The following is a 72,089-nucleotide window of genomic DNA, read 5'->3' on the forward strand; positions in this document are numbered from 1 at the left end:
CAGACTGCGTTTTCCTTCTTCGTTGGGCACGCTTTCGTGTCGTGCCCGGTCTCAGCACAGTGACCGCAGGTGTCGTGCTTCTGTCAACAGTGCTTGGCTACATGCCCGAAGCCTTGCCATTTGTAGCAGCGGGACACTGCTACGTAGTCGCGCACTTTACAGGCGTTCCATGAAATGAAGATCTTCCCCGCAAGCATCTTTTTCCTTATCTCAGGGCTCACGTCGACGACCCAATTCGTTTCTTCGCTGTCTTTCCTGCCCGTCCTGTAGCAGAATTTGATGTCATCTGTCTCTGCCTCCGTAAGCTTTTCCTTATTCTGCTTCTTCAAGCAGGTTCTTATCTCCTTCTCAGACAGCTCCCGCGGGATGTCATAGACGATCATCTTGGGTATCCTTTGTGCGGGCGTTCTTGCTTTCAGTCCCATGTTCTTGAGTTTGGCACTTTCTGTGAAAGCCCTGAGTCCTTCAGCAGTAGTTGTTTCGACCACGATGCCGTTTCCCTGTACGCGGCGAACCGACTTCAGCTGAAAGGGTGAACACTGCCTCCCAAACATCCTCACTGGTCCTAATTTCAGTCTCTTTTTTGTCCAGCGTGATTATTACCACGTTCCGTGGTAACTTCACCGCCGTCTCGGGGACTACCCTGCTGGTAATTTTCACCTTGTCGACGAATGTTACTGGTCCGTTCAATGCGGCCTCTTTAGCGGCAGATTCTAGGCGCTTTGTCGCCACCAATGTCTTATTGACGGCGCCGGTTAGCGCCGTCTTCGCGGCATCTGCTGATGCAAGCCGTTCTTCCAGCTTGCCGCAAAGGAAGCTGTTCTTTAATGTGGGAGACTCAACGAGCTTACGCATTTCAACGAAGCTGTCCATTATCGTTGCGGCGTTCTCCTTCCCAAACTTCTTTGCCGGGTCGAGGCAGAAGGCTAGCACCTTCTTCTCGATTACACCTGCGCGTCTCACCATCTCCGAATCGGTGCGCGTTGACTGAGTTGCCGATGTTTCCTTGGCTTCCACCTTCTTCTTTTTCTGCTCCTCAGGGTTCGGCTTTTCCGGGGTAGCACTCGCCCTGCGCTTGCCCATCGTCTTTTCCTCCGTAGTGCTACCTGCCTTACGGCCGGCAGGGGTGGCCAGGACCTTTGCACGCGTCAACATGACCGAGGGTTTTTCCAGGTTCCTACATGGGCCCGGAGTTATAGGTAATCCTTGTCTACTCTCCTTCTTTAATTATTATAATTATTTTAATCTTAGTTTTTACTTGTCCTTAATTTTGATTTAGTTTTAATTTTAATTTTTAATTTTGATTTTAATTTCTTTTAATTTTTAATACTTAATATTTTTAATATTTGACATTCGCTATAAATTTTAATTTTAATTTTAATTTTAATTTTAATTTTAATTCCGATTCCGGCCTTTATTTAATATTGTTTTAATTTTAATTTTAATGTTAATATTGTCAGTGTTGATATTAATGATTTAAAATTTATTAAATTTATTACATTTACTATAGCCCGCGCGATCGTCCGTGACCAGTCCGCTGCATGTAACGGGATACCCTTAGATACCGTTAGACCGCTCTGCGGCGAGCGTGGAGAACGTTCGACCGACGCTACGGCGGCGTGCTACGTGGCGTCCAAGAAGGCCGCCTACCAATATTATTTTCTTAAAATTCTTATAAATCCACTTATAGTTCGCGGATCACGGAGATATATAGCTCAAAATGAGCGCACTGCAAATCTTCACAGGCGCAAATAGAGGGAAGTCCTTCTGCTTCTTTTTTCTCGAGAATTCCCAGATCGAAATTTCCGGGCGTGTCACCGGCCAGCGGCGGAGACGCCAAAATACTTATCTTCTATTTTCTCTCTTGAAAATCTCTCCAGCGACTCGGGACTCCGACCACTGATTGATTTTCACTTCGCAATCATACTGATATCACTTCCCAAGCGAAATCCTCAGATTTAACCACCGAAACTCGACTCAGAACGCGGAGCAACGTGGATTCGACCGCACTACTCAAAGCCAAGATAGCGACTCCACTCTCTCTCTTAGGCAAGAAGCTTAGGCAAGATGCTTAGATGAGACTCCTCCGTCTTCTGAAGCAAGAGTTTCAAGCCTTGTCAAAAGACGAGCGCTTCCGCCATTAGCAATTGGTCGAACCAAGGGTGTGCCATTGGTCCGCGAATTGGTTACCTCCAAAGGGTAAAAAAACTTCCTCTGTTACGGACTCAATCCGTTTACTCGTAGATCGACTTCGACTCGGTGATCCAATGATTGATTTACAATCCTTGGGATGATTGTGTCCGGTTTGATTATATAGCAGATTAACCATTCGACGTTGAATGATTGTTCGCAAAGGCATGTTGAGTCGCTCAGAATGACTTGTTGCGTTGTATTTGGATATTGACCAACGACTTGTATAATGACTTATTGAGAGTGATGTGTTTACTCTTGACTCTCATAAACAACTGATTCCGCGATCTCCGCGATCTTTCGAAGCCAAACAGTGAACAAGAACCGTCAAAGGAAAAACGTTTTCCTGATTGGCAGATATTCGGACCGAGGGTGGACCCTCGTTCCACGAATCGGTTGCCTCCAAAGAAGGGAGGAACGTCCTCCACGACGAGGTCGCTGGTGGAGGAAATCCTTCCTTCAGAATGGGGTTGTTGGAGGGCCACCCGCACATTAGTGACCCTTCTGGAGAGGATACCGTGAAGTTATGGCTTCGAAAGACGTGGCTATCGCACATGGCCTGGTCCTTTCTTTTACAGACCCATTGTCAGCCAAATCCTAAGTGCCGTTGCCTGGTTTCTAAAATTAAACGCTAAAGAATATCTCGTATCCGGTGATCCATGGAAATAAAGAACAGTTTGCAAAAGTGTACTGTAAACAGATAAAATGAAAAATACCGAACATGAAATAAGTTAACACTTAGAGTCTGGCTGCTAGAAGACCGTAACGGGTCTTCTACGTCTGGGATTTGTTTCACGATGGGACAGCGTGGAATATAAAAATCCTGAACACTCTTCATCATCAGTTTTATGTGAAGTAAATCCCTTCTTCAGGGTGAGCGCCTTGGAGTTTCATCTGCATGCGGGTGACCGCGCTGTGGAGGTAACCACGCTTGTCACCCTTGGTTTATGACTCCGAAAACCGGAATCACACTAAGCCATTGCCAACCAAATCCTAAGTGCTGCAGAACTCGTGTCCGGTTACCTGAAGTAATATAGATCTCTGACAAATACATACAATTGAATAGACATGGAAATTCCCGAACGATAAACTATATAGCACTTAGAACCTGCCTGTTAGGAATTCCCTAAATGTGGCACTGCGACAACTTAAATACTAAACCTTATGTAATAAATAACTACACTCTAAATACGACATGTTCACCATTCCTACATATATGCCTGTAAAACTCTTTAGTAATACACAGTGTATCTATAATAAATTTAATATTAATTAAATTATATACTTATATTTATAATTTTCCCCGTTTCAGTAAAAAATATTTCAATGAAAGTTTATTTTAATATTTTTTATAAACCCTAAATCGCCTTACTTTTTTCAGGTTTCTCTATAGATCTATATATTGCTGTATTGTAGTGTCATTAAAAAAGAAAAAATGGCTGAAGAACATAAAAATATAATGTGCTTCCGTTATCTTTTTGCAAAAGGCAAGATTTGAAGGAAAAAAAAAAATTGAAACTGCATGGACCGATTTTAAATTATGTTATAACGGACGAAATTCTGAACTTTTATTTCAACAATAAATATTGCTCAACCTTCATTTTCAAGATATGTGCAAACATTGTTGGAACTATTACATAGAACTTCGTTTAATTTTGTCTAGTGTTCCTATACACATGCCGGTGATCGCATATAACGAGTAACTGAGAAACAAAATCACTGTAGAACATGTGAACTTGAATCGGGCTTATGTTATTGATCGGCGGCCGGAATAACAATATGAGTTAATCTAAATTAATATCACTTAATTAGCTTAGATTAAGTTAAATTACTATTCCAACCACAGTAATCCTGTAAAGCTAAAAGGAGATTTTTCGAATAATTTTCGAGCATTTGAAAATCACATCTTTTAATTACCAAGTTTCTCACAATTTTACATACCTTAAAAATTAAAAAGTTAGGGAAACTCCAACATTCATCGTGGATTGATTCCTTGCCAAAAGGTATAGTCTAGACTTTGAAAAAAATCCTTCCAATGGATTAATTAGTTTTTGAGCTATTCGTCCCAGCAGTTCGAAAAATTACATTTGAGAAAAAATGTATTTGTAATTTTATCCACAAAGTTAAACTCGTGCAATAGCTACCACAAGAAACTACACATTTTTTAGATAATAAAAAATTAAAAAATGTAAAAAAGGTGATTTTAGAATTTCTAAACGAAAGCAGCCTACGAAGTACTGAAATGGTGCCTAACTTTGGAAAAATAGTGACCGATATTCTGAAAATGTGTCAGATACCCAAGTAACCGCATAATCGAAATTATCAACATTTCCCCCTTAATATTTTTATAGTCGTTATATTAACAGAGTCTGAGCGCCGAAAAAACTAATATATAAAAATATATAATCTTAATTATAAATTTAATTAGCAATTGTATTAAAAGTTGTAGATGGCAAGTACTATGCGTGGCTGAAAAGAAGTCATCTCCTTCGGTTACGGGGCAAGAAGGTTATTCCACTTGTTCCGCCTACACTCTTGATAATAATACCCTCTCTTCTATGACACTCCCTCCAAGTTATATCCATTATAGCCATAGGCGTAAGATATCCGTGAAAGAAATGTTGTTAACTTACAATAAATTTGAAACACTATCATGCCAGGCAATAAACGAAACGACATTAAATGATTGGAAAGAATTTTGTAAACACTGGAACACGAATATTGGACGAAAGATGGAATAATAAAAGACGCAATTGAAGACCTAGAATTGGAAATACAAGACTGTGAGTCGCATAAGGAATCAGATGACAATAGATCAAAAGATTTATAAGGTAAGGGAGTACAAAAGTAATAATAATTAACATCATTTATGAAAATTGATTTAAAATTTAAGATGTACTTTCTATGATAAATTAATTATGTAATTGCATCATAGTAGATAATCGTTTAAAAAAATCATACGATACAACATAAATATAAGAAATATGCGTATAGTACATCACGTTTGCTGCATAATGCAATAAAAAGTTAATCAAGATGCTAATTAGTAATTAGTACTTGCAAATAATCACGTGTTCATCAGAAGAATCCGAAGTTAATATGCTTTTGGGATGAGTCTACGCTCTTTCATCTATTTGTTGCGTCTGTCTCACTTTGTCTCGTTGCTTCGTTCGCTTTCTTTGCCACGTGGTGTTCTGTGACCGGGTTAATAGGAGAGGATCAGTTCCACCAATAAGGGAAGCGCTTTACTTTACTTTTGTCATGATATTAAAATGGTTGGACTGGTGGGGATTCGGTCCTACAAGTTTCTCAGATGACTTCTTTTCAGCCACGTATAGTACATACTGCATTAAAAAAAAAACTATCAACTTATTTATATTAAAAATTCAATATAATCTTGAAATAAATAAAAACATATATACCCCATCTACCTTCTCCTCCCTCATTCCCCTCTTTTATTTATTTATTTATTTGCTTGTTTGTTATTTATTTATTTATTTGTTATTTACTTATTTCATTAATTTCAATTTTATCTTTAAATTTATTGTTGTTACAAAATAAGGCTAAAATTAAAGTAACTCCCAAACTAATGTTCTTTAATATATATAGGTTATTACTTTTTTCTAAAGAATGTCAAAATTCATCGACTGGTGCAATAAAATATATATGATTCCATTTTAAAAAACATCAATGACCGTCATATGTCTTCTACATGACTACTTACAAGAAAACTATTACCATCAAAATGTTCTCCCATGAAACCATTCAAATCCATTTTAAACATTTTTCGCTGAACTAAAATAATAAAGACGTAAATCTAAAGGGCAGACTGTGGTGACCCACTCTGTATATTATACAGGATTCATAGATGTGATAACTAGAATCTGTAATTTTAAATCTAGGGTTGGTTATATATTTCTATTATACTTTATTCCTAATTTCACATTATCGTTCTTTTTATTATTTTATTTCGTGCTATTTTATTAATTTTTATTTTTGGTGATAAAATTTGAAATAAAATCTTATACTATATTAATGTATATAATCGTTATTAATTAATATAATCGTAAAAGATGTTTTTTGTGTTATTTTAAAAATATATATTTTTATATGTTTATATTTTTGTATTTAAAAATATATTTTTATACATTTTTATTTTATGTCTTTAACGTTTGACTCTTATATTTCCTCACTTATATTTAAATATTAGTACTTAATCGTGAATAATTTTTAAAACAATTATCATCTTTTCGTTACTTTCTTTTCCTTATTTTACATTTTGTTTCGTATTTCTCTTATGAATATATTCCAACGATATAACCTAATATTCATAATCAGTATGGACCTTTGTTTTAAATTTCTGACCACTACTTTTTTTATTCTGCGTGTACGAATATGTATAATAGATTAATTAATTATATAATTAGGTCTTCTGAAGCTTTGCTTATTGATCAAAAATTTGAGAGAGCAAAATATCGCAATTGAAATGACATTTTTTTTTTTATTTTTTCACATTAAACTTTATTTTCTTAACTGATGAACGTTTTGTGCAAATGTTTAGCTTTTAAGTTGGTGTGAATGACAGGTGTTGCGTGGTGATGTGTGAATGTGGATGGATGGCAAAACTGAAAAACAAAAGAAACACGAGTAGGCGAGTATGTCCGACCGAGCTGTGGGTGAACGACCTATTCCGTGTGACAATGTGTAATAAATAATAATCCGATGATGTAGTGGGAATCTTTGTTAAAACTAATATTATTAATAAATAGTTTAATAAGTAACAACGTCGGATATTCATTATCTACCACACGTTTATTAAGAAATTAGGTCTTCTGAAGCTTTGCATACTGATCCAATACTTGAGAAAGGAAAGTATCGCAATTGAAATAACATTTTTTTTTTTTTTTTATTTCTTCGCATTAAATGTCATTTTCTTAACTAATTAACGTTTGAATATTGAAGTGATATTTCATATCTTGTAAAAAATTATATTTTATTTTCAATTCATAGATTTCATATTTTTAATACATTCTGAATTAATATTAAAACCGAATTGTATCCGTAAAACCGATACTTTGAAACCAAAATTTAACATCAGTTATGTATTTTGAAATGTTTCATTTTTTTTTGTTTGTTTTTTTGCCACATTTACATGGTATATGGAAAATACATTGCTATTTTCGAAAAGTGCATAATAACTAAATGTTATCAGATCGAATTTAAGAACTATTTTCTTTCCTTTTTTTTTATGTACCTCAGTTATTTCCATAAACTACACGACAATTTTATTTCTTACTATCTGTTCATATTTCCCGCCTTAAGTCTAACACGCGTTTTAATACACTTTTGCATATATTTCATACATATATACTTAACTTCTTATATTTCCTTTACTTTATTTATTTTCCATTGTTTTCCATTGATTTCTATTGTTTATTATAATTTCTAGTTCACTTTAATTATTATTAGATATATTTTTGAACCTGTCTTTTCATTTAAAAAGAATAATATTATTAATAAAAGAATTAGTTACAGAAATGTAATGTTCTCCTGAATATAACACATAATTAAAATATATAACATATATAACATATATTTTAATTATAATATATAACATATAATTAAAATATAATTAAAACATATTAAAATTTTTTGAAATTTATAATTAAAGTACATTAAAATGTATTACTAGTAAAAATTTATATATTATCGCATAAATGCCTTATCTATTGTATATGTCAGTATACATTATCTGCTAGATTGGTACACATTTTAAGCACCAATCAGTGATAAAGAAGTTTCATAAGAAGGTTGTATAAATGTCAAGTTCTTATATAATTGTTTCACATAGTGTCCAGCATTGAAGAGTGGAAAAAAGATTAAACATTTTTACACATTGCTTTTTGTACAGAGTAAGTTGTATCTTATTTTTATCTGGCAGGGAAGCCATTGTCTTTATAAAATATCAAATTCTATAAAATCACTTATTATATTTATATGATTTATATATATTATATCCATTCACATATTTATACTATGCCAATAACTATAAAAGTAGTATATGTCAAATATTTTTTAAAGATGTTTAGAGTTATCGTTGCTTGGATATATTACATTATGGAACAAAATATTTCAGAAATTACTTGCTCATCTAGAGCAGCGAAATATCTTTATACTTTTCATTTATTAATAATTCAATTTTTTGACAAGAGATCTAAAATATGAGATTTGGCAGCATTATGTAAAGTTATTTTACAGAATATTTTGTACAGAATATTCTTTAAAAAAAATAATGTCTATTGTGCTCGTTATAACAGATAGATTTTTTCTTAATATCTTTTACTTTCCTTGATGCTAAATTTTTTAGTAAACATGAAGTTGAAGAATATAGTCTCTTCCTATCTTTTATTCTATGACAAATAAATTTTGCTAACAACATTATGTTATAACGTTTGTAACAATTTTTAAGTACATATACGCATAAATACAGTCATATGATATACATAAGATCATTTATTAAAGAAGTTATTAGGTCTTGTTTTAAAATGACTATTACTGTTAAATGTTTCGGGTATGTTTTGTAAACGTTAAGCAATTTTCTGTGGTCATTTCATATTATAATTTTGTCTCTAACATGCTACTTATTAACATCAATGTTATTAAAATTGACAAAATTTAAGATATGTAAGAATCATTTTTGAATCAAATAAGAATGCAAAATATTCTATTGAAATTTTTAGCATATTTTATTAGCGCATTATAATTTTTTAAATATTTCTTCATTTAGGTAAGATTTTTTTCATGTAAATCATGCTCTTTCTATACATTTTTATCAATAAATATTAATAGTTAATTAACAAACTTATTCATTGCTACATATTTGTCTATTTATTAAAGTTTTTCATCTGGAATATAGTATATTATGGTGTAATGTCTTTCAAATATGGTAAAATTTAAATATGACATTTTATCGCCTTAATTTTAATTTCTGGAATGATTTAGAGTTGCTTTGTCTTATTATTAGATTTTACTGATAAGAGGATTCTCCTTTGTTATCAGTACTAAAACTTTTACCTATTATTTATTATACAATATTGCATTAGTTTTTCCTACACACCATTACTTTAATCTACAATTAGATATATTTCGTAGATAGTGGTTGAGTCTCATCATTTCCATTTCTTTATTGTCTTTATATATCTGTGTCTTTTTTGTATTTTACAGGTCTGACTTCTTTATAGAAGAGATATTTTTATAATGTGTGTTCTATTGTTTTTGGTTCATTTGTTGCATTTTTTATATTAATACACACATATTTTGTGGTTATAATCTGATAAAGACAAATGTTAACTTTTTTTATATTCAACTCATAGTAATAATTTTTCGTTCTACACTTATTCTGTGTAACAGAAGGACTTGAAATACTAAGTAGGTAATATATAGTGTGAAGTATATTCAGTTGAAAGTACTTATTTAATTTTATTCGCAAAAATATAACTGAAAATTGCAAATATGAATGCAGTGAATTTGTAATCCGCTGAAGAAGATTTAAAGCAATTTCTTTTTTCAAGTATAAAGAAAAATGTAATTAATATTTATTTCTAAAATAATTTTTTCAATTTTATGATATAAATATTTTGTCATTTGTATTTATAATGAAAATTTTGCATTTTATACCAATCTTTCGAATTAAGAATGTAATGAACAATTGTTAATAATGTATGTACATTAGCATGCATATGAATATTGAGCCTACTTGTTGTCAAGGAAATATCAAAGGAAATTATTTGTTGGTTTATTTTATCATGATGTATAAAAATATGTTTTAATGGTCATATTTTTATGAGATTTCCAGTTCAGGAAGGTTTTTCAGATTGACCAATTTATTTTTAATATTATAACTAGTGGTTGATATGAACCATTGTTACGAAATATTAAAAATTGAAGAAAAAATATTGTCAGACAAAATCAAATAGTATTGAATTATAGTATGACTTTTGACAAGTCAAAACTAGTTGTAACTGTTTGTCTGTTGTCTGTTGTCTGCTATAACTTTTAACTAGTTACTTCTACAATTATTTTAATGCTACTATTTAAAACTAGTTTGTACTGGACAAAGCATTACAATCATTGCAAAAAGTATTACCCATTGAAGTAACATCTTTGTAAAAGGAAGAGAAACATTTAAAATTTTAAATTGCATGAGATTATACCATATCGTAGCAAGTAGAATATTGAAAATTTGTTTTTCAGTGTTTGTAGAATATGGTTATTACTGGTTCTTTTTTGAGTTAAAAGTACACAGTTGCCTAAGAATGGATTTTAATGGTAATAATATTCCATTAATATTACCTTAGATGTGTCAGAAACATTAATAACCAAATGATTTTTAAGCAATACTTGCATAGATTGATAGCATTTAGTTAATTGCAGAATTAATTAATCAACACTAGTACTAACCAGGGACTTCAGTTAAAACTAGTAGTAGTAATAGTATTTATTTACAGATTCATAGAGATGTAGGTTTCCAGATTTACAACAATTCTTAGCTTAGACATTGTACATTTGTCGGTTAACATAATTAATATAATTAAGATTAAAATTAAAATTAAAATTAAAATTAGAATTAGAATTAATTAAAATATTTGGCATAGTATCTTTAGTTTACAGATTCAACTTAGTGCTGCTTTCTACATCGACTATCCTCATTTCGTTGTTTAAGTTTATTGTTGCTTCTACTGATTTCGCATGTTTCTTTTACAATTTTACTTCTTAACAGATTATTAACTTTCCAGTTTAACCTAACCCTCATCTAACTATGTAACCCATTTCTTTAGATCATTTAACAGTCTTTTTCTCATTTCCTCACATTCCCGGATATGCAACAACGAATCATGTCCTTTACGCAATTTACATTTTCTCTTCACCTTCTTTCTCCTTATCACATTCCCTGCATTCCCACATCTTAACCTCACCCATTACTCCTCATCATTACCTTTGATTTCTTTTATACTCCAGTAATCTTGCATATCTATTTCTTTCTTTCTATCCTTGTAGCTGTTGCAATAAGTAGACCTATCCTGCTTCAATATTCCTGTATCGTTTACTTTAATTTTATATGCACTATTTCCTTTAGTTTCTCCTTTATTATGTTAATTTCTATTCTGTTCCAAACTATGTTCCTAACTTAATTTCCTCTTTCTTTCCCCCTCCCCCACCCCTCATACTCCCCAATGCTTTCTAGATCCTGCCCATGCGGGGTATAGAGTTCTCATTTATTCACCCTCTGAGGTCTCGCCTCAAGAAAATGTGGGGCCATCTATGCTCTAGGTTTTTTTCGTATCTTCATTGTTTTTCGGAGGGGATTCTTTACATTTTTCTGGATATATTTGGGGACAGACAAATCAAGCAGCATACTTGATAACCTGTTTTAAGGAAGTGCTTTTATTGGCCGGATACATTGGTGGGGGCACTACTCACAGACACACTTCATCACTCGACAATGAGTGCAAATGACAGTGCCTATGTTGCATACACTGACAAAATATCCTTTCCTATTTTAATGACCTTCAACAAGTATTTACCATCCTTTATTAACACTGCAAGCTGTACACTATCTTTTCCTTCTTCCATCAGCCAAATGTAGGTTCGAGTATCCTTGTCCAGAGCCATATTCATTTTTCCATATCTATTATGGGCTTTTTCGGCCTTTTCATATTTGCTCCAACCTCATACCTCGCAATCGTACAATAGACCCGCTCTTACGATAGTATCGTTCGCATTCAGCCTTCGCCTTAGATTATTTAGCCTAGCTCTTAATTGTCAACCCCTAAGTCATATTCGACGCCTTCTGACATTCGCTTGTCTTGGCCAATACTAAAATTGGTTAGTGATTTCCAGCTCCCTTCCACTCAGTAACCATCTTTCCTCCTTCTCTCTCCTTCTCCTTCTTCTGTTGCAAAGGGGGGGGGGGAGAGAGAGAGAGAGAGAGAACTCGACTCTAATGAATCTGACTCTCGGTTGCCGCTTTACTTAATTCTTCTTGATACGGTACACGTCGCTCTCTTCTCTCGCGTAAGACTCTCGGTTCGCTCCTCGAGCTGCGCACTCGAGGTGGGCCTTCTTTGTTCATTTGTCGTAAAGATCAAGCGGATCACCGCGCGGGTCAAGCGGATTGCCGCTTCGATTTGAGACTTCGGTTATCACTGTTACGTGCTTCTCATTCACGCCACCTTATCGGTAACCGGAGCTCGCATAAATCTTACATTGTTGAGTATCATTATTTTCGTCTTATTTGTGTTGATAGTCAGATTTTTTTCTTCGTGTATTTGTTTTGTTCATCTTTTCTATTGGAAAAATTAATCAAACATTGCTTACGTCTTTTTACGAACGTTCAAAGATGATTGAAATAAAATTTTGTAAATTTTTATTTTATTATAATACGAAGAGTGAATGGTGTAGATTATATTAATGATTATAGATTCGGGTGTATGTAGATTGGTTACTGTGGCGTGTGAGTGGTGAGTTTTGTGTATTTGTTAGGGGTATGTTCGCGTTTGAATATCTTCCGGTAATGATGGATATTTAAGCAATTCGGTCCGATATGCCCTATGTCTCGTGGTTTGGATTAGATAATTTATAGATTTTTACTAGGGCCTAGTGCAAACACTGTGCAGGTGGTCTGACAAAGGAAGTGCACGAACTGTCCGACTTCGATTTTAATGTGCTTTTGCAGAACGATAGCTGAGGTGATCCCTTTTGACGTATGCAAAATATTAAGTGTAGATACTCAGCAATTATTAAGATATAAATAATTACGACAAAAAGGTGTGTCGTGATTTAAACTTGGTGTTTCAAGATTATGACAGCGGAGTAGTATTGGCATGCAATTGGGATGCAATTTTGCTAATGTCATTGCTTTACTTTTCATAGCAAGCGACACATTTTTTTGAGATCGTTACGTTTGAGAAATAACTCGATAGATGAAGATTCATTAGAACTTTCTGCATTCGTTTCTTGAACTGCATCCTGCCCTTTGGAAACTTTACGCAACTCTCCTTCACTTATTAATTCTTCATCATTCGCTACCTGATAATTTGAAGCGATGTCAGTAATAGCTTCAGCTATTCCTTTCCCCGTTATTTGACAATTTACTGAGATGGATTCTTGTTCACTCTGTTTGTAATATAGTTTTGTGATTCCAAGAGATATACGCCTAGTACACTGCATACGTAATTTCTTGCACTTTTTCACCCTCTGCACTCATTACAATAAAAAGTTCACTCTACATCGTACGAAAATTCGTTAACTATATACTTCTCACTCTGTTGCAGTCACTTGACTGATTCTGCTGATGCAGTTGGGACTAACTTCGAGAAACATTTGAAGTATTGGATTCAGTGATATGTAATTGCCGGTTCAGGAAGTAGATCATAAATTTTTGAGGGAATTCCAAGTAACCTACAGTTCGTTTTCGCCATTGTGCTTATCTTATTATGAAGGGTTCAACAGTTCAGAAATAGCAGAAAGCTAGGAAAAGTCAGCGAGCTAGGCGTATGGGTTCCGCACAATTTGTCAGAGAAGAACAAGGCGGATAAAATGGATTTAAATTTTGTCAGCAATACTTGTATATACTCATTCAATGTTTGGCTGCGACGCGTACATATAAGAGCTTCATTTTATTTCTATTGATTTATTCATTTTTTGATTATTATATCTAATAACTAATATTACCATAGTGAAAGATGGTAGAGAATAAAAAATGATTTAAAAAATTATTTTTCGAAAATTCTGAATTTATGACACCTGCAATTTGCTATTGAGGATTCTAAACTAAATTTACTCTGCCATACTTGGAGAAAACTCTGGAAAATGTCTTCTAAAGAATAGCTTTGCTAAAGTAAAATTCATAAATTGTGCTAGTCATTTATACCACAGAAAACTTTTTTCTTCTTTTTGTGCATACGGCTAGACGCTACAAAAGAAATAGGAAACGATACTAAAATTATATAATATAATATAATAATGCAATAAAAGAACTGATAATAGTATAATGTAATATGGTAAATATGCAGTTTAGCGGCTTTGCCCCAAACGCGTCTTTTTTTCCGGTTTCTTTCACAAAAGGCTTTATTTGTGTCTCAATAAGAAATATAGATCGGGGGAACTTTTTCAAGAAAAAACATAAAATTGTTAAAAACTGCCGAACGCATGAGTCGATCCCTATGATTGTTGAACATGTAAAAGACGAGATTCTGAACACCTTTTATCTGAACAATAATTGCCGCTTGACCTTAATTTCCGAGATATTTGCAAAAATTGTTCACAATACCACATTGACTCCACCTGTACGTGTGCCGTGGATCGGTTTCAAAGGATCGCTTATCGTTTCTTTCTATAGACGAGATTCTGAACACCTGAACTCTGTGTAAATGTTGGCTTTAATTTCTGAGATATTTGCAAAAATTGTTCACACTACCACAGTGACGTACTATCCCACCTGTACGTGTGCCGTGGATCGGTTTCAAAGGATCGCTTATCGTTTCTTTCTATAAACAAACCCCGGCGAGCGTATATAACGGATGATTAGTATGTTGCTTGACGTCTAAGAAGCTATCTATGTTCATTCCCCACACTCATTCTCAAACTCGTGGACCCTTACACCACCCCAACCATCACCCGATCTAATCTTTAATAAAGACTTAATAAAGATTCGATTTTTGAATTTCTGCTTATATGCGCGGCCGCTTGACGGCGGCCAGGATACAAGTTTAATCCAAACCTATCTGTAGCGTGACGCAGGATTGAAATGTAGATCCACGCTGATGAGGGAGCTTATAATTGTTGGGAGAGTATAATTGTTGCTGCCCCTTCTCTCAGTGTGCCGAATCCCTTACGAGACACTGAGCACTTTGGGTGTGTAATAAGATGCAGTTTGTCTTGTATATACACTTTATTACACGTTTTGATGAGTTGTATGAGTGATTTGTGTGTGTGGTGTATCGTCTCCGCCTTTGCCGTTTTACGTCTTGTATTCCGTCTTCCGTTTTCTGTCTTCTCGTTTTCTCCCAACTACCGTTTTGATCTCTTACTCCTTCGAGTTGTAGCTAAAGTCTTATGTCTTCGAATTCTGAATACCGTCTGATTCTTCGTCTTTGACTTCTGACTGTCGTCTCGTCTTGTCTAGTCTTGGTTTGCGGCGATTGGTGGAAAGTGATTGTAGGAGGAGGAAGAAATAGATCCTTTGATTGGGCAAGGAGTTTTAGCAGGACCTTGGATTAGGAGAGGGAAACTGTGAGGGAAGTTTCTCTTTGGTATTGGTTGGTTTTAGATTTATAGGAATGTCTGGTTAGCGTTTCGGCGGGTCAGTCGCACGTGCGTCCCGTCTGTTGGGTCTGGTCTCAAGTATTGCTGTCCCTAGTCCTTGTCTTGATTTATACCTTGTTGATCCTCAAGATGAACGGCTAGGCGCGTTTTCCACGTAATATTGCCGTCGCAACACTATATTATTATTAATCATATGGTAAAAAGGATCGGGTTTATAAAGACTTGACTTTAAACTTGAATTATATTTTATTCCCTGGCGATACAAGTACGCGGAGGCTTGAGTCTTGTACGATGCGTAATGCAAACCGTTCACTGTCAAAAGAAAGTCTGTTCCCTTGAACCCTTCGGCCATGTTCTTATAGGCCCTATGACGACCCATTGCGTCACTCGGTCTTGCTTCGAGAATTGATAATCTTGATAGTCCCTCGAAGCAAACATAGATATCGATGCAGGGTGACGCCATTCAAATAAAGACTCCTCTCACAATCAGTAAATTAAGTAATGGATTGGAGTTAGGTTAGACTGTGTTGTCGTGGCCGAGCGGAGAGCCGCTTGCGGCCCGGAACGAGTACGACTCAACACCAGCTTAGTTAACATGTGAACAAAATCTAGATTGACATATTATTGAAATTAATTAATAATTAAATTTAATCTTTTTGTCCACCCGTTATTATACGCTCACCTGCCAGTCCTGTTTCTGTCGCTCGCCGGAGTTTGTTTATAGAAGGAAACGATAAGCGATTCTTTGAAACCGATCTGACACGTCCGCTGCATACGTACAGGCGGAGTGAATGGGGTAGTGTGAATAATTTTTGCAAGTATCTCGGAAATTAAGGTGAAGCGGCAATTATTGTTCAGATAAAAGGTGTTCAGAATCTCGTCTTCTACAACATGTTCAAAAATCATAGGGATCGACTCATGTGTTCGGCAATTTTTAACAATTTTATGTTTTTTTTTTCAAGAAACTAGTAACTTTTTCAGGCTCCCTCGATCTATATTTCTTATTGAGCCACAAATAAAGCCTTTTGTGAAAAAACCGGGAAAAAAGGACTAAAAGTTTAGGGCAAAGCCGCTAAACTGCATATTTACCTGTAATCTTTATAAGATACTGAAATAGTAGATTACAAAACTCTCATCTATTCGCTATGACTGCGTCTTCCAAACTGACTCGCGTGTGAAATGCTTCAGCATTAGCCGCCCATTCGACTTTGTTTTTCTTACTTCTTATTGTTAGTCGCTCACAAGGAGAGTGCAAGTCCTTCGGGTCACCGATTTAATTGAAACTTTGTACGTTTGTAGATACTGTCATGCAGTTCAAGAATATATATCATTATAGCCGCCGCTACTCGATCGTTTTTGAGATATTTGCGATTAAAGTTTTATTACTTCGGTAACTACTGATTTATTTCTTGTGGTTTTCAAGTGGTGATGTGGCTTAATAGCGACACCCGAAAATTCATATGATGCAGGGTCCGAGGTTCGACTCTCGTCTCTAGTTGGTTTTTCTTCTTCAATCTACTTAATATTTTATATTCATTTTTCGCCTATGAAGACATTGTAAATTAACAATTGTAAATCAAATTTCTTAATCCAAAAAATGTATTCTTTACGATTTCCTATGCTAGTATATATTTGTTACAGAATAATAAGAATACAATGCATGGAAAACAGTTTTCTATAGCAATCTTATTAACCCTTTGACTGCCACGCCGAAATCACACGTTTCCCTCGGGAAACGGGAGTGCACTACTAGATGCAGGATTTATTCTAATATATCTTTGATGTTCTAAGAAAAAATTTTAATTGTTCAATGGGGCACTTTTTATTTCAAAGTATCTTCTTATTAGCGGTTATATTCAAAATGTACTAATTGTCAATTTTCATTCAGTGTTGCTCAATGTAGTTTAAGTAGTTCAAACGCTCCGGTCACCAATGACCACCGTGGCAGTCAAAGTGTTAATATCTAGTAAATATCTTAAAAACTATCGAGTAGTAGCGGCTATAATGATATATATTCTTGAACTGCATGACGAAATGTACAAACCTATAAAGTTTCAATTAAATCGGTGACCCGAAGGACTTGCACTCTCCTTGTCAATGTAAGTCACATATACACCCGCTCAGCTTCAAACGGATCACCGCAGACCCGGCCATCGTCACGCAAGGATTAATCGTATTTTACACTCTATACCTGATGCCCAGCTTCCATAGCTTTCTAAATAAGAGCTCTTTGTCTATGCTGTCAATTGCTGCTTTGAAGTGTATGAATGCCACGTATAGTTTGCCTCTATTTCTTCTCATTTTATTATTTATTAGGGAGTTCAGTATGAAGGTGTGGTCAATTGTTGACCTGTTTTTGCGGAATCTTGCCTGACTTTCCTCTAGTTTCCGGTTTCTCTCCAGTCAACTCTTTATTCTTTGGCGTAATAGCATCTCCAGTATTTTGTATTCCACGTTGAATAACGCTATGCCTCTGTAGTTCCTCACATCCTCTTTACTATCGAAAGAATCAAACTTTTCTCTCAGCTCTGGCATTTTTCCTTCCTTCTATATTTCGTTTAATAGTTCTTCAACGAACAATTCGATTACCAGGTCAGTCTCTTTTAGTGCTTTTTTCGTTTTGATTCCTTCAATGGTTTTTGCAATTTCCTTCTCTCTGAATGCCTCGTTCCTTTGTTTTATCTTTTAATATACACCCAACAGGTATGTGATCGGATTGCTCCCTTACGTGCATCGTTAATTCGCATACCGGGCCCCCTTCTTCATCTTCTTAGGCGATAACGTAATTGAGCACAGAACTCCCTCTTGCGCCTGTGTATGTTAACTTTCCATCTTCGTCCCCCTTTGATCTCCCATTTAAGGTTGTTAATCCAACAGTTTTCTGCCCACGCTATGACGGACTATATGTTCCGAGTTCCTTTCCCAGGTATCTATTTCTGTTATCTTTGTCTTAGCTTGCTTCAATCCAATCCGAGCATTCCACTCCTCGAAAATGACTAATTTCTTGCCTTTCCTATCTATCACTGTATCTAGCCTTTCTTTTATCGTTGTTACATTTTTGTCGTTGTATATAGTAATCATTAGGAGATTTTCCTCTTCCTCCGTTTAACGTTAAGACGCATTCCTACTCTTTCATTGTAGCTTTACCTATCCTGTTCTTTTTACTCCTACTGTTTGTCCATCACTTTCTCTTCCGCTGCTAGCCTCCCTTTAGCCATTTTTATCCACTACTGCATGTTCTTATTTAATACTTTCAGTATAATGTTTTTGTTTTTTTCCTTTATCCAGGTTTCTTGAAGGATCACTATATCGAAATTTTTCAAAAAACCCCACACCTCCCTTATCTTTCCTGCCTCTGCAATATTCCGTACTATAACTGATATTTTTCTCTGGTCTTCGTCCGATTCTCCTGTCTTTAAAAATTTAATCCTTAATCTCCCTTTTTTGTGTCCATAGATTCCAATTGAATCGGTTGACTTAATAATTGGGCCTGTTCTATTATGCCCTCTACTTATTCTTGTAGCCTCCATGTTTCCCGCTTGTAGTTTCAGTTTTTCTATCAGTAATTTACTTTTTCTTAATATTTCCGTTTTCCATTGCTAGTCTACTCGATGTTTTTTCTCCTTTCACTTCTCTCTTCGACTTCTATCTTTTTCAGATAGAGTTTTAGTTACATTTACAATTCTATTTCTTTTTGCTACTCTATCTGTTCTCCGACCTCCCCTTGTATCTTTTTTTCTTAGGTTGCTCAACCTAATTCCTGTTTTATTTCGTGTTTCGTCATCTTTATTCTATTTATTTTGGCTTCCTCTTAGCTTTTATCTCAATTCCTTGATTTCCTTTGTAAACATGTCCTTGCATCCTATAATTTTCCTGCCATTATTTTTTATCTCTTTTTTTAGGCACTCTAGTTCTTTTCCAATTTCTTTGCCTATACCTGTCAGGATTCTTTCCTCGAACTGCATCTTCTCGTGCTCCTTCTTTCTGGACTTGAAGTCTCCTCAACTTCTAATTCGCTTGTTTTTCCAGTATTTTTCCCTACTTCTTTTCTTCCACTGCCCAATTTGTTTAGTTTGCTTTCTTTCGTCGCCCCCATTTTTTCTTACCCGAGTACTTTTTTTCTATTCATTTTCTATTCAATTTTTAATACCTGCTGAAACCGATTCTTCTCCTGAGAGTTTTCACTTTACTTTGCCTCTGCTTCTCAATTTGTGCTATGATTTGTTTCCATTAGATACTTGTTCAAATTCGCTTCTACCAACATCTAACATCTTCTCTCGCTATTCATATGAAACTAATTTTAGCTAAGCAAAACTATTTTCAACTAATTTTAGATTCTTACTGTAATATGTCTGCTATATAAACGGAAACTTTTCGAATATTTCAAGGTTATCACTATCTGAATTATACACTTTTTAATGTGTCAACAGGTGCACTTTTTTCTTATTTATAAGAAATATGCCGAAACACTTGTGTGGGAAATTGGTTGGTTACGGAGATATTTCTACTTTTGGTACTTTAACTTTAATGTTTTAATCAGTAGAACTTCTTTTCATGAACAGCAAACAAATACATTTACTGATGCATCCGGAAATATAGAATTAATGTATACGGTTGCTACAATAACACTATAAGTTAGAAAAATAAATTTTGATCATTAGAAATTAATCGTAGGACATTCAAATTACCAGCCCCACAATGATCTTACTCTATCAATACAAATTTGATATTAAAATATAGAAATACAAATACAGTTTTGTATATTTAATACTTAGAGGAAGTATATAATCTTAATTATCTAACGGAATGGAATGAGATATATTTATATATGGAAAGACAGAAATTGGTTGACCTCTAAGAGGGACTAAAATATCTCTTATATCTGTTAAAAACATGAAGTCGACAAATAAACTTTTTAAGATGCTATAAATCTCAATAGTTACATTTGTCGATTTTTAACAATTTTTTAAGTATTTTAAGATTTGTATGTAAATTAATAGAAACTATTATTTTGCAAACGTTCTTTATTAGATCATTCGTTTATTATAGTAAGAACATTATTTCATACATTTATTCTAGAATACAGGTAATTTTATAATATAATAATGCAAAATACAATATATAAAAGTTTATTTTGGTGACTTTGCCCTAAATCTATTTATTTTTCCTGGTGTTTTCAAAAAGTATCGTGCTTTAGCATTAATAAGAAATATAGGTCGCGGGAGAAATGTAGATTCCAATGATTTTGAATCATGTTATAGTAGACGAAATGCTGAGAAATGTATATATATGTAGATAATAATTGTCGCTTGGCCTTAGTTTTTGAGATATTTGCAAAAATTGTTGGTATTACTATATTCAACTCTGCCTATATGTGTGTCATGAACGCGTTGCACATAATAAATGTCATTAAAGTGTATATCTAACACGCGATATCTCTTTGTTGCGCGGCGGTGCTGTATATTGGGAAAAACTGACCAAATTCATATGAAAATCGCAGATCAAGATGGACTTTGTTTACTACATATTATACATGATTTTTTATACATTTTGTTACGCTGATTTTAAAGGAGGCAAAAAAATTTGTCTAGAATTTGAAGATTTGGAGAAAAGAGCAATTTAGTCGAGAAAATTGTAATTTGCGATTTTTGTCGTTCAAACGATTTAATAGCTCTCCACTTTGAATGCATATGTTACATGTTGTATAAAGATCAAATTAAGTTAAATGACGAAATAATTATGGTAATATGGCATACCTTATATTGAAGAAGGAGTAATACATCAAGTATTTGGTTCTGGATCCATATATTAATAAATATATAGATGCAAACATATATGCCTGTATGATGATTATCAAGATTATTGAATTTTTATTGGTAGCTTTTGTGGTAGTTACATGAATTTAAACGTTTACGAAGACAAGAAATCATGAATATGCGAAGAAGTGATGCAAACGCTTTGTGACGTACATATATAGTCGTATTAAAATAATGATATCCCCAAATGAAAAGGCCCATTACGTAAACAAATAAACCTTCAACAAATAAAAGATTGACTATTTGAATAGTGTATATAAACATGGTTACATATATTTACAATATAATATTTTTTATATAATTCAATACAGCTGACTGAAACGAAATAAATTCGAAGTGTACGCAATATTTTCCGTATTGCTAAACATAAGGATAAAATTAGAAAATTGTCAGAACAAATTTTCGAAATTAATTTAATTCCTAATAGAAAACAAAAATAATAGGAGAATATTTCTCTGACACTTGACAAATGTTTATACAGTTATCATTGTGTGGTAGGTGAAAAAATGAAAATTTGATCAATATTACCAAAAACGTAATGATCGGTCAACAGTTTATTTTATACTATAGAAACAAATTATGGAAAAAATTCGAAGAATTTTGAATTCTAAGAAGAATAGAATATATTGTTTAAATATACTAAATATTATTTAATTTATTAACATTAATTTGTAACTAAAAAATTGATTATTTTTTTAACGGAAGCTCGATAACCTTGCGAAAACACACCAAATATACTTTAATGAAAAATATAAATTGGAAACTCGTGTTAATTTATTTAATTGATTGCATTATATACAAATAACAGTACATTTAAAATTCTAACACAGATAGAATATGATTTAGAGGATTATGTTTATATATTAAGTAATTAACATTTCTATTATTTATGCTGTTATAGATGTCTATTCATTGGGGCATAGCAGGTGCTGGAAAAATATCACATGATTTTGTATCATCTTTACGAACATTACTTGAAAATGAACATGTAGTGGTTGCAGTAGCAGCACGAGAACTATCCAGAGCACAGGATTTTTCTAACTTACATAAAATTAGAAAGGCATTTGACAGTTATGCAAAGCTAGCAGAGGATAATGATATTGGTACGTACCGTCCTATTATACTTGCCTAATGTTTGTAGAAATATATTTGTTAGATTTTTAATTAGAATGAAATTTATGTTACAATAAAACACAATCTATATGGTAAGATTTTTAGTATCATAGTACAAATATTCTCAGATATCTTAATGTTTCGAAAAATTGTGTTAAATAGGAAATTGTATATATTATATAATGATTCGAAAACCTATATCGTCAAATTTTTCACAACCTTTTATAGTAATATGAAGAGTATATGAATTCAGAAACCTTTCTTAAATCTATTTCGTTTGTAAGTTATGATCAATTTTTGTATAAATCATTAATTTCATATAATTTTCTATTATAAAGTTGTCAGCTTCTATAGATTTACTTCAATTTAGTATTAAATACTGCAAGATCGTGTTTTTACCAGTTTTTGTCAGATAATTTATTATAAACAGTGAAACAACTTTCGTAATAGTTAATTTTTTAATTAGATTTAGTTAAGATTTTTAGTTAGACAATATCTATCAACTATGTAAATATTCTTGTATTTAATTTTCCTCTTATTGAAATGTACATCTTTTTACGGAATAAAAATAGAATTGCTATATTCCTATCGGAATTCAAATGCATATATTACTTTCTCTATTTATTACTTTAACTGACATATGCAGAAAAACATAGAATTCTCATGTATGTATGTAGGATCGGATTTTGGGTGGATTCACTAAGATAGTATTGTTGGCTTCTTAATAGACTAAAATAAGCTTATACATAGAATAACGGCTATGAAACAAGAGAGATTCGCTATGGGCACGCTCTTTTGATCTCTCTTAGACTGACTTAGACTTCTTACATGCTTTCTGACTGACTTTCAGACTGACTTTCAGACTGACTTTCACACTGCAAAAAGACTGGCTTAAACAACTCTTAAAGATTCTTAAAGACTCCTTGCACCCTTATTTAAACCATTCATTCTGTCATTTTCCATGCCCAGGCTTTCCTTTCCAATTGTACCCCTTTCCCACGCAACCTCGGTAGGCCAAGTACTTCAACCACTCTAGACGCATCCCTAAACTTTCACTCGACTCTACCATAAATATTCTTTGTAGTCAATCCTCTTGCACACAGTCACTTTCGTTCTAAGCCCAGACACTCTTGACATTCTTTCAGGACCATACTTATTCCAATCCTACATGTATAAATATTTTCTAGGTATCTCACCTCGTGGTAATTTACAAAGATAATAGATAATAGATAATAGATAATAGATATTAATAGATATTTAGGATAAAAAATATTTATGAAGCATTTATTAATTAAATATTATTGCAATAGGATTGCATTGGGTATCCCAAAATTCACGCAAGATTTGAATTTTGCGCCATTTGTGCGGTAAAGTGTTTGCAACGAAAAGAAAGATGACATCGTGACAGCTGAGAGCTCAGGGTTATTAGAAATGGAGCGTTATACGAAAGAACAACGCTTCTTCATCGTTGAGCAATATTTACAATTTTTAATTAAAAGCCCGTACTTTCAATCAAAATTACTTTTTGCGTGAATTTTCGGACATACAATATGTATGTATATGTTTTTACATTTTACCTCGCGGTATCGCAAACGATGTAAATACAGTTCTGCCAACTTTAATATTTTGTTACTCGTTTTCTCATTAGTGCTAACTACCAATTTTCTCATAATCCAATATACAATTCAATTCAATATTTATATTATAGATAAAGTTCAAAGTTACATTAGACCTATGAATCTTTTTCTAAACTTTTCCCTCGCTCTCTATCCGCACTCTACCCGCTCTTTCTCTCTCTCTCTCTCTCTCTCTCTCTCTCTCTCTCTCTCTCTCTCTCTCTTCTCTATTTCTTATTTATTTTTTCTCAAATTTTGCCATTGGTATAATAATTGTTCTTGAACTACGGAAGAGGTATTCCAATGTTTCTATAACGTGTGCTTTCGGGAATAAACAATATTCTGTTAATGTTACCGTCAGTGCAGTTTATGTGTAATATGGAATATAATAAAATAAAGAGCGGTAACGTATAGAATCATACGTCAGTATCTTTTAGCAAACCTGCATACATGATATGTCACAGAAACACGGCTTTATAGCCGTTTAAATAAATTACATTAATTACGAGTTGTGCAAATCATCATACGTAGTAGTAAAAAGTATGCCGCGGTGAAAGTTACGTGCTTTTATGCATACGGTAACACTGGACACTACCCAGTAATATTACTTTCAAACTTCTCTTAATAAAAAAAAAATGTATTATCGTAAATTGTATTATATTTTTATTCAATTATCTGACTTAAATATTGCATTTTTGGTGGTGGATAGGTTAGAATTTCTTGGTATACATTGAAAGAATTATTTAATCAAACTCAACTGAGAAAGTCATCAAAGTAAATTATGAAATTCACTCTAAAGTTAGAATCCAATTACTAATTATCCTTATGTATGTAGCCAATAGTAAGATTAAGAGTGAACGCAAAGGAATTCTTGGATCTAACTAACAATAAGTACTAGCTGGTGACGGACAATAAACAGCAACCTAGGGTTCAGACTGAATGTTTAGAGCGACGTCTGAAGTGTGCGTGTAAAGATCGGATGAACGAAATATTTATGACTGTATAGAAAGCAAACTGAAGAGCGAAAGGCGCCTGAATGTTTAGGGTATTATGGGAAATGCGTGATTGAGGAAGAAAGCTCGAATATCTCGGTCTTGAAGGAAGACCGAGTGCAAGGCAAGGTGCTGGATGAAGGTGCAAGGGCTGTCCTAGAACAGTCCTGTTGGTGAGAGTGCGATACGAGGTTTGAAAGGGAGTCGAGTCGGTGATAGCTCGAGTAGTTAACGTGCGAGTGTGAATTGCGTAATTAGTCTAATCTTTTCAGTTTGTAAGGGACTCTTAAGTCCCTTTAACTCATAAATAAAATATATTGGAATTAAATAACATCTTTATTCCTTGTATTTTGCCAATCAAAATATATCCCAACATGTATATAATAATAATAATTAATCTTATACGCGCATTTTGAGTATCGTATGTTTACTTCGTTTGTTTCGTCTTTTTCTTTTTTTTAATATGAAAAGGTAAATACAAAATATTTTACAAAATAACATAAACTGCTGTGTTTCTCAAGAATTATATGAAAAATTGGGAAATGTTATGCTTTTTTAATATTTCACAATTTGATAGCATCTAAAAGTATTCGTCGATCTTAATTTATTTAATTTATTAATATATATTTTTACTTATTTTTGCAGATGTCGTATATATCGGAACGTTAAATCCACAACATTTTGAAATTGCAAAGTTAATGTTAAATCATGGGAAACATGTCTTATGTGAGAAACCTTTAACTATGGATGCAAAACAAACAACAGAATTGATAAACTTAGCAAACGAGAAAAAATTGTTTTTAATGGAAGGTATTTGGAGCAGATGTTTTCCTGTATATGAGATTCTTAAGCAAGAAATTGATTCTGGAAGTATCGGTGAAATTTATCAAATTCTTGTATCTTTTGGATTTAATCTCTCACATGTTCAACGATTAACGTACGTAAGCGAATTTTCTTTTCTTTTCTACTGTTGCGTGAATAAGTGAGTCTTGATTTGCGATGGTTAATGATGAACGGATCCAAAGGGAAGGGAAAGTGTGATGCTTGAAGAGTTGTAGATTGTACTTTTAATGGTTGAATAGTTACTGTCTTCATTTTCCGCGAGAACGAGTTACAACGTTAGGAGTTTATAAGAACTCTTGGCACGGTCAAGCATTTGTCTACTGGTTAATAGAAATGGTGGAAGTTGCTGATTTAGAGATATAAGAGTGCCGGTTATAAACAGTGTTCTTTTTCCTTTTTTCCTTTTTTCCTTTTTTCCTTTTTTTCTTTTAATATCCCATCACGCTTTACCTGGGGTACGGGGTCCGCAATATGCTATTCTTTCTTCTACGTTTGTATACCTATACCGACGAAATGTTATTTCACAATTTAACATCTGCGTATGGTAAAAATGAAAATAATTATCGTGAAATAGGTATGTGCGAATATTATTATGGACAAGATAGTAATTTTTATCATTAGGATTAATCGGGACTGGTGAAATATAACTTATTTATTTAATTATTATTTTAACTTAGTTTTAAATATATCAAATTTTAGGTTAATCTCGTTAGGATTATACCGGGGAACATTAAATAAACAGATTGATACAATCGTAACTTAAACTATTTATCAATAGAAATAAAACGATATAAATTTTATAAGAAAATGAAAAAGTACGTTGCCTTACAATTAGCAGTTATACCGAAAAGACATTGAAAAGTATTTAGCTATTTAGCTTTCAAATAGCCACGAGTACTCTTGTTGATAAAGTAAATGAACATTTTTGATACTAATCTTCATTATATAAAATAATACTCTTTCTTTTTGTTTCTTTTTGTACAATGCGTTTGCATTGTATGCATCATGAAGTATGAATCGGAATGTATGTAGAAAATATTTTCATGTAAGCATACGTCAATTTGACGTCCCGTTACCACTAGCAATATGGTCAATTAGATCCCGGGTCACCGCTAATGATATTGAAAAAGTAGTCACTGTCCGGAGATTAAAAATGTTTGTTTGTTATTCCATTTCCAAGTACCATAGGTTTAGTCGGTTCGCTTTCGTATATGCAAAATTTGTGATTTTTCGTTTTTCGTAACATTTCTCGCGTGACAACATTTTCTATTTAACAGCTTTGATTTTGTTTTATAATGTCCTCAGTTTTACGGAATTTAAATTGTCAGAAATATCAACTTTTCTCACTTCGTTCTGTATTGTTCTTTCGGTGTTGTTCGGCTTGAAGAGTGATTGCTTTTCAGCCCAGGGATCTGCTTCTTCGTTCCCAGTTATCCCTTGATACGAAAGAATCCAATCGTTACATTCCTGTCGATGGATGCAAATTCCGTGTACGGAATTAAGATATTTCTAACGATTTCGTTTTTCTTCCTTTCAGAGGTGTTTGTTAAGGCCTGAATGACGCTCCAATTCAATTCCGTAGAATCGGTGTAAATTACGTGGCCTTGAATGTCAGAAGTACATGTATACTTAAGAGCGTCGCGTAATGAATAAGTTTCAACGGTAAAAACAGATGCTCAAATAGACGTTTTTTGATCATCTGTAATAATGGCGTATCTCACCCCTTGGTTAGATTTGGATGCGTCGGTAAAAAATTGTTTACAAGAAGTGTAAACTTGAGTTTTACGTTCATGGTTTAATCTAGTATTCTTGCTGCCGTCGGCTTCTTATGCCGTCGAATCTTACCAGGTTCAAATAGTACATTACTAGTAAGACACGTGCGAAATAAACCCACAGCAAATCGCAATGCTGCATTATGTATGGGATCTATCGTTTTTAAAATATGCCCAGTTTAACTGGGTTGTATATAATAGAACCATAGTCAATCTTAGATTTTATTAGGCTTCGATAGATTTTCAGTAGGATTTCTTGATCAGAGCTCCAATTGTGGCTGGCTAGGATTTTGATGATATTTCATCTTTTCAGACAAGAGTGTTTTACGTGTATTATGTACAGAATCTAGGATAGCTGCCTGCTAAAGATTAATACGAAAAGAGTTTGATGTTGTGAACGAATTTGATTTTGTTATTTCTCACAAATAATGTTGGCGTATCTTGTTGGCGTTTCTTTGAGAAAATTATGCCTTGTGCTTGTTGAGATGAAAATTTAAGCCGAGATATATAGGACCATTCTTTAGGACCATTTTTTAGGACTATTTTTTCACTGCACGTTAGCGTGAGATCGTGAGCAAATAGATGAGCATTTACGAGTGGTCTTATGCCACTTGTTATATCATTGAATCCTAGCGAAAATAGCGTAACGCTAAGTACCGAATCTTGGGGTATGTCGTTTTGATAATGTGCCATTCATCCTAATTTGAATAGATTTATTTGAAAGAAAGTTAACTATAAAGGATAACATGAATCCATTAATATTTAGTTCAATGAATGTGTCGATGATTTTCGGTCTCCAGACCATGTCATACGCATTCTTAATGTCCAAGCATATTCCGCTTTGGAATGGTCATAATAAATTGTTAATTTTAAGGAGTCAATGGAGTTTGGCATTAATCATGTTTTTCAAATAATTTGCACGCAATTATTATAATAATTGCAATTGAGCGATAACACTCGGGTTGACGTTTATTTTTGTCAAGTTTGGGAATTGGAACGACTATGGCCTTCCTTGAATTCTATATCTGGAAAGACTTTCTGAGTCTATATGCAGTTATACACTTTGAGGAGATAGCTTTTCCCGACCATAGGAAGTTTTTTTAGTAATCTGTTAGGACTATTATCTGGACCAGGTGATGAATTTCGAAAAGGAATTTCGTTAATCGAAGGATATTGGTTAATTCGTTTATTATTTAATAGTTATTATTATTCTTTTATGTTGGTGATAGTTTAAGATACGTTTACTCTCGTGTTGTTCGATTTCGAATTTTGCTCGTTTTAAATATTGGGCTTTTTTAATAGTTTTAATTTGTAGAGGTGGAGTAAACTGAATGTTTGAAGGGGTTTTCATCATCGTCGGGTTGGGCCTCATTTGACGATGGTGATACGGACCTTCGTGTACCAATTTGAATCATTGGCTGTTCTGTTGGTTAGAACAGATGGTAACTCTTCTAGATTTTCAATTGGTAAGTCAGTTTCTAAGGTGTCCTTACTTATCGACGGTTTTATAGTTTGACTAATTGTAAGCGACCTGTATTTGCGTTAATCGTGATAGCGTTGCCGGTGGAGTTATAAGGCAATTGTTTCGCTATGTGGCCTTTCTATTCGCATAGAAACTGAGTTAGTTCATCAGTTGTAACGAAAATTCGGTAGGTAGATAAAGTTTGGTTTGGTTTTCTTAACTTCATCAGATTTCATATACATTTGCCGTTTGAAACTTAGGATGTGAGCATATTCTGGGTCGGGCATTACTGTTTCTAAGAAGGATATTTTTGAGCAAGTGTACATTATTACGCTTGAATATATCTCCTATCGTTGTGTTAGGTATTATTGGGGAGACGTTAAATAATATTATTCTCCGTGTTGGTGTTAGCATGGATCTGATTTCAGTTGAGTTATTGTTTACTCTTATTCTCTTGTGATTGCCTATTAGTCGAATTACTGTTTTCTTATTTTCCAAGTACACACAAATTCTTTTGTTAGAGATTCTGGAGATGAATTTCCAATTGCGGAAGCATAATTTTTTATCCTTATGGCATCGATTGCTTATAGAATTATGGCTTGCTCTTTAGGAGGATAGGAATCGTGTTTTCTGACATGAGCGCAAAATTAATTAGCTGCAGTATCGTTGAATTATTGTATTTTTTAGATTTTTCTCTGTTGGGTTAGTGGATGAGATATCTCTGTTACATAGAAGCTTTGCTTGCTGGCTGTTGTGCGAATGTCGTTTCCATTTTGCAGATTAAGTCCATACGTGTACACGGGATCTGAACTGATGTGGGGCATTAAGGCCGTCATTATTGATTCTAACACAAGCATTGTCACTGCCGTATGGCAGTACCGTACGTGACGGTACTGTTATCAAGCACAGCTGCTCTATACGACAGCCGAAAATGGAGTGTAATACATTTTATATTTCATTGTTACTTTCTTAATAACTCTTATTGAACAAAAACTAAGACAAGCGCTATTGCGCTATTCGAGATTAATCGGTAATGTTTTTTCAATGATCCGTGGGATTGAAATGATTAATATCCTCTTTGAAATGATTTAATCCATTTATATCTATATGTTATTTCTGAATCATGATTGAATTGCGACAGGCATTCTACTGCAAAAGAAATATCTGCTCTGCTATATGTATTTAAATACACGAGTTTTCCCAGTAACTCTTGGTACTCGTTAATCCTACATCGTTTGTTATTTTCATGGTTATCTATATTCGCATTTATTTCCATTGGAATTAATATTGCATCGTACTTTTTCCTCCAATAAGTTCCCAACATTTCTGCAACATATTTCTTTATATGGTGAATCCTGATGTAGACAGTAAAGAAGATTGATTTCTTCTTTATTGCTTTAATCAATGGTACAACAATTGTAGAATATATTTTCAATTCTACAATGTAATCCTCGATGTATCGTATTAAAGCAAGTATTGTATTAAACATCCATAGCATGTTTATTGCGTGTCAGCATGCGATCGCGTGGCGTCTTCGCACACTTTAAACGCGTTTTTCTCGAAACCAGATTTTTCAAATTGGCAATTTAGAAAGTTTATGGTATATATATACTATATTACATGTACTTGTAAACGAAATTATAAAATAAGCAAAGTAAATAATTTAAGCAACTTCTTTATACATAAATAGACGTAAAATTCTTACGAGGAAATCAGCTTTTTTCCAAAGCGGCCTCATTTTACCAATTTTCAACCTTTGGATATTTTTAAAGGTTTACCGACAAACTACGTTTATAAGAAGCAAGAAAATTTGCTGTATTTCTGTCAGATAGAGAGGATTTACAGTTCCCGAAAATTTCAGACCTTTTTATCGTGATGCTACATATACGCTGTTATAATGCCAAATTCTAACCTTTTTTAGAACGTAAAAAAGATTGTTCTTGTACTCTTATAGCTACTGAATAATATCTTGTAGTTTTCCATGTGATCAAGTAAATATTACTAGTAAAAAATTCTCCAGAATACGTACATTTTCACTTTTCTACACTGTTCTACGCTGTTCTACAAGATCTCCCCTTAAATGTACATAGATTTTTCCATCCCTTTATTTTACTTATATTCCTGAAACTGCCACAGTTTTGCCCACATTTTTTATGTCTATTTCTAGTTCTATTGCCTCCACGTATCTCCAAGTATAACAATCATTCTCGCAAGAAAATATACCGAACTGTCAATCGTCAGTTTTAATGAATTTCCACATAATTGCAATTGTGCAATCTCTCTCTCTCTCTCTCTCTCTCTCTCTCTCTCTCTCTCTCTCTCTATCTATCTATCTATCTATCTATCTATCTATCTATCTATCTTCCAGAGCAGGCCCTTTTAAACCCGTCTGCAAGGGGAGGACCTCCCCCGTAGGAGGAGAAAACTCCCCACACGTAACGCTCTGGGGTGGAAGGGATTCCTCCTTCAGGTTAAGCTCTCCGAAGGGTCATCCACTCGGGGACCCTTCCCGAGAGGTGTCCGCGGACGCGTCACCCTCACGTGGCCTGGCCCCGACTTCCCGAGACTCGTCTGGCCGCCAGACGCTAACGGGACCTCTATACCTGGCCAAGTCGAAAAATATCCTACACAATCGAGACTTTTAGTTTCGAAATAAGAAAATTTTAGTAAAGGAGAATGACAATAATAATACTAATAACAATAATTTATTTCCACTCTTGGACTTAGAACTAGATTTAGCTTACAAGGTTAATTATATCCATGCTTACACACATCTCTTCACTCTATAAATCTTCTGTTTCCTACGTTCCCTCTCCTTTTTCTTTTTCTTTACATTCCTTAACCAATTAACAACTCGTTCGTTACTTCTATCGTCCAGCACATTTCTTATTGTTAGTCTATATCCTATCCTCTCCATTTCCTCGTTCTCTTGCAGCAGACACCACGATGTACCGTATCCTCGTACGCAAAATTTGCATAATTTGTTCTCTTCATGTAATCAGTACCTACATATTCTTCTAGATTACCACTTCTTGTCCCGGCTATTATACCCTGACTCTTCTTCTGAATTTCGACCTCGTTTACCACCGCATTCTTTGTGCTGAGAAAGAGGGATACTGTATTTAGAAAAGAGTCTTTGCCACATATTTGTTTATCTACACTTGCGATGACAGAAGAAGGAAAAATTGAAATAATATTAAAATTTTTCTATGAATCAACTTGAAAACAAAGCAAAACAATATACATAAAAGTCTCTGTTAAAAAATAAACTTAAATTCTTTAGTACTTCTAGACCTTTCTTGTACAGTAACGCAACGAACAATCGGACTTCTCGCCCTTCATCGATATCGGATATACATACTATGGTATCGCAGGATGAGCGGGTCGAGCATGTTATCTAGAATGCGTGCGAAAGGACGAATGACCGTGCGCTAGGATTGTGTGGACGGGATGTTTATGAATGTATCGGATGAAAGTGAAGAGTGTCTCTGGGAATGCGTTTGAGTGTTTGGGCTACGTGACCCGCTGAAGGTAAGATTTCAAGGAGTGCGTGGGAAAGTGTGATTGGAAAAGAAAGAATAGGTATGAAAGAGGATAGAATGTATGGTTTTAAATAGGGATGCAAGGGTGTGAGTAGGCAGTACGTAGTATGTCGTAGTATGGTGTAGTATGTATTATGTTAGAGTTCGTAGTAGACTTATTAGAAGAGAGTTGCGAAGAAAGAAGTTGCTAATTGTAATCGTGTTGTTAGTTGTAATTGTGTTGTTAGGTATAATTGTATCGTTGTAGTCGTGCGAGTTTAGTTGATATATAGATATCTATATTCCTAGTCTTTACCGCCACCGCACATTGCATTATATGTATTATATTTTATGTTTAAATAATAGTTTTACATATTTACCAAACACCCATGTCTCTACAATACATATATACTAACTAAGAAATATTACATTCCTCCCATGAAAATTCTTTCCACGTTTTTCCTAATTTTTAAAAAGCGATTTACTAATTATTTGTTTTTGTATAATATATCTGTTCCAGAAGTTTGCAAGAATATGTACAAATTGCTTTTTCATGAAATAGTCGTTGAAATAATCGTTGAGATATAGTTTTATCAAGTGCAGTTGGAAATTATTATTGGGTGTACGAATACTTTTCACACTGGCTGTAATAAAAAAACGTCCGAATAAAATACCCTCGCCGCAGTATGTTTCTATCTTCATTATTAATGGCATTTATGTCACTGACAAGTCGAGCGAAACAATACTGTTTTGTTAATTATTCGCTAATGTGTGTAATTTTAGACTAAATATGAGATAAAATTACTCAAGTCAATTAAAGATTACGTTTGATTTTGGTTGGATTTTATATGCAGGGGCAGAAGTAGAAGTATACTTACTTTCCTAGGCGTGTACAGTGCGGCCTAGAAGAGCGTGTGTGCAGCGTGTTTTCATCCTCACGGCTGACTAATACTTTAGTTTAGTTAGTTTTCTGTTTCATAATAACTTCAGAGACTACGTCGATTCTGCCATATCCTGCCCCCCTCGGTCTCGCTTTCGTGTAGCGAGATGATCGATGTCGATGATCTTTATCGAGGGAGTGCCAGCGGAGCTAATCACCCGTGAGGTTGAAAACACGCTGTGCCATCTCTTCTCGACCGCACTCTACTGGTCCCCCACTTAAGGGTTCAAGTTTTAAATAAATTTTTTGTTAATATTATGATATTGGCGAATGGACCGAACAATTGTTGGCGCGAGTGGCGAGTATCGGAACGGTATGAAAGCGGATAGAGCGATTGTCGGCGCGAATAGCGAGTGTCGGAACAGTGTGAGTTCTTAGAATGCACGAGGAATTTTTGGACGCCTGGCAATGTGTAATACACCACAAAGGGTGTATAGTGTGTATTGACATATATATAGAAAGAAATGCAAAGGGATAAGAGTGGAGAGTTGGATCCGAGAAATCGTTTGAGAGAGTCCGTTATGAGAATTAGTTTTGAACGGTCGATTTTGCATAGTAAATTGTGCTATCATATTTTATCTAGTATATAAGAAATATTGTTAAGAAAAGAGAAAAAGCTTAACCCATTCCTCTAATATGCAATAATAATTTATAAAATCATTTTTATGCAATCAGTAGGCATAGGTAGAACACGTTTTATCGAGGTAAAGCCTGAAACATGCATTATATAAATTGAATTTCGTACTTCACTCACGAATCACGAGTGATCTTAAGTTTACCTTAGTAATTGTTTATTTGTTGCTTATCCTCTCTTCTAACTTTACCTACAACATATACGTTGCTATTAAGTGTGTAACGACCACCGTTCGTGATCAGCACCAGAGGGAATCAAGGAGGTTCGATATTCCTCGCAAATGCTCGGTGAACCCTCCGCTTCCTATAAATAAAAGATCCACCGACCTGCTAATCATCTCACGTGAGAGACACGGGTCTTCTATAAGTAACCTTAATGACGAGTCCGCTAGCAGACCCCAGGCCCAAGAAGAAACCTCGCGCTTCTCCCTCCTTTTTCTCCTCTCGTCCTTTCACACACTCGTGCTTTCCGACGCAAACAGTTACGCCTCCAGTGAAATTCAATATATTATTCGAAAATTGTGTTTTTCATTTTAATATATTAGAAAGTAATAAATACCCGAAAGTAAAATTTTAGATTTAATGCCCATTCAGATTTTTCCGCTTACTTTCCATTTTATCGCGATTTGGTGCCTATTTGGTGCGATTGATCGCGATGGGGCCTGTCGGAACCTTATCTCTCAGATTTATTATATTAAGAATTATTTTGTTCTGTTTAGCCTAAAAAGTCTTGGAGGAGGTACTGTATTGGATTTGGGCGTATATGCAATACAATTGGCTTGTTTGATATTTAATAATGAAATGCCTCACAACGTACACGCTACTGGTTGTTTAAATGAAGAGGGAGTTGATCAATCCGTGACTGCTATCTTTCAGTATAAAGGGAATCGCACTGCAACCATTATTACTCATTCTCTAGTTAATTTGCCCAATGAAGCATATATTATTGGTACAAAAGGGATGATAAAAGTGCCGATGTTTTGGTGTCCAACGAGTATAGAACTTCCACGCGGTACAATAAATAAACCACTTCCTGAAACAGAATGCAAATTTAATTTTACTAATAGTGTTGGGCTGAGTTACGAAGCTACTGAAGTTCGAAATTGCATTTTAAAAGGTACAGTATGTTTCTTCGTTCGTTTTATATTCAAAATATTATTGAAATATGGCAAATATTAATTTTAGGGAAGGTAATACTGATGACTTTGATTCATATATACCAAACATTATATGTATATGTATTAAAATCATTGAGATTGACTTCCCTGAAATCAATATTTATCTACAATATAAATGTAATTATAATGTAGTAGCATGATTGAGTTTTCACCGATATTCTTAATATTTGAATGAAGATTTGGAAGAAGATTTGAATGAAGATCTGCAGGGAGTAGATTGAATAATAACGTAAAATTATATGTACATATCAAGATATAGATATCTATTGCAAATTAAATTTAGGTCAACAATTAAACCTTAAGGGACATTGAGTATATATCATTTAATATTGTACGATATTCATCGTAAATAACCGTAATATGACACGAAATCATTTTTAGTTATTCAGTTATCCTTACCAGTAGATATAATTAATAATTAAGTTTATAAAGAACACAAACACTCATTGTTAGTGAATTATAAGAAATCAGCACGCCGCGATGCGTCGTATTGACAGGTAGCTGTCCTGACAGGTTAAATCAAAAACTATATTTAACATGAAACATTTTACAACTGTTGCTAACAAAATGTGATGAAATTTTCCGAAAATATAGTTCTGCATGCAATTTCTTTCTTTCTTTTCTCTTTATCATTAGCCATCTATATTTAGAGCGTGAAAATACCTCTCAAATTTGGAGATGAAAAACATACTTTTCTCAATATTTTGGGAGTTATTCAGTACGGCAAGAAGTATTATTCAACAATCAAATACTTTTTTTCATGACCAAGTTAACTATATGAGCATGTAAGTTATCAGTGAGCATAGCAAGGCATTTGTTTCTTTATTCGTGTCCTTGTTTCCAATTCGGTTGCTGAATTGGTTAATAGTACACACGCACACACACACACACACACACACACACATATATATATATATACCTACATATGATGTGGTTACAAAGATTTCAAGTAAATGACATAAGAAATGGAATAAGTTAAGAAATCATATGAAGGTGGTACAGTAGCAATATATGATAGTGATGTGAAATAGGTGTGCATAGATTTACTAGAACTATTCAAGAGTGTAGAGTGTAATATAGTTAGAGAATGATATGTATAGGCATTAAAAATTTATGGTATACTGCGTACAGTATAAAAATCAATTCTATTTATTTGTAAAGAACTTTATTAAAAAGCTACGTAATAACGAAAATGCTAGAAATGAAACTGAAACTAATATCGAAGGGATTGAGGTTTTTCATAAAGTGAAAGAAAAAGTACGAGAAAGATTTCTAATTATATCAGAATTATCGAGTTCGTTCATGCATTTATGAAGCTAGAGAAAAGTGAACGCATGAAGATAATATATGTTATGTGTATGAAGAAAAAGTGAAAGAAATATTTTGGTGTCTGGGTAGAGGAGATGTTCGTTCGTTCGTTCGTTAGAGAGAAAGGAAGATTTAAACTATCGAAGAAAACACAAATCGACAAAGGTGGTGTTGAAACTCGTGGGGAGAATGAGGAGTTACACGGCCGTATTAATCAATAATAATAAAGAATATGTAGAAACATGAAAAAGGAAAACTCTCTACTGCGCATGGTCGAACATACGATAAACTAATAACTATTATAATAATGCCACCTGTATGCCCTTTAGTTTCTAGAGTATATGTATATTGCTACCGTAAGGTTCAACCTCCGTACGATACCATCATATATGGATCAAAATAAATTGCAAGACATTATGAAGGTGATGTTAAACATCAAAGCAAAAGGCATGGAATTTTTTATACATGACACTAATTGAAGACGATGAGGTTTCGAAAAAAAATTAAAAAATAATTTGGAGTCATCATTATTGGATACAGACCTTACAAGAGTGTTATGGGTAATCCGCGGTGCATACGGATTATCCCGTCTTGGCATACTTAAAGTTTATAACACGATCGCAAAGAAAGGCTATTTTTGAGTTGAATATTGGATTAAATATCGGAATATTTTAGGGTAATGAATAAGGTTTTAGAACTTTAATTTCTTCCGCGCCCAATAGCAAGAGACGTGTTATAAAACTCCGTAATTCCGAAGGGCCATTTCGAAGTGTCTCTAACGACGCTTCGGACTTGAGGAATGCTGCAACCTTGGGGAAAACCTTAAACTTCATGCCACCTCAGATATCGCCCTCCCTTACCAAGAGACGGGCGCGCCAAGGACGCATGGAAGGGTGGTCGCGACGATACTTAGGATGCCTCTGGTTGGTGAATTAACACTTCGAGAAATAACTAATATCAACGTACATCCATAATATGTGAAGGCAAGGAACCAAGATTGGCTAAAGAACTCATGATAAGAAGTCAAGAGAAAACGTCACGGTCAATCAGGCCACTTTGAAACCCAAAAGAGCCCACGCACGTTATCACGTTCAAACCGCGTTCAAATCGCATACTCGACTCAATCAGTTGAAGCTCTAACCAGGTCTATCTCGAGTAGGCCACATCCCTTCAGCACTGTCGCATCAGCGTAGCTGACCTTACAACCCTGCAGAACTCCGACCATGAGAATTGCAGTGTTTGGGGCGCAACAAAGAGGAAGTGAATATGAGAGTTTAAACAAATCTAAAATAACATTTTTTAGAAAAACTACAAAATTTATTATTCGAATCTATAGTGAAAATTTATTACTAATCGAAGAAGTGGCAACAAGACCTACGCTTCAAGTTCTACCGATATGACCCGTAACTTTCTCCGAATACTTATTTCCTCCTCTCTTACGGTGATATTATTTATTAATAATAATTCATAAAAAAAAAAAAGAATAATGAGATATTCATTTTTAATATATTCCTTAAATAAATTGATATTTCGAAAAACCTGTTACATAGTTATATTTGTCAATAAATAGAAAAATATACATATAATTTTTGTGTATATCATTCCTTACTATTCCGAATAATTTCTAAAATATCGAGAAAAATATGTTTTTATTCTCAACTTTAATATTTTAATAACTTAAATATTTTAACTACTGTAATTTTACTTATATCAAATTTGTTCGCGAACAAATAGAGAGCTATACAAAATTACAAATAACCACCTTAAAGATATAAGATTTGATTCCAACTGAAATGTTTATGCAAGGGATGAAAGAGAGCTATGATTGAATAAAAATCAAAAGCAATTTATAACAGTATGCGACTCTCTAGAACACGTACATTTCCATTCATAGATTTCTGAATACTTACGTATGTATTAGCTGATGTCATTAGCATATCTTACAAATACGTTTCTTTTATGACATACAGGGTGCCCCATTTTAGTTGACCTAAATTATCTCTATTGATATTAAAGGTATCGAGAAAGATAACTAAAGAAAGTGAAAATATTTTTTAATTTAATTCGTTAAATGGGTATTTGAGTCTGTATCAAATATTTGCGACCTCATGGTTGTATATACGTTATTGTAGCATAAAATAAAAATAAAATTTAACCGCATTCTACGTTCTACGTCTTATGCCATTTCACACGTAACCGCACTCGCAGATCATACCACGACGAGTCCACAATGCATGGATATTATGATTATGATCAGCCGATGAATTATCGTTTATAAATTGCACATAAAGGCAATTCTTGGCTAATAATCATGTCTTTATAATTGGAACGATTGTATTTTATATGTTACTATTGTTGAAAAAATATATAAAGTACTTGCAGTTATATGCTTATACTGGAATATGTTAGATGTTGCAGGTGTCTACTGGAGTTCTTTTACATTTATAACAATATTTCAGTGTAATTCGTTTCGTCATTGTCTATTTTATTTCATGCATTATAATAACCTGATATTGTTATTAATATGAGTGAAATATTTCGTTTTTATTAATTTATTTAGGATATATAGGATAATTTATTTAGGAAATTATGTTGGATAATTTTCACCTTTATACACATTGTCCATAAGTCATTGATATTAGACTTAAGATTTCATTTTGAAACGTCCGTTCAAACAGAAATGTTTAAAATGTTTATCATTACTAACATTTTTTTTATTTAGGTATGACTGAAAGTTCTAAAGTACCACACCATACATCTTTACTCATTGCACAATTAGAGGATGAGATTCGAAAACAAGTTGGTGTTACATATTAACACGTTCGCTACCAACGTTCAAACAATAACGTTCAAGGAAAAATTCGTTATTTACTGCTCAGTTTGAACCAAGAACAAATGGTATATGCTTATCATTATTTACACTATACAAGAGCATCTCGCAAGTAGATGACACGTATATAGATGAAGTTCAATTTCCGTCACAGTTATGTGGCGACAGGTTCTGGAAAGAACTTCTTATGCATATGTAACCAATGACAGCAAGCTGGTTAAATATATTCAATATTAAACATGTTATATTTTGGCATCGAAGTTTGGGAAAAGTTTCCTTATATTTTATATTAAACGTAATCTATATTGAAAATGAATAAACAATTTATGTATCATAAGTATACTTTCCTTTCATAGCATTTATCTTTTCTTTTATTCCGCAATACGTTGGAAAATGTTACATAAATTTAACTGTAAAATAACTGTGGCGATAATCGATAAAAGTTTAAATACTTCTAATCGTGATTCTTTGGTTGTATGATTGAAATTACTATGAAAAGTATATTCGAATTGTTTTCTTTTTATAACATTTACCGAACGTGGAAGAATCGATTAAATTCTAATTTCTTTTACCAAACGTACAGAATATTGTGTTTCTGTATCAGAATATTGTAGTACTGTAAATATTTCTTTCTTTTCTTCTCTTTTCCTATTTAATCCTTCTAATTTCCTATTTAATATGAGACCATGTGCAAGATTTATCTCTAGTGAATAGTGGACGAAAATTAATTGTCACGACCATTACAACGTGATTCTATATCTTTTGATCGATGAAGAAAATAATGAAAAAAATTGAAGAAAATAATCGAAAAATGATCCTTTTAGATATTGTTGATTATTTATTTCACTATTTCCATCCGTTGCGTAACTTTTATGAATTTTTCTACTATAAGCCACGTGAAGGTCAGTGTCACGGGTCGTTAAATTCTTTTTGAAATCAGTTGTTGAATGCAGCCATCCAATGTGATAAAAATATGACACCACTTAAAAAGACTGCAGTGACCTTCAAATCTCGTAAAGTATGACCTTGAAGAAAGTGTTTTGCCTGTTACGATATGTACCACTCCAAACCAACGAATTTTTTCTTCCAACATTTCTCTCTATCATAAATAGCAAACGAGATATTTCAGGTACTAGATTTAAGTTTGAGTTATGTATTATATTATATAATCTTGTATTTGATACGACGATACTATCTACGTTTAAGGAAAGATATAGATAAATTTTTTGTGCCATTAAATTAATTTTTTATAAGCTCTAAGAGCAGCATTGCTACATATATAGTATGATTAGTAAAATGTGGATGTTTGAGCAAATGCGTATCCTTATAGGTAAAATTATGGTATTTGAATAGAAGTTTATATTGCTATTAAAAGATTCCAAAAATATAATTTTCATTTTGCATATTTGTACGTTGCATATGTGTTATATAAGATTGTACATTTTTCGTAAATGCATACATAGATGTTACATATTCGTGTATATTCATCCATATTTAACTAATAATTTGTCATTAATTTGATGAAATTATGTACCAAGAATAAATAAGTTAGACGTACATACGTATTCGATCGGACAGTGATGATCATTTGAGCATCAATATGAGAGAGAGAGAGAGAGAGAGAGAGAGAGAGAGAGAGAGAGAGAGAGAGCAAGGGTGATAATGTTACAAATAGTGACGTTTATAAAGAATGAAATGCTTGCAATAAAAATTACAAATGCCTAAACGAAAAGGTAGCAAACGCGTAATAGTGACGAAGTGAAAAGGTAAATTGCTTCTGCGAAGAATAACGATAACTCTGATTTAACAATCGGTGCTCCACTTCTGTCGTCGAATCGAGCACTGTCTCGCTCCTTGCATCTATCCTAAGGGAGCTCTATGCTGTGACCGATACATTAAAGTCTGCTAGAACGAGGACCGTATGGAGCGAATTTTCGGAGATGGAATCTCCTGACTGCGTCCGGTACCTACCTCTCCTACGACGCGGTACCTTCTTCACCACCAAGTTACCCCAGAGGTCTCTAGAAAAAGATTGTCACGAAGCCTTCAGTGCAGTGTAACAGCGCGAACAGCGAGACACCCGGTAGTTCCCTCTAAACAATTGCTTGCGAAACTAGAAAGTTTCCCGCACCAGTGACCATACTCGGAGACTCGGTACGGTTCTGTGCATGTCTTACGTCACTTGCTGCCAGTCGTTCAAAGTGGCCTGCGTCGCCACATCACGGTTACTACCTTTTATACTGGTCCACGATACCGTCCTTTTTATAGTCGTTGCTTCCTCTGCAAGTTAGCAAATCTGATGCTCCAATTTGCCAGGTGAGAATATGCTCTAGAAACAAGGACCGTTTCCCATCGAAAAACGGTCAGTTTCGAGTCGATGTGCCTATCAATTTTCAGAGGTCGTAGATCTGTTGCCCGACGCCAAGCGTTGCAGACAACCAGAATTTGCGTGCAGTGCGTTCCATGTTCTAGCTAGAAATTTAAGGCTATTCCCAAAAGCTGGTATTCGAGAAAATGTGAAGAAAAATTACCGCTGTAAAAGAAAGTCAACAATTCTTGCAGATTCTACATTTATAGAAGATTTAGAGAAAAAAAGGAAAAAGGAAAAGAAAGAAAAAACAGGAAATTGCAAGAATGTAGGATATCTTTAGACTTCGCCAGATATAGAGGTCCCGTTAGAGTCTGGCAGCCAGACGAGTCTCGGGAAGTGGGGGGCAGGCCACGTGAGGTAGCCTCGCGCAAACCCCGGTTTTCCCCATTTGTAAACTGGGGGTGACGCGCCCGTGGGCACTTCTCGGGAAGGGTCCCCGCGTGGGTGACCCTTCGAAGAGCCTAACCTGAAAGAGGAATCCCTTCCACCCCAGAGCGTTACGTGGGGGGAGTTTTCTCCTCCTTCGGGAGAGGTCCTTGTCTTCCAGACGGGCTTAAAAGGACCCGCTCTGGAAGATAGACAGAGAGTTGAGATAGTTTCGTTACACAGTGCCTTTAGACAGTTCCTTAGAGAGAGTTTTACGTTAGAGAATATTCGGCCGGTTCTGACTGTTACGTTATTAGATTAGCGAACCCCCTTAGAATCCCAGAAGTGGGATTATTCGTTTTATTACAAAATCAAGAGAGAAAAAGAAAAAGAAAAAGAAAAATACAAAAACAACCTCGAACGATATAAATGGTAAAAAGGAAAAAAATATAAGGGGATGCAAAGAACGTGTCTGCTTAGATTCCTTTTCAACACCCTTTTGTACAAAAGGGAATTCATACATATATACTCTTACTGACAAAAGGTAAGAAACAACGTAATCGTTCGGTAATTTTGGTACATAGGTTGAAGCTAAAAATGGCATAATAAGATAACATTCCTTACATCAGTAAACAATGAGCTCTTTTACGTGCATACATGTGCAAGGATCGCATATATATATATAAATATATGGATATGGAAGAGAAAGGAATAGAAAGAACGGTGATAAGAAAATAAACCGAATGAGGAGTGAAAGTGAGGCATGGAGGTACATAAACAAATATGGAAGGAGAAAAAAGAAGAAAGGAAGCCCTGGTAGAAAACGCGGCCGTACTAATGGACAGAAATATGGGATTGGTGGGAGGAGAAGAGACCAGACTAATTGTAAGTTAAAAGAAAATACATAAAATAGATCTTAGGACTGGATCAGACAATGCCAAATTAGTGTACCGAGACAGAAAACGAAAGACGAAGAAATGAGAATAAAAGCACTAAGAAGAGCGCGTTCAAATACGAAGAAGAAGTGAAGCTCTCCAAAAAGAAACTGTAAACGGTATTTAAGAAAATGTACGAGAACTGGAAAGAAAAGAGGAGTAAGGTATTACGAAGAATGGCTTGAGAGAAGGAAGAGCAAAAGCGAAGAGAAAATTCGGGACTGGCAAAGAAAGAGAGAGCAGGAGTAAGGGATTTGGAAGAGGGGAGAATACAGAAAGCGATGAGGAGGATAAGGGGAAGGATGAAAGAGATAGTGGATGGGAGAAGAAAGAGAAAAATAGAGAATTCAAAATATAATGTAAAATACAAGGGAATAGTTGGAGAAAAAAATCAAGCTATTTAAAGGGAAGGATGAGCAAAGGAGAGAACAGTTTTATAGCCAGATTTATATGCGGGAATGCGGTAAAAGGGAACGAACACTGGAGAGAAAGCGGGAACAGGATATACAGAATTTGTATGGAGGAGGAGGAGGAAACGATACCGCGTGTGATAGGGAAATGCAAAGTAACCAGAAGAGAAATAGGTAACGCCAAATTTTTATGCGAGAGCGGAAGAGGCCTGACGATAAGCGACAAACAAACAGACAGAAATGGGAATAGGAATAGGCCATTCGATTATTGCGGCAATAGACTATCCAAGTATAGATAATAAGCATAAAGTAGACAAATGTACATGCGTAGTCATAAGAATACATCTAATAACCGTAAGCCATTCTTACCCACGGGACAGGCAAGAATTACATTAAATAAGTAAATAAAAGTAAATAAATATTTCCAGATTTGGTAACCTTTTCCTATAAACATCTTTGTAGGTTGGCCAATCTCTATTATTTATTCTTATTATTCATAAGGGTAACTATTTCCCCGATGTATGCACGCAGATGTTTCGACTGAATTTGAACATAGCGTTGTCGAATGAGTGTCTGAGAATATAGCGCACCGAAAAATATGGTTACAATGCCTTTGCGTGTGCCTATACCTTTGACACCTTTTACATTGGGCGATTCGATGTTAACTACCAAAATCATCAAGCGATCAATTTTATATACAGATTTATTATTAGGCTTTCGCTTTAAGCCGATAAAGAACAAGGAGAGTGGATATTTTGTAACGATGTGCATCATGTTTCTTATATCCATAACTACGTGACCCTGTTTGAAAAATTCAGATTTTAGATCATTTAAATTCGTAAAACAATTGATATTCTATCCTACTGATTAAGAGGAGGAGATTGTTATTGAGTACGATGAGATATTTCAATTGCATCCATAGTATCGTTAATAGAGACAAGTATAGGAAATGTAAACAGTAATTGGTCATGTCGATGTATCATTAGCGTTTATGTTTATATCTGCCTCTTTCTCTAGCCTTGCGTGTTTGGGCAAGCTGTCTTTTTGTCACGGCGGTGGTAGAAATCCGTTACGTTGTAGCTCATAGCGAAGAAACCTTGGTTGTTGTCCAGTGCCATCATTGAACTAGGTAATTCCAAAAATATCCCGATAATCTGGTCGGGACACTTAAACTCGATTAAGGACCAATTATTCAGTCGTCACAGTTGTGTTCAGAGATTTCGTTTGAATTTGAATTTGAATTTCCCTATATATATTTGATAGCGAGAAGGAGTATGCTCGCTGTTATTGTAAATTTAATAGAACATAATCGCACGCGTCAGTTCGCTTCAACTGCCAAATGATTACCATCGGAAGCACGATACATAAAATTTATCGACGCAATGTTAGTTTAACAGTTTCTGAGTCAATTTCTAAGACATTCTCAGACTGAATATAGGCATAAACGTAGAAGAAATCTTCGATATGCATCCGGTAAGCGTTATTCGTGCGCGGTGTATTCTTTAGTTAGCGAAAATACTTGGCGAAATTACAAAATACCATTTTGAATACACGTGAAAATTTTCAAGTCTCGAGCAAACAAATACACAGGGTGATTCATTTAAATAGAACATCTATTTTCGTTACTATAAAAGGTAGGAAAAAATGTGAAGGCGGTGTTTGCGTGGTTTTAAAGGGTGACTAAATGACGGCGAGGAAAAAAAGTTCTACCAAGGTCATGTTAATAGCTTTTCCTAAAGATATCGATATTTCTTTACGCGTGGATAATAATCGATACTTTGATGGTACTTGGATGTATGCAGAAAAAGTAATATGTATAAAAGTAATGATATGAGAGAGAAGATAGCTTAAGGAAAGGGAGAAAAGGAAGAAGGAATAGGGAAAATATGAAGAATTCTTGAATTCTAACAATCTCGAATTGCGATCGAATCATTTTGTTGTCCCATTCAGTGTATGGACATACGGAGAGTAGACATTTATGATATTTTCCTTCCCTTATGCGTAAAACGATATAGCAAGGTAAATATTATTTACCGTTGTCGCATCTTAATTTTTGAATTCTTTTCCAGATCACGTTTTGTACCTCGTTTATATACCGATCAAGACACTCGCATACTTGATCGTTAGTTTTAATACGATACATTTCCGTTAATCGGTTGTCGTCACCGATGATTGGAAATTCGAATAATCGTCCGAGGTCCATATAAATCTACATGAATTTATCCATAAACTAATACTTCCTTTTCCTTATTACCATCTATTTTCAAAGGATAAATCGTGCGTGTCGTTCATCGTATAAATTGCACAGTTAAAATGTTCGGGCACAAATTCTTTAGGTATTTCTTCGGTGATTCGAGTTTCGGAAGAATCGGGTTTGCAGATAACGAAGATTTCTACGATCCAACGTCTGATGGCACTCCTATTTCAACGTTGTCCTCGATATAATCCTTTCTACGATATGGATATTAGACTATTATATTTATTATAAATTTTAGATGTATTGCCTCCTGAGACAACTTTACGTTTGGCCAACACTTTGGAATATCTTATTAAATTCGCCTGCATTTCCTTTACATAATATGTACTTAAATGTATGTTCTCTATCGTTACTTCAAATCTATTATTATTCACTGGAAATTAAGCTTCTATATGTTCTGTATTTCTAGCTTTAAGTGTAGATTCATTTTTACATTTATACGTCTCTTTGAATTACTGAATTGAATTTTAAATTTCTTACAAAGTGCATCATTATTTATTTTGGAAACAATTGGAGTTAAATGTATCTGAAATTGCTTGTTTCATCACTTGATCGCGTTACTAGAACGAGGACTGAAAGACTGAGGTCGTAAGCAGGAAGGAAGAAGAAAGAGGATTAAAAGTAGGAACTGTAAGTTATCTTATCGTGCCAAAGATATCTTCTTTTTTTAATTTCTGTCACATCGCAAGTAGTTCTTTTTATACATTCCGTTCTATTGGATAGTTGGCTAGGGACTAAGTGAAAGGACCGATTGCGAAGAAAGTGAAAGACCGATTGACGAAAAGTCAAGACTAACCGACTAAAGATCAAATATTAAATACACGATTTTCCTTACGACCGTTTTGCCGAAGAACATTTCCTTAATCCGCGAATCGAACGCGTCGAAGGAGGAACATTCCCCACGAAAAATCGATGGTAGGAAAGGAAACCCTCCTTCATCCTTCACGGTGAGATATACTGGTAAAGTACACGAGGGTCACCAGCATGTTGATGACCTTTTCGAAAAGACATAACTTTAATTGAACTCCAAGTAAGTTTATTTCATTACTTATATATATTTCTAAGGGAGGTTGCACAAACCTTTTTCTCTTTGTTCGTCAAAATGAAAATGTTCAGTATAAAATAATGCTACTACAAACCGCATGCCCTATTTAAGTAGAATAGGCTGAGGTGGCAAGTGAGTATCCTTTAATATTCTTCGGTATACTTCTACACTGAATGGTGCTTTTATAAAAATGTGCTTTTATACATGAGATTAATTTACTTACATTTCGAATGTGAAGTACTTCCTTCGAAACCCTATGTAAACCATGAACTGCGCATGTCAGATGTATCGTATTTTATCAACACGATTTTAGTTTTTTTCCTGCTTTGATTACATATTATTATGGAATAATTTTTAATAGTTCCGCCGAGTGAGAGTGTATTGAATTTGCCTATTCGTCTACAACGGTCTGCTATATCTTTCTCTGTGTTTCAAATATTCGAATTATGGCAATCGTCTGTGTAATTGTTTAACATAAGGAAAAATACGTTATAATTTAATTTATGATATTTCCTAATCAGAATTGCAGCCTAAATTAGCTATTGTAAAACGCTTGGCGTGAAAACGCGTAGCATGATGAAAAAGCACGGTCCAAAATTTCAAAGGCTTATAGCACTCACCGAAACGAGTAAAAAATGTTTAATCAACATAGGTCTTTACAATTATTCTACAATTATCCTCGTCGATGTAAAACTGACTTTTATTACTTACGAACATTCGATCAGGTAAGAGTTTCTTCCAGAAATCGTAACTGTTATAATCAAAAAGAAACCAAGTTATACTATAGCGATCATATTTTTTTACAAGTAATTTTAATTATAAATAATCATTATAAATGATTAAAGTTTTTGTTGACTATCTATAATCATTATAAATAATGGAAATCACTTTTGACCACTGTGGCAACCCAATAGTTGGCACACTCTCCGCCAGATTGTAGGTAAGGATTCTAGGTAAGTAATTCTACGATTGAGGTTCCCGCAAATGACTCGATGAACTCCCTGCGTCCTAAACATAGAAGTTCTTGATTTCCCTATATCCCGTGTCTCAGGCAAGGGTCTACTGGATAGCCTTACCGACGAGTCCGCTAGCGTTAGCAGACCCCGGACGAGAAACGTATCATTCCTATCCTTTTCCTCCCTCGGTCTGAAAAGTATCTCCGTATTCTTCACGCCTCAGGTACGAATAACTATCGATAATAGAAATTATTTTTGGTTACAAATCATTATTTTGGGATATGCGAATGGATCGTGCGAATCTCTTACCGAGTGGCACGAATGGCGTAGTAGAATATCGAATGACTGTTGGTGCGACTGATGAGTGATCAAAATGTGGATCGTACGAATGCTGTTATTAAATAATCGATAATAAGCGAAGAACGATCGATTTCGGGAAACGCTTTGAGAACCTTCGTTCGTTTAGCAATACCCAGTATACATAAATGAGTATAAAAGGAATATCGAATGATGCAAGAGTCAGTGTTAGAATGAGAGTACGAGTACAAATGTGTCAAGACAATTCTGCGTAAGCGCTGGTAGAGTAGCAATCTGTACTTCCATAATAAATTTCGTTATCGTTTGAATAAGTTGTTGCTTCTTTGTCAATGCCAATCCTAAATTATAGACAGGAAAAATTGTTCTTACAGGGAAATATATCCACAATCCGCAAACACGGAATTTGATGAAATTTGTACGAGAAATAGTCCTCTAAAAAATATTTGACTCGTACTTTTTGTATAACCTATTGTCCGCAACAAATTGACGCATACAGCCATCGAAGTTAGGGGTGAAAAACAAATTTTTTGGAATATCTTGGGAACCACTGTCAAACCCCTCTCCCTCCCTCCCTCAAAATATATCTTATTAAATGGGCAATGCGGCTACGTAGAAAATTTCTAAGAAAAATTAATTCGTTTAAATCACGTATTAAAAATTCGAATTTTTTTACTCGTTCGTCATACTGTTACGTCCAATCAACTGTATCTTTGCAACTGTTACGAAAGCATCATGCGCCAACTTAATATTACGTGATTAGTATTATATTTTTACGGATCGCGAATTTAAGTTAAAACAGACTATTTATTTGTAATTAAACAGTATAACGGTTAAATATGAAATGTTAGCAGAGTACTGTTTCGAACACGCGTTTTATAATATTTATAAGATGTTTAGACGATGGATGTGAAATGTGTACTGAGTTCCTCTTACATTTTTAAAAATTCACAACAATTTACAGTTGGTTACAGTTGGCACGGTAAGGGCGGAGTCAGAAATATACTTTTACACGATTGATTTAAAATTAGAAAAACTCTACTTTGGTCGGAGGTAATAGTGGCATTTCAAATTGTATTTACTTGAAGAGGTACGAAAGACCCTCGGTTAATATGAAAAGTATGGAGTTTATAGTTCCCAATATCCTTACGTTACCATCTACATTACAAGTTATAAAATTGAGTTTTCTCGTGCAACAAAGACAGTATGACACTATAAAGAATGAAAGTTCTATAATCCTTGTTGGAATTACCTGTGGGAATTTCACATAATAAAATCTTTAGTATTTTCGAAACTAAAAGTATTAAATATTAAAATAAGATTTTGTACTATAAAACACGAGTTAACCATATGCTAAATCTACGGAAATCTTATATTACGATCTTTGGCACAAAATACATGCTAATCTCAATTCGTTTTTGCTAGTTTTTATTTTAAGCATTTGAGTCGTATGTGGGAACGAGAGAGAGAGAGGAGGGGCTAAACTGATAGGAGCGAAGAAGAAGCACGTCGTGTACAGGGATTGTAAGAAAAGAAATATGTGCTAGGAGCAACGTATGAGCGATATTAGAGTGAGAGCGTGCGAATCTTTTTTTCTTTTATATTTTATACGATAAAGACACGAAATGTTAAATTAAGTAATCTAATAGTAGTATTCTGGAGACAGCAATCCACTTTTGCGTAAATCAATATTAAGTAATTTGTAGATGAAAATAGGGGACACGTGTTTCTGAAATTTGTAATTTTAATTCGCAAATAATAATTATTACATGAATAAATTTCAACCGTTCGTGCGACGCGAAGCACACCCGGATCATATTCTAGGAGCATGGTAACTTTTCCAATATTTTATCTAATTCTTACTAGTATTATAGGACATACTGTTGGCATTCATGAGCGATGCAGCATGCAAATTTGGGACGCGGTATCTATCACAACTGTATGGACATCAGCTTTTATAATCTATGTACGTATATCGTCTTTGAATAACATATAATTGTAAGTTTTACGTTTTTATCAAAATATTTATGATAGACGATCATGAATACAAGAGGTTCAAAAGAAAGATTCCAAGTTGTCGGTTTATGATCCGTGAATGTGAGTTTCGCGTTACATATATTCGTTGTAAAAAAGAAATTTTTTACTACATTTGCATTTACAAAGTAATCTTTCATCGATATTAGTAATGATTTTGTATCGACAATCATTAACTAAAGTCCTTCTAAACAAATTTTTCTATTTCTATTCAACTTATCTTCGAAGACACTCATTTACGATATCGAATATTCGTAAATACAAAAGTCGGTCATATACCGAAAGGATTGATCGTTGGATCTATGTCTATTAGATATCTTTCATTTCCCTTATCGAGTTCTATACGCTCTTAAATTTTCGATTCCCTTTATTTTTCCAACTTATACATCGATTTATCATCGAACACTTTTTTATGTGTGTGCATTTAACATTTTGTATATTTAATAGTAACAAAATATAATATTAACAACTAAGACTAAAAGTTATCGCTTTATCGCACTTTCAATTATTTTCCATATCTTACCGACAGATTCGAAAGTTTATCGTCTTTACCTAAAGTATCGAGAATCAGATACCTGAGAAATATTCAGAAGTATTCAGAGTAAGGACCCGTATTCGTTTCTCTTAAAATTAACAGTTTATTATTAACAATTGTCATTAATAAACCAAAGAGCTATTCTTCATAGATTTGCTCAACCAACTAGAAATAAAAATGCACCACCACGACATGTGCGGCATTCCAACAATCCCAATCCTTCTGATTATCTAATATACATGTTCCACGATGAAACGGTACAAGTTAACAAACATCATTCGTATACAAGAATCGTAGAATCACATTAACCATACACTGACCGCGAAAGAAATTAAGAAAAGTTTTAACTAAAGTTTCAGTTTTAATCGCATCATCTGTGATCAATCATGAGACATTGTACACAACATCTAACTCGAATACGTCTTGCAGAAAACTATTAGAATTAAACTAATAAATACTATAATTGAAATTTCGTGATATATATGCATTATGCGATATGTATGTATAAACATATGTATGTATGTATAAATTTTTCTACTTACATAATCTTACGAGTACCACTTACCTGAGATCATGTGACAATGTTCATAAATCTAAATAAATGTACAAGGTTAACTACACAAGGTCTGATTAAAACGTTCGTCGAATGAAAAATTAAAAGAACATATATGGAATAAACAACGGAACTGATTTAATTTCTCTTAAAATATTGTCCATTATCAAATATATACAGAGTGCAGCATTTTTTCTATATATAATTTAAAATAGTCTGGATATTTTGTATCGTTAATGATCTCAGTTATATCCTGGAACCGCCTTTTTATATCAGTGATCAAGTGAAATGTATTGAAACTGGCTTTCTCTTTTAGACTACTTCACTCTTGGCTAATAATGTTTTGGGATAACTAACAGTCGGAAAGATATGAAATTGCTAAATGAAATGAACGCGATGTAATCGTAATTGGAAAATTTTACAAAAGTTTGAAATGAAAAATAACGGAGGAAATATTACAGATTGATTTCTCATTTGCACGATAAAGAATAGAAATACGTGATTTTAATCGATACCTCATTTCATTTCTTATTCGCTAATCGAGTAAAGTCATTGAAAGTGATTGAAAGAAAAGAAGAGATTGCTAGAATTACGACCAACGTGATATTTTCGTTCTTAAATCAATATTTATGCGTGTATTTGTGCGTGTAGCAATATTTATATATCGCTATTTGCATAAATAGCATACATGCATCGAATTTATTACATCAGACTTTGTAAAACATAGAATATCACTGAGAACAGATAATGAAAAGCAATGAAAACTTTTTGTTGTATTTAATAGCCATAAAATATAGCGTGTATATTACTTTATTGAATTTTTATAATAACATTGTAATGCGCCGCAGATTGTGTTACAGAGGTAGATATTCGATAATACGATGATAACTTAGACAACCGATGTATTAACATGAGAATGTGGAAGTTGGACGGAAAGATGCGAAGCGGGTAGTGATAACAAATGTCCGCGTTCCATTTCATTTAATTCCTGTTGTTCGGCCCCACCCATTGAACCAGTGGAACGTACAAGGCTGTTACGTTGTCTGCACAAGTATGGTGTTTCCTCTGGTGAAGGAGTTTCACGACCCTGTATAAACATATTATACATACGTTTTTATTTTTATATTTGTTATATTATGTTATAATTATACATGGGATTTTTTAATACAGTAATTGTATACAATTGTGTGTGTGTGTGTGTGTGTGTGTGTGTGTGTGTGTGTGTGTGTGTGTGTGTGTGTGTGTGTGTAAAGAGGTAAAGAGGTAATGATATTTACAAAAAGATTAAAAGAGTATTAAAAAGATAATTGAACTATGAAAATTCAAATAAAAACTCATTTCAACCGAAATGACCAATTTTACAACGATGAAATTTCTATGAACTTTTCTGTCGATAAAAGTTTATATTGCACAAGAAATCGTATTTATATAATTCAGTAGAAAATTAATTACAATTAATTATGATTAATCCAGATAAGAATTTAATTTATCGATGATTAACGCCATCGAGCAAATTTACGGTTAATTTAATTCGTCAGTTAACAGTCGGAATAAAGGTATGGAAAAATGGCAAATATTAAAAAAAACACACTCATCTTCAATATCAAACATAATTTTACTGTCTCGAGGAGCTGCTCTACCTACCTACCTCTTTGTATAGTTGGTAAAAAGTCTGTCTAAAAGTTGGAAAGAAATACAGCTTTGCTTGATCGAAGCATAATAGCTTTCCTTATATAACCATAATAAGAGAAAATACGTGAATTTTTGTCAATGGCCAAAAGTGTGATAAATCGAACGAATAACATGGTGTAGCGAAGAAAGCGAACAGAATGGATCTGGATCGAATGAATATGATAATAACGAATGATAGAAGGCAAGAAGAGACATAGATATAGATTCCAAGCGTGAACCATTTATTTAAGATAAAAATCGCAACGACGTATAGCTGATTCGAATGATATAACACCAACATAAATAACCATATTAAGTGGCAGTCGCAGCTGATACCAAAATGTCATCGTTAATGTTGTCGTCATTCGGAACGATATATAGTTTGTAGCTATAAGAATACTTTACGATAAACGATAAAACGAAGAAAGTTGTTGATTTTACTTTCAATTATAACTTAGGCATTAAAGAAGGCGAGGTTAGGTTGACTTAATCAAAAGCTTATGTTTCCGAGCTATTAACTATGTAAAATGTATTAGTACTGCTATATCGCATTCTACCTATACGTATACGTAACATATACGTACATATATATCTGCATGCACAAAAGCATCCAACCGACAAAGCATCCTCCGCTTCATTTCTGGCTGAGTTTTTGGTTGTCAGTTGTCTCTAAGAAGCATCGTACACATTTCGACAACGATTTCGGATTTTGAATTTCGACTCGTGTGTCCAGCAACCTGACGACGATTGAATTATTAATTGAACCATACCTATTATAAATTGACGTGATAACTAATTAGAGACTGATCTAAAGATCAATAGGCGGGCCAGTACGTAAACAGATGGGCGAGGAGCGAGCGAAACAGCAAACAAATGGACGACTGTATCTCTTTATTCACGAATCATGGTACTTGGTATGAAGATGATTCGTAAAGAGTTTCAAGTCGACGGATATCAAGAATCCATACCGCACGGTAATTGCTTAATTAAAGCTCCGAAATTTTTCCGATTGCGCGTACACGTTTGAAACAGTTTTCTACCCTTGTAATATTTCATATTTTGTTGAGCATTGAAGTACTGTTTCGACGGCGTAGTTAGACACGCAGGAAAGAATAGCATTCCAGGAACTTCTCGCGCTCGCGCTCGTATCATCCAACGTAAATATCGCTCGATCCATTCGTCGATACTACGTGATACTTTGCCCTACCATTTTGTCCGGACAAAGGACAAAGCAGTATGGGATCAACTCTCGTAAAGCACACAACGAATCAAGTCCTCTTGGAACAGTCCGCTTCTAATCGTCGCCAATTAAGATCAACCTAGTGACGATACGCATATTTATTTTATTCCTTAAGTTACATTTCCCTAGTTTAATTTCAACGATACTCACAAGGTCGATACTTGTCAAGAAATTTTTTTACGTGTTCCTTTATAAAAGAAAAAGTCGTTAGAAATTGCCGAAAGGACCTTTTAACGCTACAGAGAATATAATGACGCTAGTTATAAAGATTTTTTTAATGGAAGATAAACGAAACATAGTTAACATGTTAGGACACCGAGTTTTGATAATGAAAATAATTACAATTTTTCCTTGCTCTATTTCAGTGGTATTATTTTACGTATTATTATTGCGTCATTTTTTGCGCAAAAATGGTGAAGAATGGTAACCATTCAAGGGTTGCGTTTTTTGCATTTTATGAGATTACTCCTAAAGCGAAGAGATTAGAAAGGAGAGATGGCCGCAAAAACGACGGGAGAAGCGGGAGAAAGAGGAAGGTGGAACAAAGACAGATAGATAGATAGACGAGGAAGTTGGAACGCGCTACGTGGAAAAAGAGTACAAAAATATCGGGCGACAAATTAAAGGAGTGTGAAACGAAAGAGATTGAACTCGAGAATAAACTAGGAAAGTTGCGAAAGGAGATAGTAAAAGGAAGGAAAACATGGAGAGAAAAGGGAGAAAAAGAGAGAGCAGCATGGGAAAAGGGAAAGCAAGAACTGGAAGAAAGGATACATAATTTGGAATGGATGAAGGAGAAAAGGGAAAAGGAGAAAAGAAAAAGGAGCATAGTAGTAATCAAAGAGACAGAACAAAAAGAAGAAATAAAGAAAGTGCAGGAGTTTAATAGAGAAAACATAAAAGTAGAAGTAAAAGTGGAGGAAGCGGGAGAGATGGATAAAGGAAAAGTAATTGTGTTAGCTAAAGTAAAAAGTTGGGAAAATAAAAGAGAAATAATGAAATTTAAGAAGAATCTGAAAAATATAAAAATATATAAATATAAAATATATATAATTACTTATAATATATTTATATTTACGACTTAACGCGGGAGGAAAGAGAAGTTGAAATAGAGCTGAGGGGTTAAAATAGGTAATAGGGGAGAAAAGAACTGAAGGAAGGAGGATAGATGATAAATAGCATGATTGAAAACGGTATGAAAAGGGGATAGCTTAGGAAAAGAAGTGGCGGGGAGAGGAGTTAAGAGAGGAAACGAGAAAGATAAAAAAAGACAAGATATGCAAAGAATAGTGCTTAAACAATAGGAAGGAATATAAAGAAAATGGTATATGAAGAAAAGGGAAAGACAAGAAAGAGAGGAGAAGGAGAGGGTCCGGATCACGAACTAAAACAAAACCAAACACACACGAACTAAAGTCAATTTCTCGATGTCGTTAAAAATTTACAGAATTTTAATCGTATATTCTTATAAGTATAAAGTAAATTATCGCATATATGAGAATTGCTATAAGTTACTTTCAAGTTTTTTATGAAGCTTTGAAAATAGGAAAAAATGCCTGTTATAGAGTGATTGCATTTTCTACTGAAATTGACATACCTTGCTACATTATATCCTTTATAACGATAAAGATCAGCTTATACCTGTTGATATAGCATCGAAGTGTAGTCTCTTAGCTATATGCGTGTGAAAAATATTAGTGAAATATTTATATTTCAACACTGATATAGCAATAGTTAGATCTACAAAATGGTAATCACGCGAGAACACGATAAATCTTAGATGAATGTATTGTATTTCCTCGAAGCTATTGAAGATGGCTGAACAAACATTTTTTGCAATACCTTGCACCCCCGATAGTTATAACGATATATTTGTAGTCAGACTATCAAAGACTTGCAGCAACCGCATCTTATTTGACAATTCCGAATATAATTATTACATATATTACACTTTTCGCTATTTATCATGGGCATACATTACTATGCATAGGCATAACTCGCTTTTTCGATTTAAATAAATAAAATAATGAACTTGACCTTCGAAAGGGTTTATAAGTCAGATGTGATGCGATCGAATGATTCACACTGTCGTAGAGATAGGATTGCGATCTGTTTTACATCGCAGATTCGTTCCGTTCGTTTTCTATGAAGTCATCTGTAGTCAATAGCTTATGCTGTTTCAATACAAAATATGGAATATTTAATTATTATTATTAAATAACATTAAATGTTATTATTAAATTATTATTAAAAGTACCGACTGCACGAGATTCCTGATTTGAATGTAATTTCGAGTCTTAATAATAAACGCAAGTTATTATTAATACGAATGGATATTCATACGGATTCTCATTTTTTGTTGCAATTTTAATTTCTTTGCCTTTAAGATGATGCGAAGATTATGGTATGGTAGATCCTTGAATTCAACTAGATATAGGCTATAATAATTATCTTAGGTCAAAAACATAAAGTGCTATTTGAAAAAACGAATTTGACCTTCCAAATTTCGAGAAAAAGATATATTTCTTATCAATTTCTCTTCCGGAATTATATACAACACAGGAAACACGATAACTTTTGTTAAAAATATTTTTCTGTTAGATTATCGCAAGTACTTGAAAAATCGTACCTAACGATATGTGGGACACCCTGTATATTGTATATGTACATATATACACAAAAAGATGCTAATTCCTCTTTACCGAGGGCTTTCATTTCAATCGCAACGATATGTAACATGATTAAGGTATGGCTATAGAAAGAATTTATGGAAATACTTGTCGATACAGGAGAAAATATTAATTCTTCTTCTACAGTAAAAGTATAGAAACCGTCTGATAGATTAATATATAATCGCTAAAATTTCAAAACTTTAATTAACATGTTGCACGGGTTCTTGATGTTCAGTTGATATGATATTTTGTAGGAATTAATTTTTTCATCAGACATGAAAAATGAAAAATGAAAAATGAAAAATGAAAAATGAAAAATTTCATTTTACACATGAAAAAAACTGACAAAAATTTCTACTCCTGTAACTGTGGACCACCATAGTGTACGCATTTTGCACACATATTTGTACATAAACAAACTTCAGTCTATACAATAATGGTATAGGTACAACAATGGTTTTCCGTTAATATCTTGGAAAGTATGAGTATGCGACACATCCATGTCGCATCGGGCCGGTACCACTGTGATCCTGGAGACATAAGTGTAACACACAATACATAGTTACTACACATATTTATGAGATTATCATAAAAAGATCTCTCGTACGGCATTTAGACGACGATACTCTGACTCCACTAGCGACCGGAAAAACCTGTATAAATCAATATAAAGTAGTGGTCAATAACTTTGATTACCTTAAATAGGCTCTATCATTTTTATAAGTATAGACATATAGCGTGCGTTTGTCTTATGAAGTTATTCCAGTATTGACACATTTCAATTTTATGAAAACTACGATACAAGAAAATTTTCGCAAGTAAAAGAATTTAATTTTTATGAAAATTTGTGTGTATGTAAATTATAATGTTCTATATAAAAGAAATTTTCTTTTATGGACAGGAAATTTTTTCAGGGGCTCCTTTAAATGCAAACTTTAACATTTTCAGCATTCTTTTGTCGTCTGATTATAATTCTTTTTCGAAATTTTTCTTCGCAATAGAATTATGGAATACTGAAAATGAAAACTTTTTTTAAACGCCAAGTTTTATTATATCTAGCGTTATTAAAAAAATATATTTAAGAGAATGAAGGAAAGCACTGAAAATTTATTAGTTAATTTCATCTGACTGACGAGGAAAGAAGGGAGGAAAGAAGGGAGGAAAGAAGGGAGGAAAGAGGGAAAAAAATGTAAAAGGAAAAAAAAGAAATAAGATATCAGTAACTTAACGATTCAAATGGCCTACTCTTCAAGCATTTATCGTGACGCGTTTATCTATTATTAGAATAACCACGCATTAAAGATTGTTGAAGATGTCTAAGTATTTCTCATTATTTTATTAAAAATGAAAAACTTTAAGAAAAATCGACCACCCGGTACGTAAGTACATACACGTATACGATATATATATATATATATATATACGATGAAAATATTTTATGTAAGCGATTATGCGATTATGTATAGCGTATAAAATAATATGTCACGACTACCATGGATTATTCGGATTATTTGGTGAAACCTTTGATGAAAAACTATAGAAAAAAAAAATGGTCGCAAAATGGACTTTCACAAAACGAATTTTCAAAGCGAAATTTTGTCTTCGTTACAAGATATTCTACCTATCATAAAATTAAAAAGGCTGTAAGAAGTTATGGACTGTAATTCATTAGCAATACCATTCATCGTTCGTAATGATATTTCCATTATGATTTGTAGGCGTGTCCGTCGTGCTTGACCGTCTTCCACGTACTATAAATTCATATATTTTGCATTTACGAGTTTATTTAAAACGCTGTGTAACAGCGTCTACGCTGAGAGATTAGAACTTAGAACTTGGAAGGTAGAAAATTTCACAATCTTGCACGACCATTGCAAGAACCGTTTAGAGTTTCATTGCCGCTTATCGTTGTATATCACCGCTCTGTTAACTAGAGAGAAACTCGGCACTCGGGTGGGAAATACTCGAGTACCTGGGTGCATATGAGATTCTCGGCTAGAAAACATTTCCCGGATACCGAAGTATCTACGTGATACCTGGATAGAAAATATTTATCAAATATTTGACAAATAGATTTGATCGGATATACCGCGTATCGTATATGTAATATATCATCTAAGCATCGTGTTTATTTACGGAATGCGAACAATCTCCGATGTCGATAACGACAACATCGTGGTTACTTTGATGCTACTCAGGATATATTTTCTACCCGGCAATCATAGATATCCAATTGAATCGGCTATCTACCTCTACTCTCGGCAATAAAATACGCGTTGAGAAAGGATGATCGCGAGATTTTAAAAGGATGCTAATTACCTGTCCTCCATGAAAAGCAATCGACACGTTTGAAAACTGTGCACGAAACAGTGCGTGAAAAACAATCACTCGCATCTTTTATGCGAAATTCTATTTGAAGCCTCTGACGATTAGTCAATTGAAAAAAATGTTTCATTTTTAATTACTAAATGATCATTTAAGAGCTTATTGTAATCGAATCAGTTATCTATTATTAATTTATCTGGCAACCAGTTGTTAGATATACACGCGCAAGTTTAGTTATCATTCGAACTTGGAATTCCAAGAATTTATAGCAATAATATATAGGTAACGAAAATTCTCAAGAAAGGTAAAAATGCACGCAAATAGAACGGTTGTTTCAAAGATAAACTAAGACAATGTGCTTTAACGAGTTGAATAAGAAATGCTATATTTTGTATTATGGTCACGCCCACCAGCTAAATAAATTGACAGATATAGTACAACTAAAATGTCAAGATTTACCGAATTGAAAAAGAAAAGCAGGACGATGCTGCATCGCGTTTACTACATTCACCATATTCTCATTCGACCATTTATTCCGAACATTTTCATACTTTATAACGAGTAAAAAATTAGATAACATTTTCATTTTATCGTACTCAAAAAATAGGAGAATATTTTGGGGAAAAATAGATAATTATATTTTTTCCAATGTTTAATGGTAAACCTATAATATTAATTTACAATATTCGTTATCGTAAAAATTAATGTAAAATTGTTCTCTTATAACCAAGTAAAGAAAAAGAAAGAGTTTTTTCTATCATTCTATCGAGTTTAGTTACTTAAATATCAAGAAATTCGATTATATTTATAAGTACTATGACTAGATTTATAAATACTTTTATACTTTACGTCGTATTGCACTTTCCAAATTGACTCCTGCCGATTCAAAGAAGAATCGATACAGTAATTTATCATGAACGTAACGGAATATTATTTGATTGCGTAATATGCATTTATAAGGTACAGCAGCGGAGAAATGAAGGATAAACAACAAGGGTAAATATCAGTTACCTATAACTGTATTTGAATCTGATTTAATAGCTTCTAAGCATCTTCCAAGACATTTTGATTTAGGGCAGCTTGAACGTGCATTTGTATCACTCTTCCAATCATACTGTAGAAGCGAAGGGGCAAATTTTAAGTGAATCAAAGGTATATTCGTTGAAATAGAAAATACATACTTGTTTAGAAGGGCCACAGCATGTTGCATGATTGCAAGGCTTGTCAGTCTTTGGACAATCCAATACACAATCTTCCGTTGTTGTTTCCTTAACGTCACTGTTAGAGCGATACTAGAATATTAATAATAGGGAATTAGCTTCATAATATACCATTATGAATCATATATTTTATAACGCAATTCAATTATTCGTATATTTTCTTCATAGTCCTCCGCGAATAATTATAAACAACATTTCTTTTCACCTACTCGTTTAATTATGTTAACATTCGATCGTTACATTGTCCAACGTGTTTATATTATTATTGATTATTATAAGATAGGAAAAGCAGTATAAAACTGATAACTCGATTCATGTACGGCAAAATTAAGAACAAAGTTAAGAACTACTTTCTTTATGTTTAATACGTACAGATTACCACTATTTTTCGTTGATTAAAGGTTACACAAACTAACTTTAATTCGCGTTAGTTCGTTAAATGAGAGGAAGATTTCGTTTTCGTTCACGATCGTTGAATCGTGTCATATAAAGTGAAATTTAAGAAACAAGAATGATTTTTTATTCGAAATATCTGATTAAAGAAGCACCAAAAATTTGTTAACTCCCAGCCTTATAAGGGGAGTGGAAACAAGTGATTTCCAAATTCAATTTTATAGTTCAATTTTATAATCAGACGTTTAATGATTTCTCTAATGAAATCACAGATTGATAATTGTCTCAGTGTCATTCGGTAAGTTCGGTTTAGTTTGGCTTGGTGGTTGCCAGAATTCTTCACTGCCCTTTGTGACAAGGGATCATTAATCAAAGCATTAAACAAGACATCAATTGTACCGTAGAAAGTTCTCACATTCGGATCTGTGACAAATTTTCTATGAAAAATTCGTTATTTCACTGTCTACGTTACCGTCTACCTTAAATTTACTACTAGAAAAACATATTAAGAAAACAAGAAAGCATACTTACATACACAGTGACTTTTGTCAATATTCAGACATCAGATTTTTTACCTTTTGGCTACCTATATATAACGTTAAATAATAGTGTATTGCATATATTACAATAAGTGTGTAAACAGAAAAAATAATTTGATATTTATTCATTTATTTACTAATTTCGTTAATTTAATAGGTAGAAAGTAGAAAGTAAAGAATCTGTTGATTTATTGCCTAAGCATCGCAAAACAAATCAGAAAAAGATACATTTCTAATTTGCAAAGATGTTCAGATATATTGCAAATTTAAATTATTAAACGAAGACAACGAGTTTGGCATAGTTTTTCTCATCATTCTTATGCAAAAAATAAGACCATACAATAGATAGAAAAAATGTACATAGCAAAGAGAAAGGAAGAATTCGTTTAAAGTAAGAATAAAACGTATAGTCGAAACAAGAGCGTGTTAGTAACTCGGTACTTAACTTTTACAAGAAATTACTATTTCAGCTCTTTTAACATATATTTATTACATGTTCGAATATTTTTGCGACTTTTTTTTTTTCTTTTTTTCTTGTGAAATTTTTAGATAACTTAATTTCTTATTTATTATATAAAAAACTATTTGCAAGAAATAAAATAAAAATAAAATGTATGTGTCTACTATCTGTGATAGATATTTTACTATATTAGAAAATAGATAATTCGATAATAAAATTATATACGATAAAAAACAGTAATGTTTTACTGTCGAATAACATGGTGTCCGAATATTAATAAGATATTAATGTACATATGATGCTTATATGAAATCATAAAAAATTAGATTTAATATCGTTTTAATATTTCGTAGGTCCTCCCTCAACATCAGCAGTAATAGCTTGCAATCATCGGGGCATTAACAATATTAGGGATTTTGTAATATCTACAGTATAACCTCGTGTATATAAACTTTTGGGAGTTGGAAGTTCAGATAATAAAAGTTCTAACGTTCAGTTACCGGGATTCATTGGATACCTGTACCATTTATTCGCACTTTATTTCTGTAGCTCGGCTAATAGAAATGTTCGTAAACAATGGTCGATTTGTTTGCATTCATTTATTTGGCAGAAGTTGTTTATTTCCTTTAATGAATTAAAATCAAATATTCAACTGATTGATGATATCTTAATAATTTAAAAAAAAATAATTTTAAAAAAAAATTGCAAACTCGCAATTTTCTAATAATCTTTCATCGATTTTATGTCTCTAACATAATTCTATTTTCAATTCTATTACCCAATTCAGTCCAAATATATTCAATCGAGTTTAGATTTGATGATCGAGATGGTGTATGTAATTGATGTAATTGATGTAGTACGTTATACGACACTCTGTAATACACGACTTTGTAATACAGGCCGTATATTTGGGGTCATTGCCGTCCTCGAATATTCATTGACTTCCGAAATCCAAACTGATGAAATTATTTTTTAATATTTTTTAATATATTTAAATATATTGCAACCTGCCCATAGTAATATTAATGAACGACAGATTTTTTACTCTTGGCAGTGCTATATTGTACCCGAATCGTAGCGTATTCACCGCTGCGCTGTGTTTAACAATTGTGAATTAAACTTTTAAATCCATTCTCGTGTTTGATTTTCGTCGAATTTTTATCCTTCCATAGCATTTGAAAATGTTAAACTTATTCTCATCTTTGACACTTTTCCATGAAAACTAACCTCGCACCATTTTCAAATAACTTTTACCGCTTGTTTGCGCGATTTCTTCTTTTAAATTTGGTCGCTTATTTTTGACACTTGTCCCTCAGAGGACCAAATCTGGGCTTATTATAAGCTTCTTTTCTCGTATCTCATCATTTGCACCGTTATTTCCATCGATTCCCGGTCTGGCATTCACTCCCTTTGAACTTTCGTAATCAAATTACCAATGCCTCAAAAAAACTGTTTTCTCGGCGATATGGTATAATATAATATAATAAATATAACAAACTACAATGATGCGATGTATTAGAATGGTATAACTGTTCTAATGAACACTCTTTGTCCCGAAAGAAGGCGAGCATTCGAATTTCATATTCAGACTTTCCAATATGTTCCTTTGTAGCACACGTGATTTGTGATAATTAATTAATATTTATTGAAATACATCACAATTTATCGAAAACTCGAGTAAGATTATTCGATAGCATGAACTTCGGTAGTAAAATATCATTACTTCGATGTTATTCCAATTGGACAAAAAAAGAATTTAAACAATTTGAGGTGAGTTGAGTTCGCGAAGAAAATAAAAAAACTAGTATACAAACCCGGAATTGTAGACTAGAGAAAAATTTCTTTCTAATTAGTTTTTCCACTACGTAAAATTTTAAACGTCTTTTTTTCCAAACAAAATTTTTCGAACTGGTCCAGTTTTTAAATTAGAAAATATACTCTTTGTGTGTAGAAACTCTGTGATATGCTGAATTTTTTCAAATTTTTTCGTTTCTAAGAGATGCAGAATGGTGAAAAATTGTGCTTTACTTTAAAGGAATTAAAATAATGACTAAGAAAATTATTAGAAACAAATTTTTTCTTTCACATTCATAGATCCATTGTTTTGAAAATTGCGTACACTTTAAAAACGGAAAAGAATATTTTTCGAGAAAAACTATGAAAAGAAAGATGGCACGTACGCTCATAATGTTATATTTGCATTAAAAATGGCATTTTTTATATTTTAAGATTTATTATATTACGAAATGTCGAAGGTCAGAGATCCTTTTGTTTAATTTAGTATTGTAGGCCATAGGAATTCAAAAATCCCGGCTATAACGCGTCAGCAACCAATAACAAAAAACGTTAGGAGTATCGTTAGGCTGTAGGCGCTGCGTGTCTCGTGCGAGAGTCGCGATTTAACCGTATTACTGAATAGTGCGTAGGAGGAGAGAAATACTGTACTTATATTTTGTACCGTCTCATATTATTAAATATGATAATAAAATTATGAAATATATATGAAATATATATATATATATATATATATCTGTTCGTTTTTTACTGTATTTATAAAAACACGTGTCCGTCAATTCAATCCAACAAGTATTAAGAAGATCATAAAAAATAACCTGTTCTAATTCTCCTACACTGGAACATCTCCGTAAGTTTGATAGTTGTAAACATATTGTACAAGTTGTTCTGTAAAATGTACAAGTTGTTCTGTCAACTGTACAAGTTTATTAAAAAAAAAAACCGACAGTACGAATTTTAATAATGTAAAAATACATTTGTAGAATAAGTGTCTCTCGGCCTAAACAAGGCTGATCTTGAGACAGCGACATATTGTAGATTTATGATAGTCCCGAAACATTTGGGAAAGTCGCAGATGTGTTTGGCAGATGTGTTTCGCAGATGTCGCGTCCAACCCCCGAACAATCATTAATGACTAAATTGCCATCCATCTGGACATCTCGTTTCTCGATATCTGGCAAGTTCAATGTCAGTGGACCTTAACTACAAGAATCGCAACATAATAAAGTCATCCTAATTAAAGAGAGATGGGAAGAGAGAGAGAGAGAGAGAGAGAGAGAGAGAGAGAGAGAGAGAGAGAGAGGGGTGGGGGGGAGTGAATAGGGTTAGAAGGGGTTGTAGAAGACAATTGGGTGCTTCTTCTTTGTTTAGTCGTGAGTGATTCCTGCGTGCTTAGTGCACGAGATAAGAATATTAACGTTAACAGAAAAGCTATAAATTTGAACGCTATTTTCAAAAATTCAATAAATAGACTAGAAGTACACATAATTACTATAACATGTAACTTTATGTATTTTTTACTACAGCTGGGTTATTATTGTACGTGCATATGTAAATTGTGAGGTGACTCGAAAAATAAAGATTCAGCGATGACAGGTCCGGATATTGCGACAACTAAGGTTACATATTTTTCCTTCGTAGTCAATATCGAATATTGACAGCTTCTGATTAAAAAATCTCATTTCGCGACTGTCGCGAATATCTTTCAATAATTGTAGTATGATATGTCTAAAAGCATGAAGCTCGACAAAGTCCTGTCCTGAAGTCATTTCAACGGTATTTAAATTCCTTAAGAATGTCTTTGTCATATTATATATGACAACACGTAATTCCTGGGGTTTGCGTTTTGTCACGGGTGGAATAATGGAGGGAAAATATCTTTTGATGATTTGAAATCTTTCGAAATTTACATTCCTTTCTCTATGTTTTTCTTTAATTATTTCAAAGAGATGAAACATGAAGCTATCTTGACGTTTCTCAACTCCAAGCTTTCTAAAAATTATATAACAATTTAATATCGTTAAATCTAAAAGATGTCCACCTAAATATCCTTGCCCAAACATTCGACGCAAATATTCAGATATAAACGAAAGATTATAATCTGTATATGTATATACAACATTTCAGCTGTGAATGGAGTTTAGTTACGGTGTGCATTTGTACGATATATGTACGACATAATCGCGCAAGGAGTTTAGGACACGTGGAATATATGTACGATGAAGTTGTGAGGAGAATCTGAGAGAGTAACTACCCAACGAACTATAAAACAATAAAAATGGTCTTATCCTAAAATATGATAGGACAACTTTAGTTTAATTTAGTTTAGTTAATCAAAATGTGATTATAAAATCTCAAACATTTCCAGTTACGATAATTTTAGCGATAATTGTCTCCATTGTAAAATTTCACCTCTGAATTTCACCTAGAGTTTTACGAATAGCTGAAATATTCGTGGATCAGTCTTCCTGGTACAATGAGCTGTTAAGGCGATCTTAGTACGCCTAATTATAAGCGTAGAAATTTTCCTTAGGCTCGAAAATGTGTCACAATTCAAGGGCCACGTGCTATAGCATTAATCGAATTATCTGATACCCAATAGAAAAGGTACTGTTCCACAAGGTTATCCTGGACAAAATCTCTCGAAGGTAAAATTTTCCTACAATTATGGGATGAAAATACATTGAAAATTATCGAACCGAGCATAATACCGAATTACTTTGAAATTTCGATGCCGGCGATTCACGCCGCGGTTCAGATATCGGTTCATCGTTAAACTCTAAAACATAAATTCTGAATATCTCACATGTCACAAATAGGCGCATAAAAATTACTGATATAATATATAAGTTTGAGTTAAAGCTTTGCAGTCTTTGTATTTATCAATAAGAAAATAAATAAAGAATCATGAGATAAAGAACACTTGAATAATTCGCTATTTCTGTTCGTGAAATACGTGATATTTTACATGCTGTATCGAACTCATAACTCACGTTGCATGAAACTGTGTAAACTAATCACAGAAACAGTCGTCATATACCCAAAATGTGTTACCATATTATAAAGTGAAAATTAAAACGAAGACTTAAAATAATAACGGGAGACGCAGAGAACCTTATCAGTTTTGCAAAATGTCATATACGATAAAAGAGGAAACGCTGAAGAATCGTATTTATAAATGAGAAAAGATCAAATGATTAGCTCTGATAATTCGATGTACCATAATGAACTGTTGGGAATAACTTGTTCGAGTAATCTGCAAAAGAAATGGACAATTTCAAAATATTTACGAACTAACTGAATGTCTTAAAGAAGAACAGAAATGATCACATAATGATATTTCAGGATTGCTTCATTTTTTACCGAAACGCTTTTCTTTATGTCAATATTTACAGCTAGTTCTAAAGAAGCAATCAGCAAATTCGAGACGAGTATAATTTTCGCATACAGATAAGGCTCGATAATTCCTCCATTACATATTGTAGGAATGATAAACGAGGGACGCTCGTTTATTAGGGTAAACTGTCCTCGCCTGGAATTTAGGTCTAGAGGACCCGTTAGTATCTGGCTGCCAGATGGGCCGTAGGAGGTCGGGGCCAGGCCACGCGAGGTGACCTCCACTCTTGACCTAGGGGTAGAGGGAGCTTCTTCTCCTTCAGAGAGGCGCTTGTCTTCTGGACGGGCTTTAAAAGGGCCCGTTCAGGAAGACACAAGGATAGTTACAGTTAGAGTTCGAGGACAGGAGAGTTAGAGCGAGAGTTACAGTTACGAGTACAGTAAGAGTCAGCGAAAATCAGTCTGTAGACAGCTCACCCAGTAATAAACGATACTGTTATTGTTAACCTAAAACAGCGTTTTCGTACCTTTCGTGTCGAACCTGCCATTCGGTAAATTCCTACAATATGTTACTCTCCTTTTTGTTTATATTGTACGTAGATATCAATCGGTTTTATGCTTTTCGATCATTTGAATTTCGGAGGTTGTTTTGAACTCTCGGTCAGTTCGTTCGAATCAGTACGGATCATTTGTGGTTGCACGTGACGTTGCAAATTGTTGTATTTCTTCTTTGACGTATTTTGTTCCTGAATTTTTACATAGAGTTTCTCCGTTGGTTTATCATGGAGCAGCAGTAATTATTCTCGAGGCTTTATTTTTAAGCTTTTAAACGATCATCGGATTACTTTTCTTGGTAAATTCCCAAAGTTGTATGCTATACGTCTATATGGATATAATAGCTATTTTATATACAAATATCTTGTTCTCTGATATAAGAAGAGATTTCTATCCCAAAAGCCACTAGAAACTTCACAGTTTTAGATCTAACTGTTTCCTTTTCGTTCCTATGTCATTTTTCCATGTTAATTTCTTCGCGTAGGTGGATGTTAAGATACCTGAGCCTATCTGCCTTAGCAAGATTTTCGTTATTTTCCGTACGATTTCGTTCAATTACGTAGAATTGAAGTATCACCCACGCATGTGACTGCAAGCATATTTTCACTACGTGGCAGATCTGGTATAAAAATTTAATATAGGAGAGGTCCTAATGTTACCTAATACTTCCCTGAAGAACGACAGCTGATATAAAATTATACACTTCTTGGTGAAATTACCGTTTCGATCGACATAAAAGTATCTTTCGTTTAGATAGAACTTATTTAAATTGCAATAGCTATACGGCAGGTCTTTCTTTGATTTTATATAGTAGTCTCGTGTGCGAAAAAAAAATAGAGAGAATTCTTCTGCTTTAGGCGGATAGATTTTATTTAAAACTGTGACAAGTTAAAGTAATATATGTAATAAAAAATATTGAAAGACATTAGCAATACATCTGACGAATTGTGAAAATATAGAAATCGCAAATAACAAAACTGCAAGTTGTCTGAAACATTGCATCCCAGGTTGTAGGAGAAAAAATGATTATAGAATCGACATCAATTAGAACATATATTTGTGAAAATCCTATGTCAGTCGTTAAAGGAAAAAGCGTAAGAAAATAATTTTTGAATCCACTTAATTCTCATTTTTGTTTATTATGTTATATACAAAAATAATAGATTCAATTTGTGATGTATTCTTTATAATAATATACATTAAATTTCTTTTTTTCTAACAAAGATGAAAAGATATCTGTCGTTTGAAAAATTGTTGCAAAATGTTACGAAAATAACATAGCGCAGTTAGATATTTTTTTACGAAGCAAGCGTATTTAAATATTCAATCATCGATTTCGATGTAATTTGGCACAATTGTCGAGAAACTAAAAATATTCGACCGAAATTTTATTTTCTTCCTTTTTTTCTTTTTCTTTATCTTTTTTTTTTATTTTTTTATTTGCTTCGAACTGAATTGACGAGATGAAGGCCGGCTTTGAACTACAAATGATAAAACATTACATTAAATGGGTTATATTGTCCAAATAAAAAATACGTGCGATAGCATTGCGATTTGATATATGTTTGGATAAAGTAGTTTCCAAATTTCAAATCTGTTCACATTATATGCCAAACAGTATACTTGTGCATTGCGCATTGTGATTAAATTATACGCACAAATCATATCCTTTTACGATATCTTCGAGTAATTATCTTACGTAAAAATTGATATACCTTAGGTAAGGCTTATAATTCTTTAAATGTTTAAACTTAGGTATCACACAGACAACACGCAAAGCCTTTTCGTAGTAGATCGAAGAAGTAATTAGATATGGTACAAATTACACGTCATGACTACCAAAGTAGTAGGTATTTCCGAAAGCAATGATTTTACGTCACGTGCATTTTATAGAAACTAAGCTATGGCAGCTAGGATAGGTCAGCAACAAAATAAGTTCACGGATTTTCAAACTTTTGTTTTCTTTTAAATACGACTTTTCAAACATTTCTCAAACATAACTGTCAATAATTATAAACGAGTAATTGTAATTCAATGACACTGTTTCGTATATGTAAATAGACACGAACATTCATGTATGTAGAATATTGATATACAACATGTAATTTAGATAAAGTTGAACAAAGAAAGCGTTTGATTAAACAGTGATATATACATATATGAAAATTAAACACCATTTAACGAGTTTAAAATTGTCAATTAAACCTCTTCTCCTCCTTGATAATGCTCCAGCTCACTCTACTACCCTTACAAATGACGATATTTAGATTATGCTTTTACCACCTAACGTTACATCCTTGGTAACCTAAAGTCGAACCTAAGGATCGACAAATAATAATTAATTTCAATAATGTTACGGGAGAAAATTACTTGCAAAAATACTTGGAGCATCGATAAGACAGAATAAAAAATTGATCAAAGCCCCTAAACCAATTGGCATGAGAGACACTGCTTACATAAAAGCATTTATTTTCGAAGAAATGTTATGAGGGATATTTCGTACATCAGGAAGAAAACTATAAAGATAAATGACAGAGATGAATATTTAATAGATGATAATATTCTACGGAATGAATTATTAATAGACTATGAAAATGTCGCGGTAGATAGGCAAACAGCAGTTACGGAAGATAAAAAACCATTCAAACCAGAGAATACACGGAATTTGGAAGAAGGCAGCAATGATAAAGGCAGAAATGATGCCACAACGGACCGATGCATTGCGATGAAAAGAAAGTCTACTGTATCTGAAATACCAATATGTTTATATATAAATGAATTCAATTTTCATACGTTAAAAGAGTATGTAGTATTCGATTTTTAAAAATTGGAAGGTTATCTTCTCTTTTTGAAAAATATTGCAAATATAAAAACTATTATCATGTTGCTAATAAAATATATTACGCATCATCACTTTCCACGTAGAGTTAAAACTCTTGTACCGCGATATGTATTTTAGACATATGACAATTGTTTTACAGAGACTACTTTAATACTTTCACGTTTAATGTACTTTTAACCTATAAAATAAACTAATATCTAAATGAAGAAAGAAAAAGACCGTAATATATGTGTCCCTCTTGGAAGCAAGTAAATTTCTTTTCGCACATGTTTACAATTCGAATAACTTACACAAAAATATATGTATATAATAGAGTACATATGATTTACTTACATCAATAAATTCTGGCTGTATCGTTGTAGAATGTATACCCTCGTTATGAAAAAATTCTTTCACTTGCTCTGCAATTTTCATATATTCTGACAAGTTTCTGCATCTTATATGTGCGGAAGCAATAATCCGATCACCAGCTAATTGCCATACGTGAAATTCATGTACAGCCAAAACACCATCAACGTTTTCTAGCAGACGCTGTTGAATGACATCGACCTAAAACAACATGTTTTTATTAGCACATTATGTTGTTAAATCAACCGAAGATACAATGCAGATATGCGTTGAAGAACTGAAGACAAACGAGGAAACTTTGTACAGATTAAATTTTCAATTTCAAACTTGGTGATAATAAAACTCCATTACGCAATAATGGAATTTCTATCGTGTTCCATCCACACTGATGGTACATGGGAAATACAGTACTGGACAAAAGTATTGGCACAGCATGGTTGTTGCAGTACAAATGCTTATAAATACTATACAAAGTGATTTGAAGGAAAAACTTTTTGACATATTCATTTATTATCTATTCTAATTTATTACATAGTAGAAGCAATAACATAAATACATTGATTTACGAAATAATAAGAAAAATGCATTTATTGAACATTTTATGGGTGAACAAAAGTATTGGCACACTCAAATAAAAACGTTTAAAAATGGCTTGAAATTAAATATTATATAAATGTTCAATAAATATAATTTTTGTTATACATTTTTGTTATTATTTCGCGAATCAATGCATTTATATTATATACTATGTAATAAAACCAGAATGGATAATAAATGAATATGTGAAAAAGTTTTTCCCTCAAATTACTTTGTTTAGTATTTATAAACACTTGGACAAGACAACCATGCTGTACCAATACTTTTGTCCGGCACTGTATGTACGACTGGAATGGGTAGGGCCTTGAAGGAGTGTCGGGAGTGTTTGAACTTGGAAGAAAGGTGACCGCGCGCAAGAGGATCGAATTAGATGTGTATGACAGAGCCGAGTGCGATAGACGAGCGGAAGTAAGTTTCTGAGTGCGGCAGTCAGCCAGTTTTAAGAAAGAGATCAGAAGAGCTGTTTCATCATAGCTAGTCGCCGTAATTCTATTTATAAGCTTATTTTATTCTATTAACCCTTTCGCTACGGGCGGACTCGCCGCCGCGGTACTCCCGCAGAACGAGCCACCGCGACGAAACTGTGCACACGGTGCGCGAGACCGATCGTCGCCGACCGAGAGGCATTTGGTTTTCTGAGTATTGAGGTCCGTAATAAACAAATAATGCAAAACAAAATACTCGCGCTGCATGTCCAGAGTGAGATGGTTGATGTGCAATAAGTGTAGATGCTCGTCGTATGTGCAATACGCGGCCGTAGCAGCGAAAGGGTTAAAAAGC

General features: G+C 33.7%; 2 protein-coding genes across 4 annotated transcripts in view; one reads left to right on the forward strand and one right to left on the reverse strand.

The window, feature by feature from the left end:
• Positions 1-7,993: 7,993 nt before the first annotated feature.
• On the forward strand, positions 7,994-39,792 carry LOC108550182 (trans-1,2-dihydrobenzene-1,2-diol dehydrogenase). The gene is made up of 5 exons (XM_017903852.1): positions 7,994-8,102; positions 22,234-22,435; positions 25,699-25,990; positions 34,944-35,341; positions 39,433-39,792. Exons 2-5 carry the CDS (start codon positions 22,234-22,236, stop codon positions 39,525-39,527), a joined length of 987 nt encoding a protein of 328 aa, XP_017759341.1. The 5' UTR covers positions 7,994-8,102; the 3' UTR covers positions 39,528-39,792.
• A 12,328-nt stretch (positions 39,793-52,120) lies between these two features.
• ZnT63C (solute carrier family 30 member 1) overlaps positions 52,121-72,089 on the reverse strand; it is a 121,794-nt gene continuing 101,825 nt past the window's right edge. For 2 of the 3 annotated variants that reach the window (XM_017903863.1, XM_017903871.1), the window contains exons 6-8: positions 70,698-70,913; positions 60,407-60,517; positions 52,121-52,404 (exon numbers count right to left, since the gene is read on the reverse strand). In XM_017903863.1, the coding sequence (XP_017759352.1) occupies positions 52,207-52,404; positions 60,407-60,517; positions 70,698-70,913 (525 nt within the window). In that variant the 3' untranslated portion in view covers positions 52,121-52,206. The remainder of the gene's footprint in view (positions 52,405-60,406; positions 60,518-70,697; positions 70,914-72,089) is intronic. The other variant, XM_017903879.1, reaches the window with a different exon arrangement.

The sequence above is a fragment of the Eufriesea mexicana genome, unplaced genomic scaffold, assembly GCF_001483705.2.
Source record: "Eufriesea mexicana isolate 0111107269 unplaced genomic scaffold, ASM148370v2 scaffold4744748238, whole genome shotgun sequence".
NCBI classification, from domain to species: Eukaryota; Metazoa; Arthropoda; class Insecta; order Hymenoptera; family Apidae; genus Eufriesea; species Eufriesea mexicana.

What these genes read in the sequence shown, in the direction of transcription:
- LOC108550182 (XM_017903852.1), top strand. Translation starts at nt 22,234, where the DNA reads ATGTCTATTCATTGGGGCATAGCAGGTGCTGGAAAAATATCACATGAT. An exon ending in AGCAGAGGATAATGATATTG is followed by an intron (nt 22,436 to 25,698) that starts GTACGTACCGTC and finishes TTATTTTTGCAG; the next exon opens with ATGTCGTATATATCGGAACG. An exon ending in TCGAAATTGCATTTTAAAAG is followed by an intron (nt 35,342 to 39,432) that starts GTACAGTATGTT and finishes TTTTTTATTTAG; the next exon opens with GTATGACTGAAAGTTCTAAA.